A 64,100-nucleotide genomic window follows, 5' to 3' on the forward strand; every position below is an offset into this window, starting at 1 on the left:
CTGTGAATACCCAACCCCTTTTTGATATCATGGAGCTTCTGCCTTACCCTTAGCTTGGTCAAGACACTTAGTCAATGTCTCAGAGAAATGAACTGGTTAAGACGGTCAGGCTGAGCGCAGTGGCTAACGCCTGTAATTCCAACACTTTGGGAGGTGGAGGCAGGCAGATCACCTGAGGACAGGAGTTTGAGACCAGCCTGGCCAACATGGTGAAACCCCATCTCTACTAAAAATACAAAAAAAAAAAAAAGATTAGCCAGGTGTGGTGGCACACACCTGTAGTCCCAGCTACTTGGGAGGCTGAGGCAGGAGAATCGCTTGAACCCAGGAGGCAGAGGTTGCAGTGAGCTGAGATTGTGCCACTAGAGTGAAAATTCTTGTCTCCAAAAAAAAAAAAAAAAAAGCCTGTTGGCCAGGCACCGTGGCTTATGCCTATAATCCCAGCACTTTGGGTGGGCAGATCACTGGAGCCCAGGAGTTCAAGACCAGCCTGAGCAACATGATGAAACCTCATCTCCACAAAAATTACAAAAATTAGCTGGAGGCAGTGGTGTGCACCTGTAGTTCCAGCTACTCAGGAGGCTGAGGTGGGCGGATCACTGGACTCTGGGAGGCAGAGGCTGTAGTGAGTCATGATGGTGACACTGCACTCCAGTCTGAATGACAGAGTGAGACCCTGTCTCAAAAAGAAAAAAAAAAAAAGTGGCTGGGTGTGGTGGCTCATGCCTGTAATCCCAACAATTTGGGAGGCGGAGGCAGATGGATCACCTGAGGTCAGGAGTTTGAGACCAGCCTGGTCAACATGGTGAAACCTCGACTCTACTAAAAATACAAAAAATTAGCCGGGCGTGGTGGCACATGCCTGTAATCCCAGCTACTCAGGAGGCTGAGGTGGGAGAATCGCTTGAACCCAGGAGGCGGAGGTTGCAGTGAGCCAAGATCCCACCATTGCACTCCAGAGTGAGACTCCGTCTCAAAAAATAAATAAATAAAAGTGACCAGGCACTGTGGCTCACACCTGTAAATCCAGCAGTTTGGGAGGCTGAGGCGGGCGAATCACGAGGTCAGGAGTTCAAGACCAGTGTGGCCAACATGGTGAAACTTTGTCTCTACTAAAAGTATAAAAAATTAGCTGGGCATGGTGGCAGGTGCCTGTAATCCCAGCTACTTAGGAGGCTGAGGCAGGAGAATTGCTTGAACCCGGGAGGCGGAGGTTGCAGTGTGCAGAGATCGCGCCACTGCACTCTAGCTGGAGTGATAGGGCGAGAATCTATCTCAAAAAAAAAAAAAAAGTAGTAATGCTGCTTTGAACATTTATATACAACATTTCTCTCTCTCTTTTTTTTTTTTTTTCTGAGACAGGGTTTTACTCTGTTACCCAGGCTGGAGTGCAGTGCTGTGATCACAGCTCACTACAGCCTTTGAACTCCTAAGCTCCGGCAATCCTCCCGCTTCAGCCTCCCCAGTAGCTGGGACTACATATACATATGACCATGCCTGGCTAATTTTTAATTTTTTAATGTTTTAATTTTTTTTGTGATGGAGTTTTGCTCTTGTTGCCCAGGCTGGAGTGCAATGACATGATCTCAGCTCATCGCAACCTCTGCTTCAAGCGATTCTCCTGCCTCAGCCTCCCAATTAGCTGGGATTACAGGCATGCACCACCACACCAGGTTAATTTTGTATTTGTAGTAGAAATGAGGTTTCTCCATTTTGGTCAGGCTGGTCTCGAACTCCCGGCCTCAGATGATCCACCTGTCTCAGCCTCCCAAAGTGCTAGGATTACAGGCGTGAGCCACCGCGCCCAGCTAGTCTAGATATTTTCTAACAGTGGAATCATAGAATATGCGACCTTTTGCATCTTGGCTTTTTTCACTTAGCATAATGTTTTCCAATATTCATCCAGTTATATATAGTATGTACTTAATCTCTCTTTAAGGCTAAATAATATTCCACTGTATAGCTATACCACATTTAAAAAACCCATTCATCTATTGAAGACATTTGGGTTCTCTCCACCTTTTTTGCTACTGTGAATAACTACTGCCATGAACGCTCACATGCCCAGATTTGCTCTGAGTACCTGTTTTTAATTCATTGGGAGTATATGTACGTTGGAGTGGAACGTTGGAGTGGTCACGGGAACAATAAATACTTTGAGAAAAGCAGGTGTTGGACTTTTGAACAATGTACTTACAAAGTTTTATTTTTTTCTTTTCTTTTCTTTTTTTAGAAAGGAAAGGGCATGAATTTCAGAAAATTGAGGGCAAGTAGCTAAGGGTTAGTGTAACAGGCTACACAAATGTAATAATTCAATCTAGTGTTTGCAGTTCACATGTATCATGTCACAAGACCTTTTTTTTTTTTTTTTTTTTTTAAAGAAACAAGGCTGCTGCCCAGGCTCAAGTGCAGTGGTGGGGATTATAGCTCACTGAAGCCTCGAACTCCTAGACTCAAGCTATCCCTCTACCTCAGCCTCTCAAGAAAGAAGAGTAGCTAGGTCTACAGGCACCAGCCACTGAGCTGAGCTTTTCTTGTTTTTGTTTTTTTAATTTTTTATTTGTAGAGACGGACCCTTGTTATGTTGCCCAGTCTGGTCTGTGACTGCTAGCCTCACGGGAGCCTCCCATCCCCGCCTCGAAAAAAGCTAAGACTACAGGTATGAGCCACTATGCCCAGCCCACGCTGCAGAATTTTTGCAACGTCCTGAAAAATTGGGAAGTTCAAGCATCATAATTATTCTCATTTTATGGGAAAAAAATTAAGGCAGAGCTATCTGAAGTAATTCCTTAAAGACACAAAAGAAGGATGAGATCCCAAGATCTTTGGTCGCTTGTTTCCGTCCTTTTTTTTTTTTTTTTTTTTTTGAGATGGAGTATCGCTTTGTCGCCCAGACTGGAGTGCATTGGCGAGATCTCGGCTCACTGCAATCTCTGCCTTCTGGGTTCAAGCGATTCTCCTGCCTCAGCCTCCTGAGTAGCTGGGATTACAGGCGCCCGCCACCACGCCCGGCTAATGTTTGTATTTTTAGTGGGGATGGGGTTTCACCATGTTGGTCAGTCTGGTCTGGAACTCCTGATCTCAAGTGATCCGCCCGCCTTGGCCTCCCAAAGTGCTGGGATTACAGGTGTGAGTCGCCGCGCCCGGCCACTTGTTTCAATCTTGTTATCCAACAAGGCAGTCATGAAAGTAGTGCAAGACTGTAGTCCCAGCTACTCGGAGGCTGAGGCGGGAGAATGGTGTGAACCCGGGAGCGGGAGGCGGAGCTTGCAGTGAGTCGAGATCGCCCCACTGCACTCCAGCCTGGGCGACACAGCAAGACTCCGTCTCAAAAAAAAAAAAAAAAAAAAGAAAGTAGTGCAAGAAACCCAGGAATTGGAAGAAGACTGCTAAGTTTTGGGAAAAGCGAAATGGGGGGCGGAGTGGGGGAGGGCAAAGAAAATAAAGTTGGGAAATTGGTCGTCCCAGCCTCACCGTCTCCTATGATTAAGACAATGTCAATGTAATCTAACATACCACTCTCGCTGTGTCGCCCAGGCTGGAGTGCAGTGGGGTGATCTCAGCTCACTACAACCTCCGCCTCCTGGGTTCAAGCGATTCTCCTGCCTCTGCCTCCCGAGTAGCTGGGATTACAGGCGCCCGCCACCACGCCTGGCTAATTTTTTTGTATTTTCAGTAGAGACGGGGGTTTCACTACGTTGGCCAGGCTGGTCTTGAACTCCTGAACTTGTGATCCGCCCGCCTGGGCCTCCCAAAGTCCTGGGATTACAGGCCTGAGCCACCGCGCCCGGCCTACCACTATTTCACTTATGTTTTATTTATGTTTTTGAGACTGAGTTTCGCTGTTGTTGCTCAGGTTGGAGTGCAATGGCGCAATCTCGGCTCACGGCAACCTCCACCTCCTGGGTTCAAGCGATTCTCCTGCTCCAGCCTCCCGAGTAGCTGGGATTATAGGCATGCGCCGCCACGCCTGGCTAATTTTGTATTTTTAGTAGAGATAGGGTTTCTCAATGTTGGTCAGGCTGGTCTCGAACTCCCGACCTCAGGTGATCCGCCCGCCTCGGCCTCCCAAAGTGCTGGGATTACAGGTGTCAACCACCGCGCCCAGCCCACCACTCTTTTTTTATAGACAATTTTTTCTGAAGGATCTCGTAGACAATTCTTTTGGGAACCGCAGAGCACAGTTGGGGAAAACACAGTAATACCATCTAAGTCTCTTTACTGAGGACCTCAAAGCGGAATGGCCTCTACCGATGCCATAGAGACCAATACGGACTGAGGGTTTAAACAAGATGGTGTCCGTCGCAGCACCGCTCTATCTTCCCGGGTGAACTCTATGGCGGAGCATAGGCGTTCGATTTAGAGAAGTGAAGCCGAGATGGGTGGGAACCCGACCACACTACCATGCTAGGAAGAGTGGGGCGGAAAGACATCTTCCGCGCATGTGTGGAACTGGGGGGACTGATTCCAAGACAAGGGGCCCACCCCCCAGAGCAAGTTTTCTGAAACGTGTGAGTCGTTTAAGTTCAGTTAAAGCCGAGGTGGGGCGTATCCTGAGACGCATGCGTTCTAGACGAGACAAGAGATCTAGCGGCGTGGTCTTTTCAACGCCCGGCGTACACACGACGTCTGAGGTGGAAGGGGCGTTTAGGATTCCGAACACGCATGCGTTCTGAGACCCAGGCGTTTCCTTTAGAGGGTGTGGAGTGCAGGGCTCCGTATTGCGCAGGCGCAAGGACTGTCCGGTAGGACAAGCGGTCTATCAAGGGGAGGGAAGAGGAGGTTGAAGAGATTAAAAAACCGGGTGCGCCTGCGCGTTGCAGATTAGTTGAAAACGCTCAGGGTTTGTGAGGGGCGGGGTCACGTATGCGCGTCATTGGCCGGGTAGGTGGGAGGGAGGGTGGAGATGGGGAGGGTGTGTGCGCTTGCGCAGTGCGGGGGTGGAGGGCGGAGGAGAGAGATAGCACGCTTGCGCGGCTGTCATAGGGCTGCTTGGTTGGTCAGTGGGGAGTCGGCGCCTGCGTACTAAGACCCGTGTGCAGCAGCGGCGGCGGCGGTAGAGGCGGCGGCGGCGGCGGCAGCGGGCTCGGAGGCAGCGGTTGGGCTCGCGGCGAGCGGACGGGGTCGAGTCAGTGCGTTCGCGCGAGGTGAGAGCGGGCAGGGCGCGCGTGCGCGGTACCTTGGTTTGGGCCCGGGAGAAGATGGAACGGCGCGGGGGTCGGGGAGGGGGCAGAGGGGAGCGGCGGCCGCCGCCGCACGGGTTCGGCCGGAGAGCGGCGCGAGGTGCGGAGAGGCGCGGGCGCGCGCCCCGGTTGGCGCGCGGGGTGACGGTTGGGGCTGGCCCGGTGACGTTGGAGCGACGCAGGGCGGGGGACGGCGAGCCGCGAGGCAGCCACGCGGGAGAGGCCGCCAGGCGGCCACGCCGGGGCGAAGGCCAGGGGCCAGATCGGCCCACCGGGGCAAGGGTACCTGGGCCGTTGAGGACCCGGCGCAGCGCGGCCACGTGAGGTGGGGGAGGGGGCTATTCGGTGAGAGGGCATGATGGGGGGGGTTGGCGGACGGCCGGGGGGAGGGGAGGCGGCGTGGCTCCGGCCTGGCGCAGTCTCTGAGGAGGGGGCGGTCGCGGCACCGGAAGTGCCCCCCACGGGAGGCTGCCCTCGGGGTCGCAGGCCGCATGGCCGAGCGTGGACCGGGGCCGCATGGCAGCGCGGGGACCCCTCCCCCCCAGGTCCCGGCCACCGGAAGCCCCGAACGGCCACATGGTCTGCAGGAGCCGGCAGCCCCTAGCGCGGGGAGAGCTAGCCCTCGCGGGGTGTCCTAGGGGGCCTGGGATTTTGAGAAGTGGGAGAAGCCGGAGGCTCGGGTCCTGATCACCCCGGAGGGCATGCTGCTGGCATATGTTAGCGCTTCCCAACCTCAAGGGCCCCTGGAGCTTTCCTGCAAAACCCTCCTGTGAAGTGTGGCGGCCAGCCAGGTGTAAGTGGCACTCCTTCGAGCTGGGAGGCCGGAGAAATGGGGAAACTGAGGGCGTTTGGACAGGAGCCCAACTCTTCTGTCGGCCCGGGCGGACAGCGCCTTAAAGTCTCCGGCAGATGAGTTTCCCACCGTGATAGGCATTCTTCACCTTGTCACTGTCTTCCCGTTGTAACTGGTTTGGGAGTTCCACGGTTTCGAAGTCCTTAACTCTACTAGCCTAGTATGATTTTCTACTACTCACTACTACCAACCTTTTGCTTTCATTTTATTGTCATTCACCACCCCCCACCTCTCCCACTTTCTACTGACTGTACTGGCCCGGCCTGAAAAGCCGACAGGACAGATGCATCCTGGGAAAAGTGGGAGGGCCTTCCAGGAGAGGCTGGGTTCCTGGGTTCTCTTTGGGAACCAAGATCGAGGTGTTTGGCAGGGGGATCATTTCGGAAACAACTTTGCTTTCTCCCCCTTGGCTTGTTGCAAGTGCATGTTGGTGAGGCGGGAATCCCCCAAAGAGGCCTTGTGGTTTCCTGTAGCAGTGACTGGTTTGTGTGTGGATGGAGGGGGGGCGGTGTAACAGATGGGTGGGGCCTTGTCCTCCGGTCTCCACCCTCCCCCCCCACATTAGCCCTGCCCTTTTGCTGGATCATAGCTGCTCACCTAATTATAGTCCTGGCTGTGTGTGGGGAAGAGGGGTGGTTGGTTTCAGTGGCAAGTAACACCTGAGTCCTCCCCCCTCCCAGGAAGTAGGCCTTTTCTCATCTCTGAGATTTGACATTCCAGCTCCCTAGAGCCTTCCTTTCCCAAGCCACCACTCTAACTTTGATTTATGCGGGAGAAACCAGCTATTCCACCCTCCCATACACACACCAGTTCTTGAGTATATTTGAGCCCAGTCAGTATTTTAAGTTCAGGAACTTTGACTTTATTTTAGGTGGGTAATGGAATAAAGAGTTGGGAAAATGTTTCTAGAGAGAAATGGGATAGATTGGAGGTCCTGTTAACCTCCATGCTTATTCACTTCAGTTCTCTTCTTGGCTCTAGTTGGAATCGAAGCCTCTTAAAATGGCAGATGATTTGGACTTCGAGACAGGAGATGCAGGGGCCTCAGCCACCTTCCCAATGCAGTGCTCAGCATTACGTAAGAATGGCTTTGTGGTGCTCAAAGGCCGGCCATGTAAGATCGTCGAGATGTCTACTTCGAAGACTGGCAAGCACGGCCACGCCAAGGTTAGAATTTCACCTCCACATCTTGCCTTCCCCGTGCCTCCAGTATCCTTGGCGCTCCCAGCAGCAAGCTGCCAACAGTGCTGACTTTCCTTTAACTCTGCTTTTACTGTCTGATTCTTTTTGTTTAGCACTCAGCCTTCATACCCATTCAGACAACTACACCTGCTCCCCAGTCTTCAGCCTCTTGTGTGGTTACCCTTCTGTCCCCCCATCATTATCTGGTAGTCCCTCCGTTTCTCCAGCTTTGTGCCAGTCTCTTAACTTCAATTCATAGACCTTTATGCTCTAGCTATTCAGTTGCTCCTTCCTTATTCTTGGTTTTCACTTTTTCTTCCCTTGAGCCATTGTAGCTGGTTGTTTCCATCACGTTGCCCAGGGTTTCTCCAATTCTACCAGGATGTGGCCTTCCCCTGGAGGGACTCCTGTGTTAATTCTGAGCTTTCAGATCACCTTGCTGCTTCGCTCCCCAGTTCTAGCTTTCCCTTTGGAACTCTGATGCAGACTCACACTGCCCCTACCTGCCCCATCCCACTCTCCTTGGGTTCCTTGAGCCTCCATGCTGTCATGGGTTTTAACATTCTTGCTAGCACTTCCCTCATCACCTCAGATTTTTCTTTTCTCTTTAGAACTTCAACTTGGTTCGTTCTTGTTGAGTTTCTTGTGGTGTTTTTCCTTAATCAGTTTTTCCATCTTTTGACTTGACACTGATCTTGGGTTATTCCCTAGTGTCTGGATCCTTCTCTGTGCTCTTCTGGCTTCCTTATTTTCTAGCTACATAATTATTTCTGATCTCCTTGCAAGTCCTTCTCTTCAGCTCTTTCACATTTCTTATTTTCTTATCTTTCCCCTTCTACCTTCCTTATTTCCCAATTTCTCAGCTCCTTCTCCTGGTGTCCAGAAAACTCTTCCAAACTTTTACCCAGACTCCTCCCACTACCCTAGACTCCTAGCATCTTATCTTTTATCAAGGTAACCGTCTTCTCTAAGCCTGCCATGCAGTTTTCTCTTGTGCTGTCAACCCCAATCTCAACGGTGGTTTTTTAGTCTCTGTTGTTTTGTTTTCTTTAAGAGGCTTTACTGTTTCTTGAGTTGACTGGTTCAATTCCAATACTCCAGTCTTTGCCCCAACAATGTAGTCTGACTTCCCTCATCAGGCAAGGTCACTTGGCGCCTTTGTTTCCTCCGTCTTAAGAGTTCGGTTGGGTTTCTCTTTGTGATGCTCACATACAGGTCCACCTGGTTGGCATTGACATCTTCACTGGGAAAAAATATGAAGATATCTGCCCATCAACTCATAACATGGATGTCCCCAACATCAAAAGGAATGACTTCCAGGTATGTAGATGGTTTGGATGAGGATGGGTTAGCCGTTTATGGTGGAGGGAGAAGTTGGGGGATAGGGACTGACCAGGAGAGCTTGTGCTGGGAGAGGAAGGAAATGGCAGGAGAGGGTATTTGGTATTAGTTTGCTATCACTCCAGTTTGTCTATCAGAGCCTTTACTCTCAGCCTCCCTGGGCATACTACCTTCAGCTTCCTTCCCTATCTGCCCCCAGCTGATTGGCATCCAGGATGGGTACCTATCACTGCTCCAGGACAGTGGGGAGGTACGAGAGGACCTTCGTCTCCCTGAGGGAGACCTTGGCAAGGAGATTGAGCAGAAGTACGACTGTGGAGAAGAGATCCTGGTATGGTGCCTCCCTGCTTTTTCTTTTCTTTTTTTTTTTTGGAGATGGAGTCTTGTTCTGTTGCCCAGGCTGGAGTGCAGTGGCGCGATCTCAACTCACTGCAAGCTCTGCCTCCTGGGTTCTCGCCGTTCTCCTGCCTCAGCCTTCTGAGTAGCTGGGACTACAGGAGCCCGCCACCACACCCGGCTAATTTTTTGTATTTTTAGTAGAGACAGGGTTTCACCATGTTAGCCAGGATGGTCTTGATTTTCTGACCTCGTGATCCGTCCGCCTTGGCCTCCCAAAGTGCTGGGATTACAGGCATGAGCCACCACGCCCGGCCCCCTCCCTGCTTTTGTGCTCAGCTTTGTTCTGTACGTTTCTTCCTGAGCTCAGACATCTCCTGGCTATCTCTCTTGCTCCTCCAGATCACGGTGCTGTCTGCCATGACAGAGGAGGCAGCTGTTGCAATCAAGGCCATGGCAAAATAACTGGCTCCCAGGTGAGTGTGACAAATCCCTCACTGTCCCCTTCACATTTTGTTGTCCTCAGCAGATCTGCTCTAGTCTTAATTGTTCCAGGCTTACTTTGTGCTCCTAGCCTGGCCCTGTCCTCCCTATCCTTCCTGTTGAAGGTATTATCCTATCTTACTAATTTCTCTCTCCTACCTAGGGTGGCGGTGGTGGCAGCAGTGATCCTCTGAACCTGCAGAGGCCCCCTCCCCCAGCCTGGCCCGGCTCTGGCCTGGTCCTAGGCTGGACTCCTACTCAATTTATTTGACGTTTTATTTTGGTTTTCCCCACCCCCTCAATCTGTCGGGGAGCCCCTCCCCTTCACCTAGCTCCCTTGGCCAGGAGCAAGCGAAGCCGTGGCCTTGGTGAAGCTGCCCTACTCTTCTCCCCTCACACTACAGCCCTGGTGGGGGAGAAGGGGGTGGGTGCTGCTTGTGGTTTAGTCTTTTTTTTTTTTTTTTTTTTTTTTTTTTTTTTTTTTTTTTTTTTTTAAATTCAATCTGGAATCAGAAAGTGGTGGATTCTGGCAAATGGTCCTTGTGCCCTCCCCACTCAGCCCTGGTCTGGTCCCCTGTTGCCCATAGCCCTTTACCCTGAGCACCACCCCAACAGACTGGGGACCAGCCCCCTCCCCTGCCTGTGTCTCTCCCCAAACCCCTTTAGATGGGGAGGGAAGAGGAGGAGAGGGGAGGGGACATGCCCCCTCCTCAGGCATCTGGGAGGGCCCTGCCCCCGTGGGCTTTACCCTTCCCTGCGGGCTCTCTCCCCGACACATTTGTTAAAATCAAACCTGAATAAAACTACAAGTTTAATATGAAGCTCCCAACTCAGCTGCTTATTTGAATTAAATGGGTATATTTGGAAGCCACAAAAAGACTGAACTCTGCCACTGAGTTCATTGGAACCCGCTGTCTATCACTGACTTGCTGTGGACCTGCCAGTCATCCCCCCACCCCCCAAGCAGTCTTGACCTATTCCAGACAGTTGGGTGGGAGGCAACACAAACAGCAGCAGCCAGGGTCAGTGGCAGGTAGATTTTATTGGCCTGGGACACACGGGGGGCACCCTCACCCACAGTGGGGCGGGGGGCATGATGTTGAAGATATAATCTGATGGTCACTTGTGGTAGAATCGCGGGTTCTGGCTGTGTTGGATGAAGGGGAGTCGAGGGCCAGGTTGGCTGGTAGCTGCAAAGCCCGACTGGCGGTGGTGATGAAAAGAGGGCTTTGTCACTGGGCATACTCTCCCACTTAATGCCCTACTGGTAACCACCCCCAGAGAGGAAGAAAAACCAGGTGATGTGGGCCACCAGTCCTACCTAATCCTGCTTTTCTGGATCCCTAGTGTAGGGATTCTGACAGGTAAAATTACCATTCTTACCTTTCCTGCTGGTTGCATCTGCACAGGGAGCTGTGGGGAAGCAAGGAGTCCAGGGGCTGGATGCAGAGCCTGGGGGTGCATGGGGCGCAGAGAGGACTGCAGAGAACAGAGTCAGGGCCTGAGGCACACTGAAGCTCCCCTTAACATACCCCTAACCCTGACCTCCCAAGGTGCCATACTCACTGAGTCGGAGAAGCCAGTCTGCTGGTTAGCATGTTCCATCTGCTTTTGCAAGGACAGGGCACCACCAGGCTGGAGGAAACCTACGTGGGGAAGAGGGGCATGTGAGATAAGAATGAAACAGGGAGGGGAGGACCCAGAGAGCTAGAGCTCCTGCATGGGATGTTATCACCTGTCTGAGTGGGCTGAAAGTGGCCGTGCACGGCATAGGGCTGTGGCTGTGGCTGAGATAGGTACTGCACTGCAGGGAATGCTGAAGGAGCTGAGAAAGGAAAAGAGAGCCATTAAAACCTTTTACTCAATGGCATCCCTCCTTTGACGCTGAGGAAGGCCAAGCCCCATCCCTCCTATTACTCACCTCTGAGCTGCTGACTAGGACTGTAAGCTGGCTGTGTGGGCCCATAGTGAGGTGGGGGCTGAGCAGTCCCATAGGCACCACCAGGACTGCCTTGGAATTGTCCATGCTCTGGTGTCCCCGCAAAAGCAGCTGCTGAGCCCACATAGTGCCGAGTCTAAGGAGGGAGAATGAGAATTCGCCTATAAACTTGAAAGCTGAAACCCAGTGACTTGTGTATATCTGTATGCCCTGTTTCCCCCTAAAGTGCTTGATATGTTTGTGACTTGAATACTGGTGGCAAGGATGCATGGATGGAAGCAGTAGGGGCTGGGCATCCAATCCTACTCTCACCGTAAGCACTTGGGGTCCAAACATTTGTTTGGCTCTGTCAGCTGCCATGAGGGTGCCTGGGCGATTGTGTCCTCCAGGGCTCCCTAGAAAGGGAGAAGGGCTTCATGATGCTGAAATGGGAGGCTGCAACCTGTAAGAAGGCCGGTTCCATCAGGTGGTCTCTTTAGTCCTCACCCTGCATGCTGAGGAGATGAGTTCCTGTGTGGACGGTCAGGCTCTGCTGGTATGCAGCTGATGTCAGGGTGGTCAGGTCACTGGAGTGAGAGGAAGGCAGGTCAAAGCCAAGGACAGATGCCTTCTCTTTCGCCATTAAACACTAGTTCTTTTATTACTTGATCCCAGTTCCACTTGACCCCCATTTCAGTTTTTAGCACTCTGATCCCACCTCTGTTCCTTTCGCCTCCGTTTTTCTTCCTCATGTAAAACTTTCTTGAGCTGCAGGAAAAGCTGATGCTTCTCTTCCTGTAGGGCCAAAAGCTTCTCCTCCAACTTCAGAATCTGGGAGGGAGTGGGAAGAGAAGATGAAGGCAGGGAGAGTCAAGGGAAGAAATCAAAGCTGGGAGAGTTCAAGGGACTGCTTACTTGTTCCTTGGTCTCCTCTAGTGACATTCTCTCTTCCATCTCCTTTTTCTTCCTTCTCTCCTGTTCTTCCTTCATTTTCTGTTCCATCATCTTATCCACCTCTTCTTCCTCTGGAGAATCAGGCACAATGAAGAAGAGGCAGGGTAGTGAAAACAGTTCCAACGTTAGATTGAAGACCAGCAAAACCCAGTCATCCCAACACGCCTGTGCGCTCTTTGCCTCGAGGGGACAAGCTCCCCCATCGCTGCAATAGGGAACGGAGAGGCTTTATCAGGTGCTCTCCAAGGTCCTTCCCGTCTCAAGGGTTCTGGAGCGTGGACCAGGACGCTTAAATCCCACCACAACGGGGCTATTCCTTCCCTCCTCTGCGCTCGGCAGCGGGCGCACTGGTTGGCCGCTGGGTTGAGGCCAACCCTGAGGTACAGGAGCCATTCTGGGCCGTGTGTCCCCCCGCTATGGCCCCGGCTCACCCTGCCGCTTGCGCTCCCGCTCCATCATAATGTGCCGGTGCAGCGCCCTGGCCATGGCGTTGGAAAGCTTGGGGCGCTCCAGGAGTGCGGGCATGGTGCTGCCGTGGGCTTTCGGGCCGTGGGCACCCGGCTCTGTCTCTGACTGCCAGACCTCAGACGGCGCCTGCGGGGAGGCTGGCGCTCAGAGGGGGCCGCGCCCGGCCCAGGCGGAAGCCCGTCCGCCCGACCCGCTCTCCGCCCCGGTCACGTGTCCCAGGAGCCCGCCACCCGGCCGGGTCCGCAGCCCCCGCTCCACCGCGCACGCGGGCGGCGCCGGGATCCCCGACTCGGTGCTGCCGGTCCCTGCCCAGTCAACCCGGACGCCAGCCCTCCCTACCCGCCTTCTCTGCGCTTTCTCAGCAGCTCCGGCGCGCCCTGGCCCGTGCGTCACATCCGGCGGCCCGGCCGAGTCCTTCCGGAGTCACGGCTGCGGCCGACCTCACGGGTTGGGTGAGAGAAGGCGGAAGCGCGCTGCGACGGGTGCCCGCGGCGTCCAAACCCCGTGCCGGGAACGCGGGCGACGAGGGCTGTAGACTGGTCTTGGCATCCTCAGCTCTCTTTCGCGGGCCCACCTGGTGGCACCCCAGGGGACGCGGGCTCCGGAGAGGGGCGCGCGAGAGAGAGGCCGAGGCGGAGGCTCTGAGACGGTGTTTATTGGCTCCTTAGAAATCAGAGTCAGTAACAACTGTACAGAGGCCCCCACCTTCCGTGCGCCCACCCTTCCCCACTCCCGCCCGGTGGCCCCGGAAAAAGCAGCTTCATGTCGGCACAGGGAGAGACTCCTCTGGGATTCACAGTAACCAGAAACAAAAACGGAAATAAATTAAGTGATGTGGGGAAGGGGAGTAAAAGGGAGTCATGTTCCCCAAATCAGTGCATGAAGAGGGGTACCAGGGCCTGGAGCTGGGCTCCCACGGCTCCTCCCATCAGACGGAGTGCTGGGCCTCCAAACATGGAGCTGTGCCACTTGCCACCTACATCTGAGAGCCTGCCTACATGCTCCTGCGCGGCTGCCAAGCTCCAGCACCTGCGCATGCCACGAGTCACGGGAATGAGGTGGAGGCAGTCGCCAGAGTCCATGGGCCCGAGGCCCAACTGTGCTTGTAGTATTTGTGTCTCACCCCTCATTCCACCCGTACCAGCAGGGCATAGAGGAGTGTGGCCCCCTTCTCCTTAGTGACCCACTCAAGTTCGGCTGGACTGAAGTGAGGGTCAGGAGGTTCTCCAAGGGCAGCGGAAGGGGGTCCCGGGGTGTAGGAGCCAGGGTGCACACACACCTGGAACGCCACCTGAGCCTGGTGCGTCCGCTGGGATTTGGGGTCCCGGAATCTGTCAAACAGGAAAAAATAAGGGAGTGAAGCTTCTCTCCCTATCACCTCCCCCTTGCAAAGTCTGTTTCAACCACACAAGCCTTGCTGTACCTAGGAAATACTCCCGCCTTATAGGAACTTCACTCTAGCTGTTCTTTCTTTTTTTTTTTTTTTTTTTTTGAGACGGAGTCTGGCTCTGTCGCCCAGGCTGGAGTGCAGTGGCCGGATCTCAGCTCACTGCAAGCTCCGCCTCCCGGGTTCACGCCATTCTCCTGCCTCAGCCTCCCGAGTAGCTGGGACTACAGGCGCCCACCACATCGCCCGGCTACTTTTTTGTATTTTTTTTTTTTTTTAGTAGAGACGGGGTTTCAATGTGTTAGCCAGGATGGTCTCGATCTCCTGACCTTGTGATCCGCCCATCTCGGCCTCCCAAAGTGCTGGGATTACAGGCTTGAGCCACCGCGCCCGGCCATAGCTGTTCTTTCTACCTGAAACGTTCTTCCTCCCAAAGCCTGCTCAGCTACACCCTTCACTTCCTTCTTCAAGCCTTTGCTCGAATCTCTCCCACCTTCTTACGATGCCCACACCAACCACACTGCTGTCTCCTTCGCCCCACTCTTTCTTTGTTTCCATAGTCCTTACTTATTACCTTTAAAAATACTAAATACTGGCCGGGCACAGTGGCTCACGCCTGTAATCCCAGCGCTTTGGGAGGCCGAGGCGGGTGGCTCACGAGGTCAGGAGACCGAGACCATCCTGGCCAACATGGCAAAACCCTATCTCTACTAGAAAAATTAGCCAGGCTTGGTGGCACACGCCTGTAGTCCCAGCTACTCAGGAGGCTGAGGCAGGAGAATCGCTTGACCCCGGGAGGTGGAGGTTGCAGTGAGCCGAGATCACGCCACTGCACTCCAGCCTGGATGACAGAGCAGGACTCCGTCTCAAAAATAAATAAATAAATAATAAATACTTATTATGTATGAACATTATAGAGAGAAAAGGCAGAGGTTCCACAAGAGCAAGGTTCCTTTTCTTGCCCACTAGAAGAGTATATAAGTGGTATTTGTTCAATGAATGAAAAAAGGGCTGAGTTGGAGACTGGCAGCTAGCAAGAGGAGGTGAGAAAAGGGGAGGGCAAATCATGAAGACCCCAGTGACTGCGCTCAGGCCCTTTCATCTGAGCCCCTGGAGATCTCTCCCCACCCCTCCCAGTACTCACTGCACTTTGGAGGCCAGGGTCTCGGCCCCAGCATATTGAAGGGAGGGGGAAAGCAGCACAGGAGGCGGCTGCTCCTCCCGAGGAGGTGCACAGTTCTCGCCAGGCTCCTCAAACCCTACCCCAGGCTCTCCCTTCAAAGGACGGCAGCTCAAGATGGAAGCAGTACCTGGGAGGAGAACTGGGTCAAGATAGCCCTTTTTATTCCTCCACAGCCCCCCAGGCTCAGCCCACCTTGCATGGGCCTGCTCCCCAGTACCTGCTCCCAGCTCCCCTCGGTCCAGCACTCTCCGTACAGCTGCAACATTGCTCCCATGATAGGCCATGTGCCACTTCTTGGTTAGTGTCCCAGCCTCCAGGCGGGGATTCACTCTAGGAGGTGGACAAGCGGGGCAGATAGAACAAAGGACACTGGCTCCCCAGTGGAGGAGCTTCACGAGGCTCTTCCTTAGGCAGGAAGTTCCTGGCACTTCCTGGCTTTTCCTTAGACAGGAAGTTCTGTCACTTCTTCCATGCACCTTCTTGGGATCTCCATTTCTCCAGGGGGAAAACAGTAGGGGAAAGGCATGACCCTGCCCGTATGTACCTGAGGTTGAACCTGCACCAGCCAAAGGGCAGTGCGTATTCCCGGGGAGGCTCCCCTCTGCGCCTGTGGGCCTCGTCTCCTCGCAGCTTCCGGCAAGACTCACAGTAGCACAGGCTTCGCTTTGGCGGAGGCATGAAATAATCTTCTGCGGGACAGTAAGTAGCAGGCTTGGTGCTGTGGCTCCCACCCTTGATCTCAGCCACACTGGCACCCTTCAGCTGCTCTCTCCATGGCTCTGGGCCTGGCCCTGGGGATGAAGTCAGTTCTGGGGACCGGGACTCACCAGGAAGCAGCAGGAGTTCTCGGAAGCGAGAGCAAAGGGCATGGTACTCGCAGCTCTTTAGAGGACTAGTGGCGGGTGGTGGGCCCCAGCACACACTCTCTTTGATACCTGAGGGAGCAGAGGGGCACAGGTCACAGGAGTTAGGCTAGAAGGGTAGGGGCAGGGGAGTAGGGGCAGGAGCTGGGTCCCTTTGGGCTGGCACACCGTCCACCATGTCTGCTTTCTCCATGTCCCCTTGGGTTCCAGCACTTTTCCCACTGGCAGCCCCTGGCTCAGGGTTCACGATTGTCACCTGCAGGGGAGAGGATAGTCAGACAGAGCTTGGTCAGACCCCAGGGCCTGCTGATCCTGGAACAGAGACTTCCCCGTCCTGGACGGCCCAGACTCTTAGGCACCCCTCCTCCCTGCCCCCACTGCCACTAACCTGCTCACACTGCCCATAGAGGTCCACAAGCGCGTGGCAGGGCTGGGGCACATCTGGCACAGCTACCCCCTGGTCCACCCCATTAACGTGGAGATGCAGCCCCCCAGAGCTGTCCAGCCGCAGTCCCAGGATGGTGCCTTCAGGGCACGTGTCCAGATTCGGCCCAAACTTCTCACAAATCTGGGAGGAGAGACCGGCTGTCTTCCAGAGGTCACACTCCACCACAGCAGCCGTCCTGCCCTTTGCTGTGCTTCCTGCTGCCAGCGCCTTGGCTTTGCCTCCACGCTTGCCTGCTGCCGAGAGTCTCCTCCCGCTGCAGTTACCTAGAGCCCCTCCTCTTCCCCAAAACTGGCACATTCTCAATGGCAGGGACACCGCAGGAAGCAGCAGGCCTACAACTGACCAGGCAATGCCACTCACCCTTACCTGCCCATTACTGTCCCCCTTTTACACCTGCGGTCCTACCTCCAAGGCTAGGGGCCCACTTCTCCCTTCTGGCCAGCCCTTCCCTACACACAAGCCTGGTCCCACCCCTTCTCTATGGCTCCTACTCACCTTGAGACCGTTGTGGAAGACCCCACGGCCCCGCAGCAGCCAGGCTGCCCGTTTGAGGGCACAGGCAGAAGCAGGGAAGTTGAGCCTCTCAGGCGCGCAGGTGATGACTCCCAGGACAAGGGAAGATGTCCACTGTCGGTTTAGGAAATCTATCCGCACCTGGGGAAGAAGGAACTACTCTATAATCACAGCCTCCTGGGAAGAACCAGGCTCGCCCCCGCCCCCGCCAGGGAGGGAATACTGCACCTCCCAGAATGTGGCCTGGGATGCTGCCTTTTCTTATGCATGGAAGGACCAGAAAATGCAAATTTAGTTGTTTCCCTTTTTTTTTTTTTAAATAATAATAAAAAAAAGAACCATCAGCCGGCATGGTGGCCCACACCTGTAATCCCAGCACTTTGGGAGGCTGAGGCGGGTGGATCACCTGAGGTCAGGAGTTTGAGACCAGCCTGATCAACATGGTGAAACCCTGTCTCTACTAAAAATACAAAATTAGCCAGGCGTCGTGGCACATGCCTGTAATCCCAGCTACTCGGGAGGCTGAGGCAGGAGAATCGCTTGAACCCAGAAGGTGGAGGTTGCAGTGAGACGAGGTCGTGCCACTGCATTCTAGCCTGGGCAACAAGAGCAAAACTCCATCTCAAAAACAAAACAAAACCAAACCCTGTTTGAGCCGTGACCTTGCTGTTGCCTCTGTAACGATCTGTCAGGATTCTTATTCATAGGACTTCCTTCATCTAGCTAGCTTTTTTTTTTTTCTTTTTTTTGGATTCTTTATTCATAGGACTTCCTTCATCTAGCTAGCTTTTTTTTTTTCTTTTTTTTTAGAGACAAGATCTTGCTCTGTCTCCCAGGCTAGAGTGCGGTGGCATGATCTCGGCTCACTGTAACCTCTGCCCCCCAGGTTCAAGTGATCTTCCCACCTCAGCCTCCTGAGTAGCTGGGATTATGGGCTCGTGCCACCATGCCTGGTGAATTTTTATATTTTTTTGCAGAGACAGAGTTTCGCTATATTGCCCAGGCTGGTCGCAAACTCGTGAACTCAAGCGATCTGCCTGGTTTGGCCTCCAAAAGTTCTGGGATTACAGGTATGAGCCACTGTACCTGGGCTCATCTGGCTAACTTTGATATATCTTTCAGTTTGTAGCAAAAAGGCACCTTCTTCTGGAAAGCCCTCTCTGCTCCCACATATAGGATCAGGCATTTCCCTTGGACTCCTCCAGCCTGTCCCTACTGCTTCCCTCACCAATCGCCAGGTAGGGACTTCGTGGTAACTGACTGACAAACCCCATTACAGGCTATGAATAAAAGCCCAGAAAGCTCATCCAAGTGGTTTGCTTTCTTTTTCTCCACCCAAAAAGGCCTTTCTTCAGGAGGGTTGGCCATGGGTCACTGTGGAGCGAGAGGAGCTGGGGACAGGGAGGGAGAGCCCACCTGGACCAGCAGCTGGGGCACCAGAGGCTGGTTGATGACAACGATGCCCTGATTGTAGCTGGCCACCCGTGTGGCTGTACGGTTCCCATTAGACAAGAGGATATTCTTCCCGTGGTTCTCCAGGAACTCGAGAGTGGTGGGTATAATACCCACTTCATTCTGGCCCTGGTGTGGAGGAAGAGACTAAGCTGCATGGGTTGCCAATGCCAGGACCGACCCACCCCACTGGAGTTTGCACAGACCCTGAGTGTGAGCCTCCACCCAACAATCAGAGAACCCAAAAAAGGCCTGGCATCCAACGGCCCAGCAACTGCCCATCCACGCGCACTGCAGGCCATGCTGCAGCCTCTTACTCCCAGGCCATGCTCCTCGCCCTCGTCATCCTCCTCGCCCTCACTGCCGGTGTCTGAACTGGGGGAAGGAGGCTGGGTGCCTTCTGACTCCTCCAGCCTTGTGGAACTGACAATCGACACACTGCGGACTGGCCCGTAGAGATCCAACACAGCCCACACGTTCTGGGAGGCACACAAGACCCAGAAAAATCAGAGATCAGCGGAAGACCTCAACCATCCTCCCAAAACCCAAGGAAGCATTCAGGTCTACCTTGGCAATGCCAGTGGCTGCAGGCCCCATATCCTCTCCATCCACCAGGATGTGCATCGTGTCATCTGCCCCCCGACGAACACCCACGCGGCTCCCCACCTAGGACCAAGGTAGGACAAGGACAGATGATGCTCAGCCCACCCCTCCCTGCCACCGCCACTCCCAACCCCTCCCCTGTCCCTGGAGCCAGCCACCTCACCCCCAGCCTCTCTAGGTTCCGGCCATAGTTCATCCTCTGGAGCTGCCCATCACGCCTCACTTCACAGCTGGATACCATCCAAGTGGTCTTCGTCCGGAGCTCTGGCAGGGAAGGAGGCAGCCCTGGGCCACTGCCAACTGCTCCGGGTCCCATCTCCCCTGGGGCTAGTGTGGTCAGTCCCAGCCGCAGGGAACCTGCCCACTTCTCATCTAGCTCTTCCACTTTCACCTATGAGACAGAGACAAGATGAGCTGGCCCTGTCGCGATGGGCCTGGCAGCCCCTCTGTCACATCGCTACGGCCTACCTCAAAGACTTCCTCAGCCCTCAGCTCCTTGGTACTGAAGACAAGGCCATGAGCATAGCCAGCGGCACGCACCGCCCTCGTGCCATCCTCCTCTAGAGTGACATTCTTGCCGCAAGTACTGTGGAATCGGTGAGCCACGCCAGCCACTGTGAAAAGATGGCACCAGAGGAAGGGGTAGGACTGGGGCAGCAAGCTTCAGATGGAACAGAGCAAAGCTTTCAGATGAAACGAGATGGGGACACCAACGCCCCATCTGCCATCTGCCATTACTCCTCAGGGCCTCCTGACACCTTTATTGTATTTTTTTTTTTTGAGGCACGGTCTCGCTCTGTCACTCAGGCTGGAGTGCAGTGGCACAATCACGGCTCACTGCAGCCTCAACTTCCTGGGATCCAGCAATCCTCCCACCTCAGCCTCCCAAGTAGCTGGGACCACAGGTGCACGCCACCACAACTGCCTAAATTTTGTATTTTTGGTACAGACGGGGTTTCGCCGTGTTTCCCAGGCTGGTCTCAAACTCTTGTGCTCGAGCGGTCCACCCGCCTTGATCTCCCAAAGTGCTGGGATTACAGGCATGAGCTACTGCACCCAGCCCTGATACCTCTTTTCACCACAGCAAGACTCATTTCCAAACCTGGCATGCTCAGTTTATGGTGTCCTGGCCCCTTGGTGGCAGGGAAGTGTCCAGGCTCTAAGTACCAGGTGTAACCTCCCCCTTACTGGCTGCTTGCCACCATGGGCTGTCCCTTCCCTTGAGCTGGCAGCTACCCCAGCCAACTGTCTTTGCACAGCTGCTGTAACCTGGAAGCCCTACTCCTCAGGCGCACAGGAGGCAAGCAGAGCCCATCCAGCCCCCGCCCGGCTGCCGCACCTGGGGAGTGCAGTGGGAAGGACTTCTCGGTGGCAGTGTTGCTGGTCGCCAGGCTGTTGTCCATGGGGCCGGTGGCATTGGTGATGGACACTTGGACACACTGGCCATAGAGATCGACTACTGCATACACCTCTGGGGAGGAGAGGGAAGGTCAGAAGCCTGACAGCCAGGTGGTCTGGGCTGAGGGTGGCAGGCTGAAAGCCACATAGTCACCTTTACCCGGAGGCAGGCCCGAGCAGGCAGCGCCTTGGTCCTGGCCATTGATGAAGTAGTGCAGGTCGCCCTTGGCAGTTCGCATCATGCCAATGCGTGCACCTGTGCCCAGCGCATCCAGGTCACACCCATAATTGTTGCGCATTGTGTTACCGTCTTGCATGATGGCTGTACCACTGGGGGAATGGCAGAAGGGGTGAGTCAGCCTGCCAGCTTCAACTTCACATTGGCCCCCGCCCACTCTCTGCCTGTCAGAACCTTCCAATGCCTTGGGCTGGGGTCTTGATCTGGGTGTAAGGCCCAGTCCTATCTCCTTTATCCCTGGGATCCCCTCAGGGAAAAGCAAGAACTACCTAAGATGAAGGAGGACTGAGCCCCTGTGGGCCTGAGCAGGGCTTCCCAGAATCCAAGAGAGGGGACAGGCAGATCCCCTAGGTCTGTCACTGCCCACAGCCACCATAGGCCGAAACCTTGCTTCCCTGATCCCAGCCAGCTCCACCCAGCCCCAAGCTGGCCCCCAAAGCAGGAAGCCCAACCTCAGCATCCATGTGTCATAGTCAATGTCTGTCATGGTGTTGGGGAATTCCAGGTCTTCAGGCCGAATAGCAGTCACTCCTGGGAGGAGGCAGAGGTAAGTCAAGGCCGATCCCCCAAGGCACAGACATCCAACGGCCCCCAACACACACAGACGCCCCTCACCAGCCTCAATGGAGCCTGACCAGCGGTCCACCATCTTCTGAATGACAATTTCAAACAGCTCTCCATCCCGCAGGGCCCTGCCAGGGAGACTGGTGATCAGAGAGGCTCTACGTGGGTGGCTGAGGCTGGGCAGGAGGAAGGTGGGGACATGAAAGTTGAGAGACTGACCGGTTGGAGATGACGATGGCGTCATTAAACTCGCTGCGACAGTTGTGGCGGAGGGCAGTGCGGCCCCCATTGGTGATGACTGCATTACTGCCGTGCAGCTGGTGGAAGCGCAGGTCAGAGCCCCCTGCCCCTGAGGATGGAGAGCTTGGAGACACCTGGTTATTCCCCTCAGGAAGTGATTCAGGAACTGGAGACACCTCTGTAAAAGTGGACATCATCACCCATTAGATCTCTAAGTGTCTCTCAGACCTCCCAAGGCCACCCTAACCCCCGGCCCCAGCCTAGCCTGGCCCTCACCCACGTCGTCCACAATGGTGGCCTGGGCCGCCTGGCCATAGAGATCGACGACAGCATAGACGCCCGGGGGCACGTTCCAGGCAGCAGGGCCCTGAGTCATCCCATTGACAAAGAAGTGGAGAGTCCCGTCCTCCCGCCGTACCACGCCCACCGTGTCCCCTGCCTTGGAAGAAGGGGGTGCTGAAGTGAGGAGTCAGGCAGAGTTCCTGCCGGGGCTGGTCCTGCATCAGCCCTGTGGTGTTTGTGATGCCCGCTGCGGCCGCCAGGCGGCGCACCCACTTTCCCACCTTGAGGCGGTCCAGGTTGTGCCCGTATTCATCCAGGATGGTCGTCCCATTGTGCATCACCCCATTCCCAGTCATCATCCAGGTCCCTGGGAGGACAAGGAGCAGTAGAGGACATGAAGGGAAAGGAAGGGCTCCTCTCCTTTCCATAGCAGCCCCCACAGAACTCCTGAGCCCACAGCCCATCTTGCCTTTTTTTTTGACGACTAGCTTTCTTCCCTGAGCAGGACAAGAAAACTCTGCAGCTTCCAAGACAGCCGCAGCCCTGCCCACGGGGCACTCTCTAGCCACTGAATGAGTTGTCACAAGAGTGACAAGTGAAAAAGAAGCTGGAGAACAAGTGCCAGGGCTTTGGGGACAGCTTCCCCCCAAAACCCTGTCCTGGCCCTGCCCTTCCTGGGAGCTCACCAGAGCGCAAGTTGGTCATGGTGGAGGGCAACTGGAGGTAGGCAGGGTTGTGGGTGGTGACACCAATTTCAATGGAGCCAGCCCATTTGTCCACCATCTTGTCGATGCGCACCTGGAACACCTCTCCATCCCGCAGGGCTCTGCTGCTCAGCACCACGCCATGATTGAAGTCATCGGTGGCACTGAGGGAACAGCAAGTGGAGAGTCAGATCCCCAACACACGCTCTCAATGTGCCAAGGCTTAGCCCAGCAATGCCTGCCAACATTCACGGCCCCAAGCCAAAGAACTCAACCTCAACCTCCAGGAAGCTGCCCCCGCCAGGCTCCCTCTGCCTTCTACTTCGGTGCCCTGCCCCCCTCCCATTAGAACCCCTTCTTCAGGCTTCTCCCCACCCCATGGGCCATACTGGGGCCTCAGGGCAGTGCGTCCCTCGTGGGTGATGGCTGCCTTCTGCCCACAGTTGGGGTGGAAGAGCAGGCGCTCAGGTTCTGCCTGAGCGGCAGGGGCAGCACGGCGGAGAGCGCCCTCGGGGGACAGCGCCCGCAGGATGGCGTTGTTGCGGCGGAGACGGTCACTGTGGTTGTTATTGTGGACGATGGTCACCTTCACAGCCATCCCGTACAAGTCCACCACGCCATACACCACTGGGGGCGTCAAGGGGGTTGCCACTCCTGTTGCAGGAAGGTTCGGGGGTGTGGGAGTGGGCAGGGAGAATGAGGGGAGAAAGTCAAACACGGAGACCAAGCACCACAGAGAAGCAGGAGGATGAAGTACAGCCCCCAGTCCCAGCCTCACCGAAAGCCCCAGCCCAGAGGCCCTCTCTGAGCGACCCTTACCCTGATCGATACCATTAATGAAGAAGTGCAGGGCAGAGTTGGACTTCCTTGTGAGGCCAATGTGGTCACCCTCCTACTCAAAGAAGACAAATAGTTCAGAGGAGCCCCGAGGCCTGCCGAGCACCCCACCCCACACAGGAACAACTCTAGAAGGTATTCGCCAGAGTCTCAGACCATCCTGGAGGACAGGTCCTGGGTCCTTGTTTTCCAGACATGACAATTTCTACACTTCCTCAATGCTCCACGTGAGTCAGGCACTGAGTTAAACCACCTCACAGACATCAGCTTCTACAAGTCTCAGCCTATGGAATAAGTACTACTTGTAGGCCCATTTTAGAGATTGCAGGGGCTGGGGGAGCAATGAAAGAGGATAAGCTTCTTGCCTCGGTTCGCCACTACAAATGGGAAAACAGTAAGAGGAATTCAACCATCTGACTCCAAAATCTGAGTGCTGAACTCTTGGGCAACTCTGCCTTCCCGGAAGGAACCTTTAGGTAGAAGATACAGGGACTGGCTCTAGGTCACACAGGAGACCCTGCTTGGTGCCCTGGCAGGGTCACAGAGTACCTGTGGCTCTGCTGGAAAGTGGTCCAAGGATCTGTGCGCCACCCTCACCTGCAGCTCATCCAGACTGAATTCGCAGTACTCCCGGCGGGTGCCCTTGCCATTGGTCAGGATCCCACAGCCGCTCATCATGATGGTGCCTGGGTGATGGTGGACACTCGGGTTCAAGTACGGGGCTTCCTTCCCCTCAGCAACACCAGGCCTGCACCCCCGCCCCTGCCCAGGGCTGGTACCTGACTGGAGGTTGGTCATGGTGGCTGGGTACTCCAAACTGTTGGGGTTGTGGGTGGTGACCCCAATCTCAATGGAGCCTGACCACTTATCAACAAGCTTATCGATACGGATCTGGCATTGAGGGACAGAAGGGAGAAGCAGGGAATGTAAATGCAGAAAGAGACGTTCAGCCCTTGGTTCTTCCCCAGGGCCCACCCTCCTAGCGCCAATGATCGAGCCCTATCTTTAGCTCCCAGGGGTAAGGCGCCAACCAGACCACAGGACTTTGCACACCTCAAACATCTCATTGTCCCGAAGTGGGCGGTTGGTCATGACAACCCCATTGTTGAATTCGTCCAGGGGCCGCCGGCGCTCAGCCGTCTTATTATTGTTGCTGAGTTTGATGAGGGTTCCGCACTTTTCATGAAAGAGCAGGGCGTCGTTGGAAGTGAGAATGGGCGAGGTGGCAGCACCACTAGACCCCAGGCCTTCCCCTGCTGGCGGGGAGCTCAGGTTCACATTCAGAAGCCCTCCATTGTAGGCAGACAGGATGGTGTTGCTCACCACCTCAGACAGCTCCATGCTGGCAAAGTCTACAGCAGCAGGATGGAAGAAGCAAGCTGGGAAGTTGGGATGAGGCTCTATACCCCCAGACCAGGTGCCTCTCTCCCTGCCCCTTCTCCTGAGGGCCCTCCCTTGTCCACCTCACTTCCCACTCCCCTTCCCAGGGCCTCCCCAAAGCCCTCACCATTATGCGACTCAAGGCTGTTAGGAAACGTCTCCGGCCGGGCCTGCGCTGGGGACACCATGAAGGCTGGGGACCAGGTGGGATGGGAGGGGAATAAGGGTTCAGTCCCTGCTTCAGGGCCCATAGCCAGGAGACGCCCCCCCCCATCCTCTAGCTCCTGCTTTCCCATTCAACAGACTTGGGGATCAGGGTGGCCCTGCCCACACCCAGCCTGTCTTGTCACTGTATTTCCCCCATTCTGTCCCCACCCCACCACCACTGCCCTAGCCGTGTTCTCACCTTCATCAGCAGAGGTAACCTGTTCAGCCAAGGCAGAGTCTTCAGTGGGGGCCAAGGGCTCAAGGGGAGGTGTGGGGATGGGAGTAGGGGGGCTGAAACCTGGTTCAGGGGGTAGCACAGTGATCTGGGTGCACTTGCCATAAAGGTCCACAACGGCCCAGACACGAGGGGGCAGGCCTGTGGCGGCCACACCGCAATCCCGCCCATTCACCCAGAGCCGAAGCTCCCCAGCAACTGTGCGCTCCACACCCACGCGGTCCCCTTCGCCAAGCTGGTCCAGGTCCTGACCATACTCCTCCAACACAGAGCGTCCATCTCTCAGCACAGAGCAGCCCGACACTACCCATGAGCCCCCCTTCAGCCCCGTGGCACTGCTTGGAAAGTCCAGCACACTGGGGTCCAGCGCTGTCACCCCGATCTCAATGGAGCCACTCCAGGAGTTGACCTGGGATAGGGGTATTGGACAGGGACTTAGAATGGGCCCCCCTCCATTCCACAGGCCACCATATCTTCCCACCTCTCAGACAGCTAGCTGGCTTTCTGTCTCTTGGAACACTAATCCACAGATGCAGACAGTGATTTTCTGGACTCTGTCTCGGAAATTATTTGGGCTTTCCTTTAACAACTCTGCTCTCTACTCAGTGTTTACTACACCACTCCTTTCCAAGCCAAGCACGAATTCCTTGGTTCCAGACTCCTGCCTCCTCTAACTTCCCTAGTATCTATGGGTCTCCAACCATCCAAATTCACCTACTTCCTATACCCACACCTCTTGCTCTTGTGTATCATTCATTCCCTTCCCCTGGCCTAATTCTCTCCAAGGATCGGGCTCTACCCAGATTTAACCTCCTCCCCAGTTCTTTTTCTGTGAGCCTGACCTCTTCACTGAATCACACACACCTCCCTCACCCTGGATTATTTCTCCTCACCTATCTTTCTGGCACAGCCTGTGAGTGTGTCATTCAGTGGTTTGTTCTTTTTTTTTTTTTAGACAGTCTCACTCACTCTGTTGCCCAGGCTGGAGTGCAGTGGCATGATCTCGGCTCACTGCAACCTCTGCCTTTTGGGTTCAAGCCATTCTCCTGCCTCAGACTCCTGAGTAGCTGGGATTACAGGTGCGCGCCACCATGCCTGGCTAATTTTTGTATTTTTAGTAAAGACGGGGTTTCACCACGTTCGCCAGGCTGGTCTCGAACCCCTGACTCTAGTGATCCGCCCACCTCGGACTCCCAAAGAGCTGGGATTAGGTTTGTTCGTTCCTTGGTATCTTTCTTCACTTGTCATCACATGTCTGACATCTCTCCATCCTCCATGCCCAAGAAATTGTACCAGGAGGTCTGTTCCCAGCCATTCTAGTGGGTTAGCCCTCGTGTCCCTTCCCTGGTTCTGGATCTTGAAAACACTCAAGCTCTTAATGTCTTCTTCAAACTGAATGTTTCTGCTTCACGCTGTCTTCCTGTCCGCCCCCTGGTGCTCTATGTTCTTTCTGTTCCCTCTCGGTGCCCGGCGATGTGGGCTACCCTGGCTGTCCTACCCCGTCTCCCTCTAGTCCCCTCCCACCACCCTCCACATCTCGGTTCCGCGGTACCAGCGCTGCACCTTGCGGTCGATGCGGACGGTGAAGATGCGTCCATCGCGCAAGGGTTCTCGGCTCAACACCAGCCCGTGGTTAAACTCCTGGCCCGGCTGCTGCCGCCGCGCTGTACGCCCACAGGCCGACAGGCTCACCAAGCGCCCAGTGCGCGGGTGCAGCTCCCCGCCGCTGCCCAGACCCCCGTTGGACCCCGGTCCTGAGCCGCTCCCGCTGGGTCCCCCACCCCCGCCCGGCCCCGGTCCGGGGCCTCCCCCAGAGCCCCCACTCCCACCCGACCCCGCCGCCATCTCCGCTGACACCGGGGCAGCGCGACAGCCGCGCTTGGCGGCACCGTGGCAACCGCGGCGGGCAGACACTCTGAGGGATACGACCAGGGCCTGAGGCCAGGTATGCTTTACGGCACTGCCGGGCAATGAAGCAGCCCGTGCTAGGAGCTGGGGACGACCACGGTGAGAAGGACGACGGGGTCGGGAGCCTCGCTTTACGGCATAGCGAGGTGATGGACTGGCTCCGAGGGGGACGAAGACTTGGGCAGGGAGCTTTTGCGACAGTGGGAGGAAGACACGCCCACCGCAGGCATCTTTACGACGGTGGGGTACAGGAGCCCAAACACTTTCTGCTTTGCGACAGCGGCACCGACCACCCTGCCCTCGCTAGGGGGAGGTGGCACCTTGAAGCACTCATTTTACGGCAAGAGGGGGGGTTATCTCCCTTCGGGATGCACGCTCCAAAGCAGCGTGAGCCGAGTCTGGAGGACCCAGAGAAGCGGTAGTGAAAGTCTAAGTGAAAGTCTCTGCCCGCCACCCCACTGAGACCGAAGTGTCTTGTGACAGCGCCGCAATCCTTCCACTTTGCCTCACACCTCTCCTGATTGGCTGAGCGAGCCGACTGGCGGGGATGGGGGAAGCTCGTTGATGATTAAGTCAAGCCCAGCCTTAACTCCAACTCAACCAAACTATTCCATGTTAAGGCCACAAAGAGTCTAGAGAAGCCCCGACAGGCAGTTTCAAGCGACAGCGCTGACGACCCCAAAAGATCTCCCCTAGAGCTATTCACAAGCCCCCAGCCCACCTCCCCGACGCTCACGCTCAGGCTTGAGGACCGTGACGTCACAATCGAGGCTTCTTGCCCCCGGGCCTGGTCCCCTGACTGGGATTGGCTGGTTTGGATGAGGGTGGTGATGGAGAAGGGCGGGAACAAATTGCCCAGACAAAGACAGTCTTTGGGTGGGACACAAAAGAAAGGGGCGAGCGGAGGGACCCCCAGCCCGAGTCTCTATATAGCCTTGATTCCGCCCCCCGCAGCTCGGGAGCGGGGGAGAGGTGGACCCGGGACTGAGCCCGAGCATCCCCCGCCGGCAGCGGTGGGGGCGGGGCTACGTGGAGCCGGGAGGCGGGGCAGGATCGCTGAGAGCGGCCCCCAGGTGGGGCTATGGAGAAACTAGAGTCCCTAGGGGCGGGTGGCGGCCTCAACCGGGATTGCCCCTGGAGGGGCAGCCACAGGAGTTCCCGCAGCGGTCAGAGGAGCTGAGGCAGGCGCTGGGCAGCCCTCCGGAGTAGTCCTGTTTCACGGTTCTGGGCCCCGCGTGCACTCCAGGGTCTCCGTATCTCGCGGTACTGGTTCAAGCTGGCCCTCCGGGGGGATAGTGGTCCTTGGTTCCAGGCCCAGTCAGCACCTAGGGGAGGTTGTGAGCCACAGCCTTGGGTCTGGCACAAACCCTGGTGGATTCAACATCCCCGAGCCTCGAACCAGTGTATCCAGGGCTTCCAGCCCCGGGCCTGGGGGGCCTATAGGGCAAGAGGTAAACAGCCCCGGGTGCAGTCTGCACTGTGGATCAACTTGCTCTAACCCCCAAAACTCCCAACAGGACCGGCCCCGGAGCATCCTACGAAAGAACAGCTCCAACTTGATGCAAAAATCCCCCAATGTAGAGAAGTAAGGAGCCCAGCTCTGTGGGCAGGCAGCCCAGAGTCGGGAGGGTTCAGGACACTGGAGGATCAGAGCCAGAAGGAAAGGGGCAGAGCCTTAAGAACGAAGAGTTAGAGTAGGTGAGGGCAATTGAGTCAGAAGTCCGAGGTTCCAGGCCTTCGGGAGAAGAGCAGGTGCCCCATAAACCTGGCTGCACAGGACTGTGGTTATCATTAAGTCTGACCCCATCCCCAGCCTCAACAAGAGGGTATAAGAAAACTGTTTTGAGGCCCGGTGTGGTGACTCACGCCTGTAATCCTAGCACTTTGGGAGACCAAGGCGGGCAGATCATCTGAGGTCAGGAGTTTGAGACCAGCCTGGCCAACGTGGTGAGACCCCATTCCTACTAAAAATACAAAAATTAGCCGGGCATGGTGGCAGGCGCCTGTGATCCCAGCTACCTGGAAGGCTAAAGCAGGAGAATGGGTTGAACCGGGGAGGCGGAGGTTGCAATGAGCTGAGATCACACCATTGCACTCCAGCCTGGGAGACAGAGCAAGACTCCATCTCAAAAAACAAACAACAACAAAAACTCTTTTGAAGGCCACGCACGGTAGCTCACGCTTGTAATCCCAGCACTTTGGGAGGCCGAGGCAGGCAGATCACAAGCTCAGGAGTTCGAGACCAGCCTGACCAAACAGTGAAACCCCATTTCTACTAAAAATACAAAAATTAGCCAGGCGTGGTGGTGTGTGCCTGTAATCCCAGCTACTCAGGAGGCTGAGACAGGAGAATCACTTGAACCCACGAGGCCAAGGTTGTAGTGAGCAGTGATCGTGCCACTGCACTCCAGCCTGGTCAACAGAGTGAGACTCCGTCTCAAAAACAAAAACAAAAAACAAACAACTGTTTTGAATGACTGGGAAAATGAGGGAGACCTATAAGGAGGGGGGTCACTAGAAGGTCCAGCCCCAGAAGCAAGCCTCAGCATTGGGATTAGATGAATATCCTGGCCACCTACCTCCCTGCTGACAAGGACTCTGGATTTATGACAGTGGATGAGCCCAACAGTCCTTACCACAGGTGCTAAGCCCTCAGCCCCAACCCTTCAGTCCAGAGATGATTCTCTGTTTAAAGGAGGGGACAGGTGGAGGAGGCAGAGAGAGCTTTAGGGACTGGATACTGCCTGACCCCCCACCTCCCAGCGCTGCTTCCCCGTCCTCTGCAGGCTGCAGGACAGTTTTGAGGACCTCTCTGCTGGTTCCTCCTGCTCAGTGAATCCTGGAGTGCTGGCAGAGAGGTGAGAGTCCTGCCAGAGAGCAGCCGGGGTGTGGGACCTCTTTCCTCCCTTCAGCCCTGAATTCAGGTCTGCAGCTGGTCTGCTTTTTGACACCCACAATGGGAGTTGCTACAATTTCCATCAGGCCTGGATGAGGGCGGGGGTCCGCCAATTTGGCCTCGTTTACCACCTGTCCCCATTGCTATTTTCTTCTCTCGATGCCCCCACTAGTCTCCTACCCCTTCAGGATTGCCATGACGGACAGTATCTGCCCCAGGTTCCGCCAGGACTGTGCTGACAGGAGCTCAGGGCCTGCAGACAACTTTTGCAAGACACATGATGTAGGGTCCAGCCCTACGGAGCTTAGCAAGTGTTCTCCCTGTGTACGGAGACGAGAGATTGTAATAAATTAAGACACAAGACAAAGAGATAAAGAGAAAGCAGCTGGGCCTGGGGGACCACTACCATCAAGACGCAGAGACCAGCAGTGGCCCCGAATGGCTGGGCGCGCTGATATTTATTACAGGCAGGGTAAGGAGGGTGAATCTTCTAAGTGATTGACAAGGTGAAGCAAGTCACGTGATCACAGGACGGGGGGCCCTTCCTTTTAGGTAGCCGAAGTAGAGACAGAGAAGGCAACATACGTCAGTGTTTTCTTCTATGCACTTATAAGATCAAAGACTTTAAGACTTCCACTATTTCTTCTACCACTATCTACTACAAACTTCAAAGAGGAACCAGGAGTACGGGAGGAACATGAAAGCGGACAAGGAGCATGACCATTGAAGCACAGCACCACAGGGAGGGGTTTAGGCCTCCGGATGACTGCGGGCAGGCCTGGATAATATCCAGCCTTCCACAAGAAGCTGGTGGAGCAGAGTGTTCCCTGACTCCTCCAAGGAAAGGACACTCCCTTTCGCAGTCTGCTAAGTAATGGGTGTCTTCCCAGGCACTGGCGTTACCGCTTGACCAAGGAGCCCTCAAGTGGCCCTTATGCGGGCGTGACAGAAGGCTAACCTCTTGCCTTCTAGGTCACTTCTCACAATGTCCCTTTAGCACCTGACCCTACACCCGCCGGTTATTCCTAGGTTATATTAGTAATGCAACAAAGAGTAATATTAAAAGCTAATGATTAATAATGTTTATAATAATGACTGATAATTGTCCATGATCATCTCTATATCTAATTTGTGTTATGACTATTCTTATTCTAACTATTTTCTTTATTATACTGAAACACTTTGTGCCTTCAGCCTCTTGCCTCAGCACCTAGGTAATCCTTCTCCCACAACATGAGATGAAGGGTTGGGGATTGAATGGAAAGGGGGAGGTGGAGCGAGTCTTTGGGAAGAGTGCGGTGGGAAAGCCAGGCTCTCACCACAGTCACAGAGTCCAATGACTTTGACAAGCGCCGCAAGGCACACTATGACAAAGGGAAGTTTCTCAAGGCTGAGAAAAACTGGCCCTTGGAGGATGAAGAGGACAGCAATGGTGGTATCAGTATCAGCGGTGGCAGTCAAGGTGTGATGCTGGACCCAGAGCCCAGGCCTGTGCAGAGAGGCTGGGCAGGAGATCCAGCCAGAGGAGCCAAAGAGGAGCCAGGCCTGGTCCCCCAGAAGCACATCCTTGAAGCCCAGGGTTAGCGACGGGAGGGCTCCAGGGACTAGAGGGAGTTGTATTCCAGAGCCCGTTCCTCACTTTTCTACCACAGTCTGTCTTCCTCAGTGGCCATCAGCCCAAGACTCTGCTGCCTGACAGGGAGGTAATGCTGGGAAGTGACCAGGGAAGAAAGAGGGCAGCTGGAGAAAGGACCCCATTCAGGATAGCCCCCAGAGATTACTGGGTGTTGAGGAACAGAAAGTCTGACTGGGGGCTGGTTTGTTGGCCAGGCCGGGTGGTTCACTTCCATAATCCCAGCACTTTGGGAGGATTGCTTGAGGCCAGGAATTCAAAAACCAGCCTGGGCAACATAGGGAGACCTCGTCTCTCCAAAAAAAAAAAATGGTTTTTCACTAGCCAGGCATGGTGGCGTGCACCTGTAGCCCAGACTACCGGGGAGGCTAAGGTGGGAGAATATAGTCTGAGCCTGGAGTTTGAGGCTGCCGTGAGCGATGATGGCACTACCACCCTCCAGCCTGAGTAACATAGCAAGATCTTGTCTCAAAAAATAAATAAAAAATAAACAAAAGTCCGAGACAACCATGGGGGGAGGTGGAGCGGTCACTGAAGTTTTTCTCAAATGGGAAGGGTAAGAGAAGTCAGTGAGATGAGGATCTGGGGCCTGAGCTTCTCCCCCTCTGGTGAGGGCCCATGACAGACACCTGGGAGGCATGGATATACCAGATGGCCGGAAGACTTGGATTCATTTGGTTGATTCCTCAGATTCCTCCACCTACAGAAATCAGTGCCTCCCCCCACCAGCTGTGGCTACCATCATATTGGGGCAGGAGATTGCTCTGCAGCACAAGGAGTATTATGGCAAAGGACTATACCTGAGGTCCTGCTCCCACCCAGAGCTTGTGGAGGACATAGAAGATGAGCATCAGGATGGTGACAGCCTGGGCAGGCCAGCCTAGGGGGCAGGAGGGCTGGGAACCCACAGCCTGATGGGTACCCCAGCCCTGATCCCTGATTCTAGGCTCCACAAGCTTGACCTAGGTGATTGAGAACGCTGTAAGCACTGAGGTCCACCTACTGGACCACATGGGAGTCCCCTTTAGGGATCACAAGGCCACAGAGAGCTCCCTGATGGTGACAGTGACACCACTGCAGCCTGTTGAGGGCACCAGGCCGCTATCTCTGTGGGACTGTCTCTTGGCCAGCTCCCATCTCCCAGCCCTCCAATTATTTCAGGCCAGTGCATCGGCAACAGGTGGAAGGAGAGGCCCTGGACAGCCTCGAGTCCAAGGTCCACATTGGACAGGAGAGGAACCAGGGAGATTCAGAAGGGGTTGAGACCCCCTCCAGCTTGGCACCACCCACTGGCTCCATGCCTCCTCCTTAACTCCTCTCTGCCACGCCACCCCACTCCAGGTATTTCTCTGTCCTTCAAAGACAGTGAGTCTCAAATGGTATCCAGCTGGTGGCTAGGGGGCTGAGCTGGCAAAGCCCAGGGAGTTCAGAAAGGGAGAGTGGAGCAACCCCAACCCCTCAAGCCAGAACAAGCACAGCCTGACAGACTAAGCCTGGGCAGAGGCAAGGGGATGCTCGCACTGGCCAGGGAGGTAGAGGAGCTGAGTGGGGAGGTTCTAGGGGATTCAGGGTCACATGAACAAGATCCCATGCCTGCTACAAGAAAGCCATGAACTCAAACTCTTCTCTCCAGATGAAACCCTGGGACTTTGATGGACTCAAGAAAAGGAAAGCAAACAATGGAAACGGGCTGGTTGGGGGCAGCGTGGGGGCAACCTTCCCCTCCTGGCCACCCTATGAGTGGACGATCAAGAGCAGAAGAGCAAGGGTCTGGGAGCTGTGAATCGGGTGCTCAGGCTGGGCCTGCTCAGTCGTTGAGGAGAGGGGAGGAGGAAGGGGAGTTCACACACAGGAACTATGAATATGAGGGCAGAGCGAAGAAAGCTGGGAGCAGTCCGGGGCACTGGACTCCACAGGAGCCTAGCATCACGAGAAGGCCCAAGCTGCTGCAGGATGACAATGAGTGATGCAATTAATTTAGTGAACCAGCTGGGCACAGTGGCTCGCGCCTGTAATCCCAGCACTTTGGGAGGCTGAGGTGTGTGGATCACCTGAGGTCAGGAGTTCAAGACCAGTCTGACCAACGAGGTGAAACCCCGTCTCTACTAAAAATATGAAAAATTAGCGGGGCGCCGTGGCAGGCACCTGTAGTCCCAGCTCCTCGGGAGGCTGAGACAGGAGAATTGCTTGAACCCAGGAGGTGGAGGTTGCAGTGAGCCGAGATCGCACCACTGCACTCCAGCCTGGGTGACGGAGGGAGACTCCGTCTCAGTAATTAATTAATTAATTAGTTAGTCAATCTAGTGAAGCATGAATTTACTATCACCTTCCTCACTTCATACAGCCCTGGAGGAAGGGGCTATCATTCCCATCTTCCAGATGAGAAAACTGAGGAATCGGAGAGCTCATCCAGGGGCACACAACCTCTAAGTGACAGAGCCAGGATTTGAACCTAGATCTGCCAGGCCCCCAAGACTCAACCAAGAAGAGAGAAAGAAACAGAGGCTAGGGCCCCAAGAGGAAGGAGCTGGCAGATCGCCTCTGAGGGCGGGGCTGTGGCTTCTCTGATCTCAGGCCCCCATCCTCCGCCCAGGCCCCACCCCTGCCCCTCCCAGCACTGCCTGGAAGTGTGGGGCGAGAGCTCCTCCTAGGACACCCCTTTCCCCTTGGGGAAAGAATTGTGCCCCCCAGGCCCTTCCCCGCGGAGGTCCCTCTTCTCCTTCCCCATCATCTCCACCTCCTGGGACAGAAAGTGCCTCCACCGGCATCCCCAGGCGTCCAGCCTCCAGGGCCCGCTGGCCCCACAGCAGGCAAGCTGAGATGACGGTCAAGCTAGATTTCGAGGAGTGTCTCAAGGACTCACCCCGTTTCCGGTAAGTGTGAACTGGTCTAGGGGCTAAGGAGGGAAACACCCCCAGCACATACACACCTTTCCCCAGGCCAGATCTCCTTCCAGGGAGCAGGCCTCCAAGAGGCAGGAGCGAGCCTGTGGGCCAAAGTGGTACCCCAGCTATCAAAGCAGGGTACTCCAATGCTCTCTGGCCCTGCATGCTCCTCCTGGCTTCTGCAGTTCCCCTCAGCCCTAGAGCTGGCATTCCCTCTGGCCTCTCAGTGGGACCCCTGCCCTTCCCCCAGCACCTGCTCTGGGGCGGTTAGCAACTTCCTGCCCTGGCCACATCCACCCTCCTTCTACCCTTCCTGCTCTGGCCTGGGCTGTGGTAGCTTCCAGACTGCAGAGCGGGCAGAGCACAAGTGGGCGGGTGGGGTGCGAGCCTCTCAACTCTGCAGCTTTCTCCTCCGTACCCACCGCCCTGCGGCTCCATCCCGCCTGATGAGGCAGACAGACCAGACCGACCCAAGCTCTGTTCCCATGACCCCCTCTTTCCCAGAGCCTCTATTGAACTGGTGGAAGCCGACGTGTCAGAATTGGAGACCCGTCTGGAAAAGGTGACCCTGACATGGAGAGGTGACCCTGGAGTGGATTAGGTTGAGAGGGGTAGGGCCAGGGAGAAAGCTGGAGACAGAGAATGCGTTCCAGGGATTATTGAATGCTGTGTAGGGGAGATATTTTGGAGACTCCAGAGAAGCAAAAAAGGTGGTTCTGTACCCTCAAGAAGCTCAGGATCTTGGAAAACAAGACTGACTTCTGGGCCGGGCATGGTAGCTCATGCCTGTAATCCCAGCACTTTGGGAGGCCAAGGCGAATGGATTGCCTAAGGTCAGGAGTTCAAGACCAGCCTGGCCAACATGGTGAAGCCCCATCTCTACTAAAAATGCAAAATCAGCCAGGTGTGGTGGCGCCCATCTGTAGTTCCAGCTACTCAGGAGGCTGAGGCAGAGGAATCGCTTGAACCTGGGAGGCGGAGGTTGCAGTGAGCCAAGATCGCACCACTGCACTTCAGGCTAGGTGACAGAGCGAGACTCTGTCTTAAAAAAAAAAAAAGACTTACTTTTGGACTTCCTTGTTCAGCTTTTGAGCTCCTCCTGCATTGTGCCAGGCCCTGGGCATTCAGGGAGGGCAAGATCATTTCTGCTCCCATGGAACCCAAAGGCTGACTGGAAGACAAACCAGTGAAATGTTTCAATTCAAGACAGTAAGGTGTCCCCTGAGCACTCTATCAAACAGCACGTTCACACAGATACACACACAAATGCTCTCTCATTCCCCTTACTTCGCTTTACTTTTCTCTGCAACATTTACCTCTGACACAGTATGTATTTGCATGCTATGTGTTAGTTCGCTATTGCTGTGTACCAAATTGTCACAAATTTGGTGGGCAACATTGTTTTATGGACAACATGGTGAAACCTCATCTCTACAAATAATAATTTTATTTTTATTTATTTGAGACGGAGTCTTGCTCTGTCACCCAGGCTGGAGTGCAGTGGTGCGATCTCAGCTCACTGGAACCTCCGCCTTCCAGGTTCAAGCGATTCTCCTACCTCGGCTCCCAAGCAGCCGAGATTACAGGCATGCACCACCACACCCCGCTAATTTTTTTTCTTTTTTAATTTTTAGTAGAGATGGGGTCTCACCATGTTGGCTAAGCTGGTCTTGAACTCCTGACCTCAAATGATCTACCTGTCTCAGCCTCCCAAAGTGCTGGGATTACAGGCATGAGCCACCACACCCAGTCTACAAATAATGATATTAAACAATGGACTGGATGGGGTGGCCACAGCTGTAGTCCCAGATGCTTGAACTCCTGGGCTCAAGTGATCCTCCCTCCTCAACCTCCCCAGTAGCTGTGCTACAGGCACATGCCACCATGCCTGGCTTTTTTTAAATTTTATTTTCTTGTAGAGATGGAGTCTCCCTATGTTACCTAGGCTGGTCTGGAACTCCTGGACTCAAGTAATCCTCCCACCTCAGCCTCCCAAAGTGCTAGAATTACACGTGTGAGCCACCACACCTGGCCTGAATTTTTTATTTTGAGTAAATCATCGACTCAGGAGACTAGTAAGGAGAGGTCTCATGTACTCATCACCCAGTTTCCCCATTGGTGACATCTTTAGTACATTATTAAAACCAGGAAATTAATATTGTCACATTACAATTAACAATAAACTCTGCCAGGCGCGGTGGCTCATGCCTGTAATCCCAGCACTTTGGGAGGCTGAGGCAGGCGGATCACGAGGTCAGGAGATCGAGACTATCCTGGCTAACGCCGTGAAATCCCGTCTCTACTATAAATACAAAAAATAATCCAGGTGTGGTGGTGGGCACCTGTAGTCCCAGCTACTCGGGAGGCTGAAGTGGGAGAATGGCATGAACCCGGGAGGCGGAGCTTGCAGTGAGCTGAGATCGTACACTCCAACCTGGGCTACAGAGTGAGACTACGTCTCAAAAAACAAAAACAAACAAAAAAACCCAGTAAACTCTAGCCAAGCGCAGTGGCTCACGCCTGTAATCCCAGCACTTTGGGAGGCTGAGGCAGGTGGATCACGAGGTCAGGAGTTCCAGACCAGCCTGACCAACATGGTGAAATCCCGTCTCTACTAAAAATACAAAAATTAGCTGGGTGTGGTAGCACGCACTTGTAATCCCAGCAATTTAGGAGGCTGAGGCAGGAGAATTGCTTGAACCCAGGAGGTGGAGGTTGCCGTGAGCCGAGATCGCGCCACTGCACTCCAGCCTGGGCGATAGAGCAAGACTCTGTCTTTAAATAAATAAATAAACTCTATAGATCCTACTTCGATTTTACATTTTGCATATGCTCTTTTTTTGCGTTTTTGTGTATAATTCTACGGCACTTTATCTCGTGTATGGATTCCTTTAACCATCACCACATACAAATGGACACAAAGAATTCCTTTACAGTGATACCCGATACCCTTCCCACATTGCTTTAATCTGTAGCAACCACTGATTTGTTCTCCATCTCGCTACTTTTGTCATTTCCAGAATGTTCCATAAATAGAATGATACAGTATGTGACCCTTTGAGATTTGGTTTTTTTCCCCCACTCAGAATAATGCTCCTGCCGGGTGTGGTGGCTCATGCCTGTCATCCCAACTCCTCAGGAGGTCAAGGTAGGAGGGTTGTTTGAGGCCAGAAGCTTGAGACCAGCCTGGGCAACATAGCAAGATCCTTGTCTCTAAAAAATGCTTTGCTTTGTTTTTAAATTAGCCAGGTGTGGTGGTGTGTGCCTGTAGTCTCAGCTACTCAGGAAGCTAAGGTTGGAGGATCCCTTGAACCCAGGAGTTCAAGGCTGCAGTGAGCTGTGATCCCACCACTGCACTCCAGCCTGGACGACAGAGATCCCAACTCTAAAAATAATACGAATTTTTTAAAAGATTAATGCTCTTGAAGTTTATCCAAGTTGTTGCATGTATCAACAGTTCATTCCTTTTTATTGCTGAGTACTGTTCTATTGTACAGATGTCCCAGTTTGTCACTAGTCCAGTCTTATGAAAGTTTCTTACTCATCTAAGGGGGAGGGGCTGAGACAGTAAGGAAAAAACTAGACAGAGTCCTCAGATTCACACAGTGATTTGTGAACATCCTTGTCCCTTGTCACAGACAACCCATGGTGATATCTGGTAAGATTTGATCTTGGTTAGTCCAGGTACGGTGACTCACACCTGTAATCCCAGCACTTTGGGAGGCCAAGGCAGGTGGATCACCTGAAGTCAGGAGTTGGAGACCAGCCTGGTCAACATGGTGAAACCACATCTCTACTAAAAATACAAAAGATTAGCCGGGTGTGGTGGCGGGCGCCTGTAATCCCAGCTACTCGGGAGGCCGAGGCAGGAGAATTGCTTGAACCCAGGAGGCGGAGGTTGTGGTGAGCTGAGATCGCGCCACTGCACTCCAGCTTGGGTAACAAGAGTGAAACTCCGTCTCAAAAATAGAAAAATAAAAAGAGATGGGGTTTCACTATGTTGGTCAGGCTGATGTCCAACTCCTGACCTCAGGTAATCCACCCACCTCACCCTTCCAAAGTGTTGGGATTACAGGTCTGAGCCACCTCGCCTGGACTATCAAGTCTCTTTGTTTGTCAGTCAAAGGGACCAGATAGGATGGGCCCCGGGAGTACCCCAGCATTTCCTCTTGGTCCTGACCTGTGGTCTGGATGACAGATTAATATTTATGAGGGAACGTGCAGTGAGCACAGAATGGGACAACAACTAGCAGTAAATACTATAGATTTTATTTATTTATTTATTTATTTTGAGACAGAGTCTTGCTCTGTCACCCAGGCTGGAGTGCAGTGGTGCCATCTCAGCTCACTGCAGCCTTGACCTCCCGGATTCAGGCAGTCCTCCTGCCTTAGCTCCCCAGGTAACTGGGATTACAGGCACGTGGTACCATCTCGGCTCACTACAGCCTCAGCTTCCTGGGTTCAAGCAGTCCTCCTGCCTTAGCCTCCCAAGTAGCTGGGATTACAGGCACATGGGATTACAGGCACGTGCCACCATGGCTGGCTAATTTTTGTATTTTTAGTAGAGATGGGGTTTCACCATGTTGCCCAGGCTGGTCTTGAATTCCTGAGCTCAAGCGACTGGCCTGCTGTGGCCCCACAAAGGGCTGGGATTACAAGTGTGAGCCACCATGCCCGGCCAATACTGTAGAATTTAATAGCAACCACTTAGAGCATCCAGACCATGCAGGAGGCTGGAATCTCCAGGGAGCTCTGGATCTAAGCAGGTAGGCAGGGCAGGAAGAGATGTGTGCGAGGGGACAGGGAAAGATGTTTTGGAGGTAAGGCTGACAGATGCGTTGGCGACAGGTTGAGAGGAATGGGCAGGAATTTGGTTTCAGGCCCAAGGCAGTGGGAGCAGAGGCAGCGATGAGAACACAGCAGGTGTGTGTTAGATACGGGGAGACCTGGATGAGCCTGGAGGATGGTGAGGCCAGACAGGAATGGGGGAGCGCCGCTCTGGGCAAGGGGAGAGGAAGTGGGGCAGGTGTGGGGGTGTCACCTGGTGTGGGGATGACTGCACAGCTCCCTGTTACTCTCCTTCTTTCCCAGCTCCTGAAACTGGGCACTGGTCTCCTGGAAAGTGGGCGCCATTACCTTGCTGCCAGCCGTGCCTTCATTGTCGGCATTTGTGACCTGGCCCACCTGGGTCCACCAGAACCCATGATGGCGGTATACGGAGGGTCTGCATCTGGGTGGGAAGGGGTCTGGGGTGAGGAGGTGATGCCGTGGAAGAGGAGGGTTGGCCTGGGGTCTGCAGGTTCCAGGCCAGAGCGGGGCTGGGCTGTCGTCCTAGATAGCCACAGCAGGCTGGGTCTCGAGTCGGGAGGGCGCTGCCACCCCACGCCTGGTACTCTTTCTATGCCTCTGTTTGCCTAGGAGTGTCTGGAAAAATTCACCGTGAGCCTGAACCACAAGCTGGACAGCCATGCGGTAAGTAGGGGAAGATAGGGATTGCGGGGGTGGTGGCCAGGTCGCCTGTGGTCCTGACCCCAACCTACGAACTTCTCCTTCCCTCAGGAGCTTCTAGATGCCACCCAACACACACTGCAGCAGCAGATCCAGACCCTGGTCAAAGAGTGAGATGGGGCCGGGCGCAGTGGCTCACGCCTGTAATCCCAACACTTTGGGAGGATTGCTTGAGCCCAGGAGTTCGACACCAACCTAGCCAACATGGCGACACTCTGTCTCCACAAAAAATACAAAAATTAGGCCAGGCGCGGTGGCTCATGCCTATGATCCTGGCACTTTGGAAGGCCAAGGCGGGTGAATCGCCTGAGGTCGGGAGTTTGAGACCAGCCTGTCTAACATGGCAAAACCCCAGCTCTACTAAAAAATACCAAAAAAAAAAGAAAAAAGAAAAAAGAAAAAACCAATTAGTGGGGCATGGTGGCAGGTGCCTGTAATCCCATCTACTCAGGAGGCCGAGGCAGGAGAATCACTTGAACCAAGGAGGTGGAGGTTGCAGTGAGCCAAGATCATGCTACTGCACTCCAGCCTGGGAAACACAGTGAGACTCTGACTCAAAAAAAAAAAAAAAAAAAAAAAAAAAAATAGCTGGGCGTCGTGGCACATGTATGTTGTCCCAGCTTCTTGGGAGCCTGAAGCAGGAGAATTGCTTGAGTCTGGAGGTCAAGGCTGCGGTGAGCCGTGATTGTGCCACTGTACTCCACCCTGGGTAACAGAGCAAAAGACCCTGTCTCAAAAAAAAAAGAGGCGGAGTGAGATGGGAGGGAAAGGGGTCTTATTTCTCGGAAACCAGCCCCGCCGCCCTCTTCCCATGACCACAGGGGCCTCCCCAGTGGTGGAGTTGTGAGATTGGGGGTTTCTGGTGTCCTGAATTCCATCCCAGGGATCTCCTTGGGTTTCCCACACGCAGAGACTAACTGAAAGGACATGAGGGCTTTACCCTGGGAATGCTCTGCTGGGGCAGGTGGGTGTTAGCTGCGATTCTGTGTCATCTTCCCATCCTCAGAGGTCTTCGGGGTTTCCGAGAGGCTCGCCGGGATTTCTGGCGGGGGGCTGAGAGCCTGGAGGCTGCCCTGACCCACAACGCGGAGGTTCCCAGGCGCCGGGCCCAGGAGGCAGAAGAGGCAGGAGCTGCTTTGAGGACGGCGCGAGCTGGCTACCGGGGACGGGCACTGGATTATGCCCTGCAGGTGCCTGCCCCAACCTGTCTTCCTGGGGTACCAGAGCCTCAGGTGTCACCTCGAGGCTGGGGGGTCCCCACTGTGCAGTGGGAAGGGGTGCTGTGTTTTCAAGACTAACCTGGGGTCTTTTTACGTCCTCAGATCAATGTGATTGAGGACAAGAGGAAGTTTGACATCATGGAGTTTGTGAGTTGTGGTGGGGGTGAGGGCAGGGTGAAGAGAAGCCTGCTACCAGCACAAGGGAAAGGGGAGAGGGGTTCTTCCTCAGCCCACCCACTGCCCACCTTGTCCCCCAGGTGCTGCGTTTGGTGGAAGCCCAAGCTACCCATTTCCAGCAGGGCCACGAGGAGCTGAGCCGGCTGTCCCAGTATCGAAAGGAGCTGGGTGCCCAGGTGGGGCCCCCAGGGCACAGCAGGTGGTGGAGGGAGCTTAGGGACTCCTAACTGGGGGGCCTTGGGCATCTGAGATGCCCTTCCTGTGCCCAGTTGCACCAGCTGGTCTTGAATTCTGCACGAGAGAAGAGGGACATGGAGCAGAGACACGTGCTGCTGAAACAGAAGGTGAGGGGCCAGGTGCGGTGGCCCACGACCGTCATCCCAACATGTTGGGAGGCTGAGGTGGGAGGATCGCTTGAGGCCTGGAGTTCAAGATTAGCCTAGGCATCGTAGTGAAACTGCATCTCTACAGAAAAATTTAAAATTAGCTGGTGTGGTGGCACGCACCTGTAGTCCTAGCTACTCAGGAGGCTGAGGCGGGAGGATCACTTGAGCCCAAGAGTTCAAGACTGCAGTAGCTATGATCACACGACTGCACTTAAGCCTGGGTGAAAGAACAAGACCCTGTCTCTAAAAATAAACTTTAAAAAATATTTCAACAAGCAAAAAGTGAGGGCTAGGGCTGTGGGCAGGAGGCAGATGCCTGTGGCCTTGGTCTCTGCCCATCTCAGTTGCCCTTTGATCCTCTTGTGCCTCCAGGAGCTGGGTGGGGAGGAGCCAGAACCAAGCTTAAGAGAGGGGCCCAGTGGCCTGGTGATGGAAGGACATCTCTTCAAACGGGCCAGCAACGCATTTAAGACCTGGAGCAGGTGAGAAGAGGACACCCCAATCAGCCTACCCCACCCAATTATGTATTTTTGAGTGGTAATAGCACGCTAAGCAGTGCAAGGAAAAACGGACGAACCCCCCTGCCTTAGTAGAGTTTATATTCCATCAGCAAAGGCAGACGATAAACCTAGTCGGTAAATTATGTGCTATGTTAGAAAGTGATAGTGCTATAGGAGAAAGATAATAAAGCAAGGAATGTGGGGAGCTGGGTAGGGGTTGCAGTTCTAAATAGCTGGGCAGTGTGGGCTTCATGAGAAGGTAACTTTTGAACAAAGACTTGAAGGATATCTGGGGGAAGAAAGTTCTAGACAGAAGGAAGAGCCAGTGCCAAGGCCCTGAGATAGCTGGGGAGTTGGAAGAGCAGGGTGGTGGCCCTGGGTCTGGACAGAGTGAGGGAGGAGGATGTGTAGGAGATGAAACTGGAGCTAATGGGGGCATGAGTCATTATAGGGCCATATAGATTTTTGTAGGCATTTGGGGTCTACTCTGAGGGCAATTGGGAGCCACTATAGGGTTTGGAACAGGATGGCAGCATGCTGTGACTTGACTCCTTCCCCTTCGAGGGCCACTGCTAGCCCATATGGGATCTCTGTGCAAATTAGAGAATGGAGCCGCTTCCCCAAGATACTTTTTTTTTTCTGTTTTTTGAGATGGGGTGTCACTCTGTTGCCCAGGCTGGAGTGCAGTGGTGCAGTCCTGGCTCACTGCAACCTCCGCCCCCTGAGTTCAAGTGATCCTCCCTCCTCAGCATCCTAAATAGCTGGGACCACAGGTGTGTGCCACCATGCCTGGCTAATTTTTGTATTTTTGGTAGAGACAGGGTTTCAGCATGTTGCCCAGGCTGGTCACAAACTCCTGACATCAAGCAATCCGCCCACCTTGGCCTCCCAAATTGCTGGGATTACAGGCGTGAGCCACTGTACCTGGCCCCCAAGATTCTTTCTTTTTTCTTTTTGACAGAGCCTCGCTCTGTTGCCCAGCCTGGAGTGCAGTGGTGCGATCTCGGCTCACTGCAACCTCCGCTTCCTGGGTTCAAGCAATTCTCCTGCCTCAGCCTCCCAAGTAGGTGGGATTACAGGCCCCTGCCACCATGCCCGGCTAATTTTTGTATTTTTAGTAGAGATGGAGTTCCACCATATTGGTCAGGGTGGTCTCAAACTCCTGACCTTGGGTGATCCACCACCCTCATCGGCCTCCCAAAGTGCTAGGACTACAGGTGTGAGCCCAGCCTAAATAGTATTTTTTAAATTGTAGCAATAGACACTTTATTAGAAGAATAATTTTACTGCCATCTGCTGGAAAGTTGTCTTCATAACTATATGAAATCTGGATTGTCCAAGATATGACTAAATAGCATCCTTTAGATGTTCCAGGCTGCACAACTGTCCACCCTTCTCTGGAATGTCTCGTGGAACAGTCAGCCCAGGTGTCTCTCCTCTCAGTAAGATCCTCATGGGCAAAGAGCACAGCCTCTCTTCCGTCCCTCATCCTAAAGCTGCCCATGTCTATAATGATTTCCTTCTCTCACAGACGCTGGTTCACCATTCAGAGCAACCAACTGGTTTACCAGAAGAAGTACAAGGTGAGTGGGCCTGGGTCCTGGATGCCTGGGCCCCAGGGAGACTCAGCCCTTGCCTGCAGCTGGACATCTGCCCCCTTATCACCTTATCCTGCCAGGACCCTGTGACTGTGGTGGTGGATGACCTTCGTCTTTGCACAGTGAAACTCTGCCCTGACTCAGAAAGGCGGTTCTGCTTTGAGGTGGTGTCCACCAGCAAGTGAGTGCAATCCCCAGGGGTGATACTCTAATATATCTAAACAGTTGCCAATCTGAAAGGCAGGGCCCACGACAATGGAGGGCCCCCCATGCAGCTCCAGACCTTAATTTAATCCTTTGGTGGCTGTACTGGGGGGCCAATGTGGAAGAGGGTACAGGGTGATGGAGGATATTCAGGAGGCTATTACCAACTGGTACAGAAGTCTTTCAATGCAACTGGAACGGGCTGAACACTGGCTGAATCCTGCTCATCCTGCCACTTTGCTTCCCAGGCCTCAGACCCCTCTGCCATCTCCCTCACCCTCCTACCTAGGTCCTGCCTCCTCCAGGCTGACTCAGAGCGCCTCCTGCAGCTGTGGGTCAGTGCTGTGCAGAGCAGCATCGTTTCTGCCTTCAGTCAGGCTCGCCTTGATGACAGCCCCCGGGGTCCAGGCCAGGTAAATTAACCTGGGGGTGCGGAGCCAGGCTGCCCATGGAGATGGGGCACCCCTTACCCTAGGCCACCCTTTCTTCTCTTCTCCAGGGCTCGGGACACCTGGCCATAGGCTCTGCTGCCACCCTGGGCTGCGGTGGAATGGCCAGGGGAAGGGAGCCTGGGGGAGCCGGGCACGTGGTGGCACAGGTCCAGAGTGTGGATGGCAATGCCCAGTGCTGCGACTGCCGGGAGCCAGCCCCAGAGTGGGCCAGCATCAACCTTGGTGTCACCCTCTGCATTCAGTGTTCCGGCATCCACAGGTTACTCCATGAGGCCCAGGCGGGAGCCCCACTCCTTCGGGCCACAGTGCAGCTCCAATAGAGAGCTCATCACACCGGCCCCTTTTCCTTCCCTATCCTGGCTTCCTCTCTTAGCTTCTGGCTTTGTCACTGGGTACCAGGCCTGGGCCCAAGCCTGTGGGGTGCCAGTTGGACCCAGGTGGGCCTGGCCCCTCTGTGTTCTAGTCTGGCCAGAATTGGGGGATACCCAGAATTTGTTGGCTTGGTTGGAAGAAGTGTGGGGTCAAGGCTGCTGAGGGTGGGGGAGCCAATGAAGACTAGGCAGAGAAACAGTCATGAGGCCTTAGCAAGTGTCTAAGGCCCTTGCCCCCTGCCTCAGTGTGGTGGAAGAGAGGTGACATGGGAGAGGTTGTCCAGGCCAAAATGTCACTAGAGAAGGGAGGTGGCTGGAGCCTTGAAACGAAACCTAAGGAAGAAGGAATCAGTGACGAGGCAGGGTCCTGCCAGGGCCAGGTCAAGGCTACATGGCGGATACATGGCCGCAGCTGCCCTGCTTCCTGGGCCAGCATCTCCGCATGGGCCCCTATGCCAGCCTTGCCTCCCAGTGTCTTCAGGAGCAGCAGCAGCTGCCCAGGCCACTGCCCCACACGGGGCCTGACCCTCCCCTCTGGCCCTCCAGGAGCCTTGGTGTTCACTTCTCCAAAGTCCGGTCTCTGACCCTTGACTCATGGGAGCCAGAACTAGTGAAGGTAACTTGGGGTATTGTGAAGATTGGGGGCAAGAACTTGGGGCAGGGCAAGGACATGGGGGTGCAGGGGCGTGACCCCTGAGGAATCACTCACCCCCACCTTACCTGTCCCTGCCTCTGCCTGGGCCTCCCGAAGCTCATGTGCGAGCTGGGAAATGTCGTCATCAACCAGATCTATGAGGCCCGTGTGGAGGCCATGGCAGTGAAGAAACCAGGGCCCAGCTGCTCCCGGTAAGCTTGGGGTTTAGCCTCCCAGGGGAATGGGGGATACCTGGAGCAAGAGGAGGGAAGACTGCGTGCTTCTCCCCTCCCACAGGCAGGAGAAGGAGGCCTGGATTCATGCTAAATATGTGGAGAAGAAGTTCCTGACCAAGCTGCCTGAGATTCGAGGGCGAAGAGGTGGCCGGGGGCCCCCAAGGGGGCAGCCTCCTGTGCCCCCAAAGCCTTCCATCAGGCCCCGGCCAGGGAGCTTGAGATCCAAGCCAGGTATAGGGTTGGTTGGGCATTCACTGAGCACCTGCTGTGTACTTGGCACCGTGCTGGGTCCCGCAGGGAGGCACAGACTGTGAAGCCCAGGTCCTCCCCTGGAGAACGTCGGAGGGACCGGACTGCCGTTTCAGGGGTTACAGTGGAGTGTGACATGAAGAATGGGAAGGAATGTGGGGCTGGGTGTGGGCAGGGAGGTTAAGGGGTGCCAGCAGCATGAGAAAAGCGGGGGGGTGGGTTTGGCTGGAGCAGCAGGGGTTGAGAGCTGAGGCCGAGTGTCAGGCAGTCAGCTCACCTGTGTCATCCCAGCAGTTGGGGTGGTTGGACTGGATGAGGTGGTGATGCCGTCTCTCCCCCACACCCTAGGGAACTCGTACACATGCATACTCACACTTACACATACCCACGCCTGCACACTATTCCCTCCACAGTCCCAAGCTCCCCACCATTTAGAAGAGACATGTCCCGTTATAGCATCGGGGCACTGTGCTGAGGGTTTTCTTCCCGGACTCGGAGCTGCTCCCCCTAAAAGAACCAAATCCCCCGAACAGAGCCCCCCTCTGAGGACCTGGGAAGCCTGCACCCCGGGGCCTTGCTGTTTCGAGCGTCTGGGCATCCTCCATCTCTTCCCACCATGGCCGATGCCCTTGCCCATGGAGCTGATGTCAACTGGGTCAATGGGGGCCAAGAGAATGCCACGCCGCTGATCCAGGCCACAGCTGCTGTGAGAGCCCTGGCGACCTCCCCACCCCACCCTAGGGCTCTGACACCTACTCCTGACTCTAGGCCCTGCCCTTACCTCCTCTTCCCACCACCTGTTCCCTAGGGCCTCCACCCATAGAGAGACACCAGCAACAGAGACTGGCTGCTAAGAGTGTGTGATTTGGAGGCAGAGAACCTGAGTTTGAACCCAGGCTCTCACCCCTTACAGGAGACTTTTAACAATCTCAGTCTCATCTGTAAAATAGTAACATACCTCATAAGCTTGTACCACAGATTTATATGTGAATACATGCAAAGAGCTAGAGTCAAGACTGAGTTAGCTGTAACCCCTTCTACACTCCTGATTAACACACCCCACCCTCCCATTCTCTGAACTGGCGCCATCCTAAGACATCTTGAAATCCACCACTAGGGATGCCACCCTCAACCCCCCTTCTCGATTTCTCCATGCAGAATTCTCTTCTGGCCTGTGAGTTTCTCCTCCAGAACGGGGCGAATGTGAACCAAGCAGACAGTACGGGCCGGGGCCCGCTGCACCACGCAACCATTCTTGGCCACACAGGGTAGGGATGACAGCCATGGGGAGGAAGGCTGGGAGGAGTTGGGTGGCCGGCTGACCCTGGCTCTTCTCTCCAGGCTCGCCTGCCTGTTCCTGAAACGGGGGGCTGATCTGGGGGCTCGAGACTCTGAAGGCAGGGACCCTCTGACCATCGCCATGGAAACAGCCAACGCTGACATCGTCACCCTGTGAGAATGAATGCCTGAAGGGGAGGGGCTGGCTGGCGCTGGAGCCCCACCACCACCCCCCGCCCACTTTCGGGCGGGCGGGGCTGATGCAGAAACAGGAGCCTGCCGGTGGGGCCTGGGGAAGGGCTGGGCCAGCGCCTGGGCCAGGCTCAAGAAAGGCTGCGCCAAGTGTGCATTGGGGCGTGGAGTAGAAGGCAGGCGGGAGGGCGGCCAGGGTGCGAGGATGCTTGGCCCACCCTGAGAGGCGTCATTCGCCCATCAACATGGCCGTCAGGCATCTTTTTAGCACTAGATGTGACCCCGGGTGGGCAGATGAACGAACGCAACCCAGCTCAAAGGACGGGAAGTTGGCGGGGGAGGTGAGGATAGTGTCGTTTTTTTTTTTTTTTTGAGACGACTTTTTTTTGAGACGGAGTCGCACTCTGTCGCCCACGTTAGAGTGCAGTGTTGCGATCTCGGCTCACTGCAACCTCCGCCTCCCGGGTTCAAGCGATTCTCCTGCCTCAGCCTCCCGAGTAGCTGGGACTACAGGCCCCCGCCACCACACCCGGCTAATTTTTTGTATTTTTAGTAGAGACAGGGTTTCACCATGTTGGCCAGGACGGTCTTGACCTCCTGACTTCGTGATCCACCTGCCTCGGCCTCCCAAAGTGTTGGGATTACAGGCGTGAGCCACCCCGCCCGGCCAAGGATAGTGTCGTTCATGTCTTAATTCCCTTCCCTTCAGGCTACGACTGGCAAAGATGAGGGAAGCTGAAGCGGCCCAGGGGCAGGCAGGTAAAGAATACACCCACCCCACCCCCTAGGCCCAACACCTGAACTCTGGGCTTCTGGTCCACGGTGACCTCTCTCCCTAGTGCCCAAATGCATTCATTCCGTTATTTAACAAACGCGTATTGGGCGCATGCGACGTGCCAGGCCCTGGCAAGGCATGGGCGCTGGCGCGGTGCTCGCGGCGCGCACGTTCCCATCCAGGCTCGGAGCTCGAGGTCCCCAGGCGGGCCCCAAACGCGGGATCCTGCCCTTCTGCACTGGGGCCCAGCCGCCTCCCGGCCTTTCCTCCCTCCCCTAGGAGATGAGACGTATATTGACATCTTCCGCGACTTCTCCCTCATGGCGTCAGACGACCCGGAGAAGCTGAGCCGGCGCAGCCACGACCTCCACACGCTGTGACCCCAGGCCCTAAGGGTCTGCGCCTCCCTCCCCTCCCCGTCACCGGGCCCTCTGCCATTAAAGCTTCCGTGCTTCCCTCTTCCCTTCTGGTTCACTTCTTGGGCGCCACCTTTGGACCCGTAGGGTGTTGGGTGCTGAGGCTCCCGGGGTGCGGGGAGCGGCTGGCGGTTTGCGACCTCGAGTCCAGCAAGGGACGACTCCAGGGAGCGAGGCGGCAGCTTCGGCCGCGACCCGAGCGCCAGGCGTTGCGGGGTGGGGGCTCTTGGGCTGGGGCGACGTGGCCAGCCCAGTCCTGCCGAGGGGTGGGGCCGGCCCTGGGGCTCTCTGGCCCCGCCGCCGCCGCGGAGAGAGCGCGCTCGGGCCACCCCGGCTGGAAGGCATCCCCGGAATGCGGCGGCTCAGCACCCGCCCCCTCGGGAATTCCCCGGGGGAGCCGCTGGGAGGGACGCTGCTCCCGGGCCGGGCCGGCCGGGCCTCGGGCTCTGAGCGGTGGGGCTAGAGGCTCCAGCCCCGCCGAGTTGCAGACGTGAGGTCGAGCACACCTGTAGGGGCGGCGGGGAGGTCGCGGCCACATCCGGGGCGACGTGCCTGAGTCACCCCGTCCCGCCAGCGTCTGCCAGTCCAGCCAGTCCGCCCAGTCTCTCGCGTCCGAGACTCGCCTCCAGCCTCCCGCCTCCGCCAGAGCAGCGCGAGCCTCCCGGGGGCGGGGGCGGGGCGCCAAGGGGCGGGGCTGTCTCTTAAAGGGCCCCGGGCCGCTGCCCTTAGGCCACTTCCTGGGGGCGGAGAGGGCCTCAGCGGCTGCGGCGACACCCAGGAAAGGCGGCGCGGCCGGGTCCCGAGACTCCTGGCTGTTTCCATCAGAGCCCTCGGACACTCCCAGCCCGGGCTGAGCACACGCATCGTCGCTCCCCGGCGGATATAAGGGGGCTCCGCCATCAGCTCCCGTCAGTTCCCTATCCATCTCCTGTGACCCGCGCCGGCAGCCAGGCCTCTGAGTGGCCCCAGAGCCCTGGGGAACTCGTCCACGGCGGCAGCGATCTGCCCGGGGTCTCGGAAGCCAGCTCTTCGGAGTCGGCCCTGTGCTCGCCACCGTCATCTGCTGGTTGGATTCCGGAAACCCACTGTCTGAAGATCACAGAGGGGTGTCGCTGACCACCTCAAATCGGATACGTCCAAACCTCAAGCTCCCTTCCCCTCTCTGGCTGCCCTCTGCTCTTTCAATCTCTTCTCTCAACCCTTTGGGGATTTCTGTGTCCTGAGACGACCTCCCCATCCACTACCAAAGTAGCTGGGGTGAGCCCCAAACCTTACTGCGTGTGCTCCACCTGTGCCTCCAACCCAGCGAATCTGACAGCTTCGACCCAATTCTGCACACACCCAGGAAGTTGTGCCTTTTCTTTTCTTTCGGTGTCTCCTGTGCTTCCCAAAATTTCTCCTCCTCCTGTGCCCTCTTCGCCCCCCTCCTTTGGGGGCCCCGTGACCCTGAATGTGGGGGGCACGCTATATTCCACCACTTTGGAGACCCTGACCCGCTTCCCAGACTCCATGCTGGGGGCCATGTTTAGGGCCGGCACCCCCATGCCTCCTAACCTCAATCCGCAAGGAGGCGGCCACTACTTCATCGACCGGGATGGCAAGGCCTTCCGGCACATCCTCAATTTCCTGAGGCTGGGCCGCCTGGACCTCCCCCGCGGGTACGGAGAGACAGCGCTGCTCAGGGCAGAGGCTGACTTCTACCAGATCCGGCCCCTCCTGGACGCGCTGCGGGAACTGGAGGCCTCTCGGGGGACCCCCGCACCCACAGCTGCCCTGCTCCACGCAGATGTCGATGCCAGCCCCCGCCTGGTGCACTTCTCTGCTCGCCGGGGACCCCATCACTATGAGCTGAGCTCCGCCCAGGTGGACACCTTCCGAGCCAACCTCTTCTGCACCGACCCGGAGTGTCTAGGTGCTTTGCGGGCCCGATTTGGTGTGGCCAGTGGGGATAGGGCAGATGGGAGCCCACATTTTCATCTGGAGTGGGCCCCACGCCCTGTGGAACTCCCCGAGGTGGAGTATGGGAGACTGGGGCTGCAGCCGCTGTGGACTGGGGGGCCAGGAGCGCGGCGGGAGGTGGTGGGCACGCCAAGCTTCCTGGAGGAGGTGCTGCGGGTGGCTCTCGAGCACGGCTTCCGCCTAGATTCTGTCTTCCCCGACCCCGAAGACCTGCTCAACTCCCGGTCTCTGCGCTTTGTCCGGCACTGAGGACTCTTCTCAGTTTGACTCTGGGGAGGAGAGAGAATGGGGTACTGGCACCCCTGAAGCCTCTTTCCAGCTCTGCTTCAGGAGCTATGAGAGTCGGGGTCCTCCTGCACCTGACTGGAGCTCAGATGTGGGCAGGAATTCCCAAACCTGGCCCAGCAAGGACTCACAAAGGATCCAGAAGGTCTCGACCTGTGCTGACCCTGGGAGGGGTAGGGAAGGTTCTCTTGGCTTGTTCTCACCTAAGGCTGGGGACCTCCAGTCTCTCCTTGATCTGGATCTCAGTGGTTAAGGGCCTGGAAAAGGGGGGAACATCTCTTTACCCAGACCAGACCTGGCAAAACCCTGGAAGGATATTGAGGTCTGGGGAAAAGGGAGGACTTTGCATTTTCCCAGTGCGGTCTCTGGGACCATGGCTTCTCCTCCTGAAGCTGGGTGGCCTGGCCTGGCCTGACCAATGAGAGGCCAGAGCACTCTGGAACATGGGAAGAGGAATTCTTTGCTGTGTTCCAAGCCATCTACTGAGGGAGGTGGAAAGGCCACAACCCACCCTAGGTTGATGCACGGGAGCTAGGAGAGTCCCCACGGCAATGGGGCTGGAGCATCCCTCATCTGGAAGAATCCTATGTTGATGGCAGGGCTGGCCAGGGGGAAGAGGGCAGTATTTGTTGGGTCCTGGCCTTCCCTCATGTGTGCGTGCATATCAGCCCGTATGTCTGACTGATGCATAGGTCTATGGCATCCTGGTTCCTATCTGTGTTGCTGACTACAGTGTCTGTGATGTCTGCATGTCCAGGCCTGTTTGGGGTTGCCTAGTCGACTCTTCTGGCACAGGGTGTGTCTGTGGTATACCTGTGAGGTGGCTGACAATTAGTAGTTTAATCAAAGGGTGTGTGTGTGTGTTTATGTGCACGCATATATATGCATCACCACATAGCCAGGAGGGGCCTGTTGGGGTTTGAGTCACTGGGATCTTCCCGGTGAGAGGTAAGAGAAGTCACTGGGCTTAGCTGGGCCTCTGAGGCCTGTATGGAACTCTTGGTTGCTGAGGCAACCATGGGCCTGTTGCTAGGAGATAGCTGGGGAAGGCCCAAGGCTGCCCTGGGCAGAGAGAGGAGATGAAGAGTTTGGGACAGTGGGGGAGGAGATGGGAAAGGATGGGATTTCTGGGTCCCAGAGCAGTTGGGATACTCATGCACAGCTTCTTCACTGGGGGGGCACGCATTATTTCTCACTGGTCATGATTTACGAGAAGAAAAATAAAACTGCTTTTGGAACCACAAATTTGTGAAGGCTGTTGAGGGCCAGGTTGGGGGTGCTGTCCCCTCACAACAGAAGCCCTGCTTTCTCTGCCCATCGCCTGCTGGAGATGTCTTCTGGACCCCAGTTCCTTGAGCCCCAGCTTTACCCTAGCTGAGGATGGGCAGTGCCATTGTTCTGGAACACTCTAGAACCTCCAGGCAAGGGCTAGAGCCAGGGCTGCAGAGCATTCCTCGGCCCAGCTGGGGCAGCCCTGCCCCATCCCCCAGTGGTCCTCATGTGGAGGCTGGCACTAGGCGGGGTTTTCCTGGCAGCCGCCCAGGCTTGTGTCTTCTGCCGCCTCCCAGCCCACGACTTGTCAGGCCGCCTGGCTCGGCTCTGCAGCCAGATGGAGGCCGGGCAGAAGGAATGTGGGGCCTCCCCGGACTTCTCGGCCTTTGCCTTAGGTAGGATCAGACATCCAGGGATGGGTCCGGCAAGCACTCACCCCCATACCCCCAGAGGGTGGTGTGTGACCTCCCAGCTGTGCCCTCCATCTGTGGCCCTTTCTGGACATGCTGGCCTCTCTCTCTGAGAGAGCTCCATATCCGGGAAAGTCAGGAGAGACCCCAGAACCTGAGTTGGTGAGGGAGTCGCTGGTCCTTGCCCATCTCCACAGATGAGGTGTCCATGAACAAAGTCACAGAGAAGACTCACAGAGTCCTGAAGGTCATGGGTGAGGTCAAGGGGAAAGAGTGACCTAGGGGTTGGGAGGACACCAAGGAGAGGGGTGGGTGACAGGGGCTGGGGTGGGAGGGGCAGGGTGGAGGGGCAGAGACAGGAGGGCTGATCAGGGAGGGGGCTGGGTGAAGGGAGGGGCACTGGCCCCGTCGAGGCCCAGGGCAACGGAGCTGCTCTCTGCCTCCCCAGAGATCAAAGAGGCTCTCTCCTCACTCCCTTCATATTGGAGTTGGCTTCGAAAGATCAAGCTCCCCGAGTACACCAGGGAAGGTACCGACGCGGGATGCGCCTCAAGGGGAGCCTAGCGTCTTAGCCAAAGGGATGTGTGGTGAGCAGCTCATCCACACACACCCTCACCCCTTCCTTGTCTTTCATTTCAGCTCTCTGTCCCCCTGCCTGCCGTGAGTAGGAAAGGAAAGGGGTAGTAAGGACCTGGGGCCTGCAGGGTGTCAGAAGAGGGCCTGGCAGCTGCAGGAAGAAGCTGGGTACCAGGCAGGGTGGAGGCCCGGCCTTCCCTCCCCAGCGTTGCCTCTGCTGTCTCCTGCAGGGGGCAGCACCACGCTGTACAACTGCTCCACCTGCAAGGGGATGGAGGTGTCCTGCTGGCCCCGAAAGCGCTGCTTCCCAGGTCCTCACGCCCACCCTGGCCCCGCCCCACCTTGCCCAGATCCCTGAGCCCTTGGGCTCCCCCATCGGTGAGTGTGCGTTCCAGAATCATTCACTGCCTCCTGGGTTCCCTGCAGGAAGTCAGGATCTTTGGGAAGCCAAGATTCTGCTCCTCTCCGTCTTTGGAGCTGTCCTGCTTCTGGGTGTTCTGAGTCTCCTGGTGGAGTGAGTTTTGGGATAAGGACAGGAATCCTACTCTACCCAGTGCCTTCCACCGCCCACCCTCCCTCCCTCTGTCCCTCCCAGGCCCCTCCCGTAAGCTTCCCATCCTCCGTCTTCCCTCAGGTCCCACCACCTCCAAGCAAAAAGTGGCTTGTGAAGACGCTGAAAGCCTCCCAGCCTCCAGCTGTAAGGAGTATGCACTCACAACTTCTACATCCCTTGGAGGGGAACCAGCCAGCCCCTTAGTCCCAGCTCCAAAAACAGTCTCCAGACCCTAAAACCCAGACATCCCTGCCTCTGGTTGGTGAGATAATGAAAAACAAGAAAATCCCCAAAAACCCAGACCCCCCACAATCCCAGTGTCAGACGGCTTCCCAGGAACCCAGGCACCCACAGCTGGAAAGTTCCTCCCCTCCAGCCCTCAACCAATCACACAGCTGTCAACAATGCCAGGAAAATATCTACAGAAGGAAAGAATCCCCTACGCCACTCCCACCACACCCACACCCCCTTCTGCCTGTTCCGGGAAAGCGGGGGCATCTGCCCCAGAAGCTATTCCAGGCCCTCCTATGACTGATTAGGAATCCGGGAATGCGTGTTCTGGAAAACTCACCCCGCTAGAGTGAGATCACGTCGGTGGGTTCGCGGGCATGCCCTCCCTCCATCGTGTTAACAGTTTCAAACCCTGGCCTCCCTCAGAGGCCTCCGTCCTGCCGCCTAACTAAACTTGCTGTTCGTGGCCTCTGCCTTTGCCTAGCCTCTGTCTGCAACTGGGGAGGGCAGAGGAAGGATGGGAGACTCTCAGAGTAGCACAGTGGTTCTCAGATGGGGGTGATTTTGCACCCCAGTAGGCATTTTGCAACATCTGGAGTCGTTTTGGATTGTTTTAACTGGGGGGATGAACTACTGGTCTCTGGTGGGTAGAGACTAGAGATGCTGCTAACCATCCCGCAATGCACAGGAAAGTCCCCACAGCAAAGAATGATCCCGTCCAAAATGTCAGTGTTTACCAGGAAAGGGAGACAGGAGACCAAAAAAAAAAAAAAAAAAAAAAAAAAGAAGAAGAAGAAGAAGAAAGAAAGGAAAGAAAGAAAAGAAAGACACAAAATGTCAGAGCATGGTTGAGAAACCCTGGTGTTTGGTCCCTTGCCTATCAGTTTTTGGTTTCGGAGTGGGACATGGGACATGGAACATGAGAAGAGAGGTCTGTTGCCAACCACAAGGCACAGTCTGAGTGCCTAGGCCTGGCAGGGATCCCAGCCCAGGGGTTTTCAAACTGGATACCTCGAGGCTCCAGGGTAAGCGTTCTCAGCCAGCTGCGTATCAGAGCCACCTGGGCAGCCTTAAAACTTGCTGTGCTTTGGCCCCATCTCCAGAGATTCTGGAATAAATGGTCCTATATGGGGCCTTGGTTAGTGTAACACACAGCTAGGGTTAGAATCATTGTTCCGGGGTGCCCAGAAAGGCCCTAAGGATAGGAAGAAGAACTCCTACCCCTTCCACAGTAGTACCTCTCTCTCTTTTTTTTTTTTTTTTTGAGACGGAATTTCGCTCTTGTTGCCCAGGCTGGAATGCAATAGCGCGATCTTGGCTCACTGCCACCTCCACCTCCCAGGTTCAAACGATTCTCCTGCCTCAGCCTCACAAGTAGCTGGGATTACAGGTGCCTGCCACCACGCCCGGCTAATTTTTGTATTTTTAGTAGAGACAGGGTTTCACCATGTTGACCAGCCTGGTGGTGAACTCCTGACCTCAGGTGATCCACCCACCTCAGCCTCCTAAAGTGCTGGGATTAAGGCGTGAGCCACTACACGTGGCCGTATCTCTCCCTTTTTTCCAATATATTTTTTTCACAAATTATTATTATTATTATTATCATTATTTTGAGACAGAGTCTCACTCCGTTGCTCAGGCTGGAGTGCAGTGGTTCGATCTCAGCTCACTGCAACCTCTGCCTCCTGGGTTCAATCGATTCTCCTGCCTCAGCCTTCTGAGTAACTGGGATTACAGGCATGCACCACCACGCCCCGCTAACTTTTGTATTTTAGTAGAGATGTGGTTTCGCCATGTTGGCCAGGCTGGTCTCAAACTCCTGACCTCAGGTGATCCTCCTGCCTCAGCCTCCCAAAGTGCTGGGATTATAGGCATGAGCCACATGCCTGGGTAATTTTTTTAGTACTTTTAATGGAGACGGGGTTTTACCATGTTGGCCAGGCTGGTCAGGAACTCCTGACCTCGAGTGATCCGCCTGCCTTGGCCTCCCAAAGTGCTGGGATTACAGGCATGAGCCACCATGCGTGGTCAGTCCTGCCTAGTTTTCAAGGATCTCTATCCTGTCTGTCCCATCCTTCCATAGCCCCAGCCCACCCAGAACCCTCTCACAGTGGACCCCAGTCTCCCAGAGGTGCCACCAGACTGCCTGCTCCCGTGGAATGCACTTTACCCTCAGCGGCCACGCTGGCCTCCCTGAAAACTTCCACACTGCTCACAACCCCCAGCCCTGCATCAAATGATGATCAAGAATTTGGCCTTTGGAGTTGGGCTACCTGGTTTCAGTCAAATCCTGGCTTTGTCTCTTACTGGATCATGGGCAAGTTATTTAACCTCTCTGTGCCTGTTTTCTCATATTTTATCTATTTATTTTTTGAGATGGAGTCTCACTCTGTCGCCCAGTCTGGAGTGCAGTGGCGCGATCTCCACTCACTGCAACCTCTGCATCCCGGGTTCAAGCGATTCTCCTGCCTCAGCCTCCAGAGTAGCTGGGACTACAGTCTCCCAGCACCGCGCTGGGCTAATTTTTTATGTTTTTAGTAGAGACGGGGTTTTACTATGTTAGCTGGCATGGTCTCGAACTCCTGACCTCAGGTGATCCGCCCACCTCAGCCTCCCAAAGTGCTGGGATTACAGGTGTGAGCCACCGCACCTGGCCGCCTCATCTTTTAAATACAGTAAATGTATTTTATTGACTCTATATAACGTTTTAAATCTGTTTACATTTGAACATCTCTGAAGTCAGAATGCATCTTAAACTGAAGGTGTGCCATGGCTTAATGGATAGTATTTTTTCTTAGTATATAAAATAATGGTATATCGGCAGGGCACGGTGGCTCACACCTGTAAAACCAGCACTTTGGGAGGCCAAGGCAGGTGGATTACTTGAGGTCAGGAATTCAAGACCAGCTGAAAAACATGATAAACCTCCATCTCTCCTAAAAATACAAAAATTAGCCAGGCGTGGTAGCAGGTGCCTGTAATCCCAGCTACTCAGGAGGCTGCAGCAGAGGAATCGCTTGAACCTGAGAGGCAGAGGTTGCAGTGAGCTGAGATTATGCCACTGTACTCCAGCCTGGGCAATAGAGCGAGATTCCGTCTCAAAAATAAATAAATAAATAAATATAATATTAAAAAATTAAATAAAATAATGGTATATATTACAATTGATGATATATTACAATTCATGATAAATTCAATGAAATTCAGTAGTAGTTACTTTATGGGATTGCTGTGAAGTCTAAATAAGCTAATATAAAATGCTTGGGGCCAGGCACAGTAGCTCACACCTGTAATCCCGGCATGTTGGGAAGCCAAGGCAGGAGGATCGCTTGAGCCCAGGGGTTTGAGACCAGCCTAGGCAATATAGTGAGACCCCATCTCTACAAAAGAAATTAAGGCCAGGCACGGTGGCTCAAGCCTATAATTCCAGCACTTTGGGAGGCCGAGATGGGCAGATCACGAGGTCAGGAAATCGAGACCATCCTGGCTAACACGGTGAAACCCCGTCTCTACTAAAAATACAAAAAAAAAAAATAGCCGGGCGACGTGGCGGGCGCCTGTAGTCCCAGCTACTTGGGAGGCTGAGGCAGGAGAATGGCGTAAACCCAGGAGGCGGAGCTTGCAGTGAGCTGAGATCCGGCCACTGCACTCCAGCCTGGGCGGCAGAGCGAGACTCCGTCTCAAAAAAAAAAAAAAAAAAAAAAGAAATTAAAAATTAGTGGGGTGTGTTGGCTAGGCACGGTGGCTCATGCCTGTAATCCGAGCACTTTGGGAGGCCAAGGTGGGTAGATCACGAAGTCAGGAGTTCAAGACCAGCCTGACCAACATGGTGAAACCCTGTCTCTACTAACAATACAAAAAGTAACTGGGCATGGTGGCACATGCCTATAATCCCAGCTACTTGGGAGGCTGAGGCGGAAGAATTGCTTGAACCTGGGAGGCGGAGGTTGCAGTGAGCAGAGATGGCGCCACTGCACTCCAGCCTAGGGGATAGAGCAAGACTCTGTCTCAAAAAAAACAAAAAAAAATTAGCTGGGTGTGATGGCGCATGCCTGTGGTCCCAGCTACTCAGGAGGCTGAGGGGGGAAGATCGCTTGAGCCTAGGAAGTTGAAGCTGAAGTGAGCTGAGATCACACCACTGCACTCCAGGTTAGGTGACAGAGTGAGACCCTGTCTCAAAAAAAAAAAAAAAAAAAAAAAAAAAAGAAACAAACTCCAACAATCTCTTGTGCCACATGCTTATGAAGAGCTTACTAGGGGAATGTATATCACAAGGGTTCAGAGAAGGGACTGGGGTTGTCAGGGACACACCCTGGAGGCTGCCATGTGCTAAACACTGTGGAAACAAAGATAAACCATTAGGTGGCCAGGCACAGTGGCTCATGCCTGTAATCGCAGACTTTGGGAGGCCAGGGCAGTTGGATCACCTGAGGTCAGGAGTTCGAGATCAGCCTGGCCAACATGGTGAAACCACGTATCTACTAAAAATACAAAAATTAGCCGGGTGTGGTGGCAGGTACCTCAATCCCAGCTACTCGGGAGGCTGAGGCAGGAGAATCTATTGAACCCAGGAGGAGGAGGTTGCAGTGAGCCAAGATTGCACCACTGCACTCTAGCCTGGGTGATGGAGCGAGACTCGGTCTCGAAAACGAACAAAAAACCTGTTAGCTGGTGGTTTAATAGGGCACGGCATGGTTCGGAGGGAAGATGGATTGGTAAAGAAACAGCACCACCTTGATGTGACATAGCTGAGGGACATCTAGAGAAGGGACACCCCCAGGGGCTCAGAGAAGGATTCTCAGAAGAGGTTGTGCCTGAGCCAAAGGAGAAAGACATCCCAGGTATAAGGACAAGCCTGGGCAATGAGAGATGAAAAAGCAGGAGGTGTTTGGGCAGCTACAGGTGATTCAGTGTGGCCGTGGGGGATGCGTTGGGTGGGCAGTGCTGAGAGAGAAAGCCACAGGGATGTGTGGGGGCCAGATTCCAGGAAGTATTATACAGGTAGGTCACTTGCTAACCAATGAGAAGCAGGCATGTGGGCATGGCAGGAAGAGAAGAAGGAAGAGAATGGACAGGATACAGTTGGCACTGCCATGAAGCTCCATAGAGTTCTCAGAGGGGTGACGGGCTCAGGGAGGAAGGTGAGCTTGAACATACAGAATCTGAGATGCCCAGGCAGGGGCATTCAAGTGGAGATTCCAGGTAGGGCTACCTTTGAACAGCTCTGGCCTGAGGAGCAGATAGAACAAGTGGGAGCTGCTGATGGAGAGCCCTGAATGTCAGGGTAAATAGAGGCCAGGCCAGGCGCGGTGGCTTACCTCCGTAATCTCAGCACTTTGGGAGGCCGAGGCGGGCGGATCACCAGGTCAAGAGATCAAGACCATCCTGGCTAACACAGTGAAACCCTGTCTCTACTAAAAATACAAAAAATTAGCCAGGCATGGTGACGCAGGCATGTCTTTAAATAAGAGATAACAGCTAATGCTAAGTGAGTGACAGTATATGTGGGGCACAGTCTCAAGCATTTTGTTTATTTATTTATTTATTTTATTATTATTATTTTTTGAGACAGAGTCTCGCTTTGTCGCCCAGGCTGGAGTGCAGTGGCGCGATCTTGGCTCACTGCAAGCTCCGCCTCCTGGGTTCATGCCATTCTCCTGCCTCAGCCTCCGGAGTAGCTGGGACTACAGGCACCCACCACCACGCCTGGCTAATTTTTTGTATTTTTAGTAGAGACGGGGTTTCACCGAGTTAGCCAGGATGGTCACGATCTCCCGACCTTGTGATCCGCCTGCCTCGGCCTCCCAAAGTGCTGGGATTACAGGCGTAAGCCACTGCGCCCAGCCTATTTATTTATTTATTGAGACAGGGCCTCACTCTGTAGTCCAGGCTGGAGTGTACTGGTGCAGTCACAGCTCACTGCAGCCTTAGCCTCCCCGGCTCAAGCAATCCTCCTACCTCAGCCTCCCACATAGTTGGTCTATAGGCACATGTCACCACACCCGGCTATTTTGAAATTTTTGGTAGAGACTATCTCACTATGTTGCTCATTCTGGTCTTGAACTCCTGAGCTCAGGTGATCCGCCCACCTCGGCCTTCCAAAGTGTTGGGATTACAGGCAAGAGCCACAGCACCGGGCCTGTGTTTCTTTCTGTGCACATAAAGCCAGTCTACTGGAGTATGGTCTGCAGGGGTGGTTTTTCTGAGCACCTCCCAAACAAGGGAGGCTGCTGTGGGTGCAGAAACGTTTTTAAATGGCCCCCAAATCCTCTCTGACCTGCCTTCCATGGAGAGGCAGGTTCTATGGATCCTTCCCTTGAATCTGGGGTCTGTGTCTGGCTGACCAATAGAATGTGGGAGAAGTGACACTATGCCACTTTCTGGGCCCACCCCTTAAGGAACTGGCAGCTTCCGCTGTCTCTTGGGGTACTCAGTCTGGAACCTAGTCACCATCTCTGAGGAGGCCCAGGTTTCAGGAAGGGTCCATATGAGGGGTCCCAACCAAACGCCAGCATCTCCTGAAACACATACGAGTGATATTGCAGCGCTCAGATGTCCAGTTACCTCCAGACTTTTATTTTCCTACTAAAACCCCAGATATTGTAAAGCAGAGATTAACCATCCGCACAGTGTCCTGCTGGAATTCCTGACTCACAAAGTCCAGGAGAATGATCAGACAGTGATTTTTATGCCACTAGGTATTATTCCTTCAAAACAGATAACTAGTTCAGTGGGACAGAAAAAGGAGCCTAGGACGTGGCACTAAATGTCTTGGGTTTATGACATGGCTGGCCAGGTCCATCCTAGCCATGTGCACGGGGCACATTACTTCAGCAAGCTAAGCCTCAGTCCTACTGCCTGCAAAATGGAGTTAATGATGGCTAATGTGTACGGAGACAGCGTGTCAGACAGTCTAAGCATTTTTTTTTTTTTTTTTTGAGATGGAGTCTCGCTCTGTTGCCCAGGCTGGAGTGCAGTGGCACGATCTTAGCTCACTGCAGCCTCCGTCTCCCGGGTTCAAACAATTCTCCTGCCTCAGCCTCCCAAATAGCTGGGATTACAGGTGTGTGCCACCATGCCCGGCTAACTTTGTATTTTTGTAGAGATGGAGTTTCACCATGTTGGCCAGTCTGGTCTTGAACTCCTAATCTCAGGTGATCCACCCACCTTGGCCTCTCAAAATGCTGGGATTACAGCCGTGAGCCACCATACCTGGCCCATTCTAAGCATTTTATGCACTGTATTAGTTATCTGTAGCTATGTAACACGTTTTTCTAAAACTCAGGGGCCTAAAGGAATAACTATTTTCTCACAGTGCCTGTGGATTAGAAATTTGGGGCTGAGTGGGGTGGCTCATGTCTATAAATCTCAGCACTTTGAGAGGTCAAGGTGGGAGGATTGCTTGAGGCCAGGAGTTCAAGGCAAGTCTGGACAACAGAGCAAGACTGCATCTCTAATATACATATATATGTATTAGCCAGGCGTGGTGGTGTGTGCTTATAGTCCCAGCTGCCTGGGAGTGAGGCAGAAAGATCGCTTGAGCCTGGGAGGTCGAGGCCTCAGTGAACCATGATTGTGCCATTGCACTTTAGCCTGAGTGACAGAGTGAGACGCCGGGTCTAAAAAAAGAACAAAAAAGGCCGGGCACAGTGACTCATGCCTGTAATCCCAGCACTTTGGGAGGCTGAGGCGGGCAGGTCATCTGAAATCAGGAGTTCGAGACCAGCCTGGCTAACATGGTGAAACCCTGTCTCTATTAAAAATACAAAAACAACCGGCCATGGTGGTGGGCGCCTATAATTCCAGCTATTCGGGAGGCTGAGGCAGGAGAATCGCTTGAACCTGGGAGGCAGAAGTGGCAGTCAGCCAAGATCGCACCACTGCACTCTAGCCTGGGCAACACAGTGAAATTCTGTCTCAAAAAAAAAAAAAAAGAAAGAAAGAAAGAAAAGAAAAGAAAAAAGAGCAGGGCGCAGTGGCTCACGCCTGTAATCTCAGCACTTTGGGAGGCCGCGGTGGGCGGATCACGAGGTCAGGAGATCAAGACCATCCTGGCTAACATGGTGAAATCCCATCTCTACCAAAAATACACAAAATTAGCCGGGCGTGGTGGCGGGCACCTGTAGTCCCACATACTCGGGAGGCTGAGGCAGGAGAATGGTGTGAACCTGGGAGGCAGATCTTGCAGTGAGCTGAGATCTCGCCACTGCACTCCAGCCTGGGCGACAGAGCAAGACTCTGTCTCAAAAAAAAAAAAAAAAAAAAAAAAAAAGAACAGAAAAGAAAAATTTGGGAGTGTGGTTCCGGCTCAGGGTCTCCCATGATGCTGTATCCAAGATGTCAGTCAGGGCTGCAGAAATGTAAAGTTTGACTAGGGCTGGAGGATCAGGTTCCAAGATGGGCACACTTGTATGCCTGGCAAGTTGGTGTTGGCTGTGAGCAGGATGCCTCAGTTCCTTGACACATGGAGCTCTCCATAGGGCTTCTTGAATGTTCTCCTTTTTTTTTTTTTTTTTTTTTTTTAAGATGGAGTCTCGCTCTGTTACTCAAGCTGGAGTGCAGTGGCGCGATCTCAGCTTACTGCAACCTCTACCTCCCGTGTTCAAGCGATTCTTCTGCCTTAGCCCCCAAGTAGCTGGGATTACAGGCACCTGCCACCATGCCTGGCTAATTTTTGTATTTTTAGTAGAGACGGGGTTTCACTATCTTGGCCAGACTGGTCTCAAACTCCTGACCTCAGGTGATCCACCTGCCTCGGCTTCCCAAAGTGCTGGGATTACCGGCATGAGCCACCGCGCCTGGCCAGGGATAGGTGTTTCCCATTTAGAAAGTGAGACAAGAGTAGGCCAGATTGGGAAGACTTTTCCCAGCAGAGGCTCAGGGGAGAGCGGGCCAAGATGCCGAAGTGCTTTCCCCTGTTGAGAGCCTGGCTTGTGGGAGGTGGAAGGAGGAGAGTTCGGTGATCTCAGGATCAGAGCAGGGAAAGAGAAGCTAAGGAGGTACTAATGTGGTTCCTCATTGTCATGGAGAGGCCTCTGCACAGGAATGGGCCTCCCTCAATCTGTGCCTCTCCCATCTCACCCCCATCTCACCCCCATCCAAGGCGGTGAGGGCCCCCAGGCAGCTGAGTACCCTCTCTGCTTGTCTTCCCTGTGGAGGAAGAATTGGCCCTCCTGCTGTGAATGTGGTCCTCAGTCCCGGATGCAGAGCCTGCGGGGCGGGGCAGAGGTTAGGGAAGGGCAGTCGGAGTGGGCGGTGCCCATCTGGGTCTCCAGGTGTGAGTGTTAATGGGTGCTGCATCCCAGCCTGAAGGAGATGCTCCCTAATGGCGATTAGGATGACCAGGCTGTGCTTCCCCCACATCCCACCCTTTTTATGGGCAAAGGTGGCGATGGGAGAAACTTAAATCCAAAAGTTAAAAAATAGGCCGGCCTCGCGGCCTCAGCGTCATTTTCTTGGAAACCTCTGCGCCACGAGAGCCAAGTGGAGGAAGAAGCGAATGCGCAGGCTGAAGCGCAAAAGAAGAAAGATGAGGCAGAGGTCCGAGTAAACCGCTAGCTTGTTGCACCGTGGAGGCCACAGGAACAGAAACAGGGAATGCCGGGCGCTGGGGATGCTGGTACACGCTGTGGGACTGCATGCTACTGTCTAGAGGTTGTCTCAATGGATCTAGAACTTCATCGCCCTCTGATCGCGAATCACCTCTGAGACCCACCTTGCTCATAAACAAAACTGCCCATGTTGGTCCTCTGCCCTGGAGTTGTGACATTCTGGACTATATCTGTGTTTATTTGTGGCCGAGTGTAACAACCCTATAATAAATCACCTCTTCCACTCTTTTAGCTAAAGAATTAAAAAAAAAAAAAAAAAAAATTGGCCGGCGTGGTGGCTCACGCCTGTAATCCCAACACTTTGGGAAGCTGAGGCAGGTAAGGTCAAGAGTTCGAGACCAGCCTGGCCAACATGGTGAAACCCCGTCTCTACTAAAAATACAAAAATTAGTCCGGCGTGGTGGCAGGTGCCTGTAGTCCCAGCTACCTGGGA

At 54.8% G+C, this 64,100-nt stretch overlaps 6 protein-coding genes across 12 annotated transcripts; 4 read left to right on the plus strand and 2 right to left on the minus strand.

Annotated features, from left to right (window-relative positions):
- The first annotated feature begins 4,975 nt into the window (after positions 1-4,975).
- Positions 4,976-10,199, plus strand: EIF5A (eukaryotic translation initiation factor 5A). Of its 2 annotated transcripts, none has more exons than XM_008010118.3 (6): positions 4,976-5,147; positions 7,018-7,203; positions 8,434-8,538; positions 8,759-8,890; positions 9,298-9,371; positions 9,542-10,199. In XM_008010118.3, the coding sequence occupies exons 2-5, from the start codon at positions 7,039-7,041 to the stop codon at positions 9,358-9,360; spliced, it is 465 nt and encodes a 154-aa protein (XP_008008309.1). In that variant the 5' UTR covers positions 4,976-5,147; positions 7,018-7,038; the 3' UTR covers positions 9,361-9,371; positions 9,542-10,199. The 2 variants fall into 2 exon arrangements, with proteins under 2 accessions (XP_008008309.1, XP_008008310.1); XM_008010119.3 differs by lacking the exon at positions 4,976-5,147 and adding an exon at positions 5,383-5,508.
- Positions 10,200-10,401: 202 nt separating this feature from the next.
- On the minus strand, positions 10,402-13,228 carry GPS2 (G protein pathway suppressor 2). 2 transcript variants are annotated; one of them, XM_073004670.1, is made up of 11 exons: positions 13,062-13,228; positions 12,682-12,844; positions 12,212-12,321; positions 12,015-12,127; positions 11,804-11,883; positions 11,630-11,712; positions 11,300-11,453; positions 11,114-11,203; positions 10,945-11,024; positions 10,762-10,857; positions 10,402-10,581 (listed from the first exon to the last, which is right to left on the minus strand). In XM_073004670.1, exons 2-11 carry the CDS (start codon positions 12,773-12,775, stop codon positions 10,498-10,500), a joined length of 984 nt encoding a protein of 327 aa, XP_072860771.1. In that variant the 5' UTR covers positions 12,776-12,844; positions 13,062-13,228; the 3' UTR covers positions 10,402-10,497. The 2 variants fall into 2 exon arrangements, with proteins under 2 accessions (XP_072860771.1, XP_008008307.1); XM_008010116.3 differs by having other exon boundaries at positions 13,058-13,227.
- A 325-nt stretch (positions 13,229-13,553) lies between these two features.
- On the minus strand, positions 13,554-27,286 carry NEURL4 (neuralized E3 ubiquitin protein ligase 4). Of its 3 annotated transcripts, none has more exons than XM_008010111.3 (29): positions 26,816-27,286; positions 25,217-25,661; positions 24,938-25,003; positions 24,484-24,782; positions 24,210-24,321; positions 24,028-24,116; positions 23,413-23,485; positions 22,983-23,247; positions 22,576-22,757; positions 22,171-22,256; positions 21,884-22,046; positions 21,587-21,785; positions 21,419-21,495; positions 21,256-21,334; positions 20,726-20,895; positions 20,507-20,638; positions 19,636-19,781; positions 19,331-19,558; positions 19,132-19,230; positions 18,882-19,043; positions 18,529-18,693; positions 17,095-17,253; positions 16,540-16,719; positions 16,320-16,407; positions 16,116-16,223; positions 15,833-15,977; positions 15,506-15,618; positions 15,250-15,415; positions 13,554-14,049 (listed from the first exon to the last, which is right to left on the minus strand). In XM_008010111.3, the coding sequence occupies exons 1-29, from the start codon at positions 27,095-27,097 to the stop codon at positions 13,845-13,847; spliced, it is 4,683 nt and encodes a 1,560-aa protein (XP_008008302.3). In that variant the 5' UTR covers positions 27,098-27,286; the 3' UTR covers positions 13,554-13,844. The 3 variants fall into 3 exon arrangements, with proteins under 3 accessions (XP_008008302.3, XP_008008301.3, XP_072860770.1); XM_008010110.3 differs by having other exon boundaries at positions 20,720-20,895; XM_073004669.1 differs by lacking the exons at positions 25,217-25,661; positions 26,816-27,286 and having other exon boundaries at positions 20,720-20,895; positions 24,938-25,190.
- Positions 27,287-34,288: 7,002 nt separating this feature from the next.
- On the plus strand, positions 34,289-48,816 carry ACAP1 (ArfGAP with coiled-coil, ankyrin repeat and PH domains 1). Of its 3 annotated transcripts, none has more exons than XM_008010121.3 (22): positions 34,289-34,562; positions 35,079-35,136; positions 39,666-39,785; positions 39,993-40,046; positions 40,134-40,192; positions 41,089-41,272; positions 41,405-41,449; positions 41,560-41,655; positions 41,749-41,823; positions 42,238-42,347; positions 43,897-43,948; positions 44,044-44,144; positions 44,457-44,580; positions 44,667-44,878; positions 45,537-45,606; positions 45,742-45,836; positions 45,922-46,091; positions 46,643-46,815; positions 47,268-47,377; positions 47,451-47,561; positions 48,289-48,338; positions 48,634-48,816. In XM_008010121.3, exons 1-22 carry the CDS (start codon positions 34,510-34,512, stop codon positions 48,732-48,734), a joined length of 2,223 nt encoding a protein of 740 aa, XP_008008312.1. In that variant the 5' UTR covers positions 34,289-34,509; the 3' UTR covers positions 48,735-48,816. The 3 variants fall into 3 exon arrangements, with proteins under 3 accessions (XP_008008312.1, XP_037843288.1, XP_037843290.1); XM_037987360.2 differs by having other exon boundaries at positions 45,778-45,836; XM_037987362.2 differs by lacking the exon at positions 35,079-35,136.
- Positions 48,817-49,093: 277 nt separating this feature from the next.
- Positions 49,094-52,259, plus strand: KCTD11 (potassium channel tetramerization domain containing 11). The gene has a single exon (XM_008010127.3). The coding sequence runs from the start codon at positions 50,280-50,282 to the stop codon at positions 50,976-50,978; it is 699 nt and encodes a 232-aa protein (XP_008008318.1). The 5' UTR covers positions 49,094-50,279; the 3' UTR covers positions 50,979-52,259.
- A 193-nt stretch (positions 52,260-52,452) lies between these two features.
- Positions 52,453-55,503, plus strand: TMEM95 (transmembrane protein 95). The gene is made up of 7 exons (XM_073004671.1): positions 52,453-52,681; positions 52,894-52,950; positions 53,145-53,225; positions 53,336-53,356; positions 53,503-53,583; positions 53,707-53,786; positions 53,907-55,503. Exons 1-7 carry the CDS (start codon positions 52,513-52,515, stop codon positions 54,027-54,029), a joined length of 612 nt encoding a protein of 203 aa, XP_072860772.1. The 5' UTR covers positions 52,453-52,512; the 3' UTR covers positions 54,030-55,503.
- The last annotated feature ends 8,597 nt before the right edge of the window (positions 55,504-64,100 follow it).

Source organism: Chlorocebus sabaeus, chromosome 16, assembly GCF_047675955.1.
Source record: "Chlorocebus sabaeus isolate Y175 chromosome 16, mChlSab1.0.hap1, whole genome shotgun sequence".
In the NCBI taxonomy this organism is placed as follows: Eukaryota; Metazoa; Chordata; class Mammalia; order Primates; family Cercopithecidae; genus Chlorocebus; species Chlorocebus sabaeus.

Excerpts from the sequence above, each read along its gene's own strand:
- EIF5A (XM_008010118.3), top strand. The coding sequence starts at position 7,039 with ATGGCAGATGATTTGGACTTCGAGACAGGAGATGCAGGGGCCTCAGCC. Across the intron at positions 7,204-8,433 it reads GCAAGCACGGCCACGCCAAG|GTCCACCTGGTTGGCATTGA; the intron begins GTTAGAATTTCA and ends GCTCACATACAG. Across the intron at positions 8,891-9,297 it reads ACTGTGGAGAAGAGATCCTG|ATCACGGTGCTGTCTGCCAT; the intron begins GTATGGTGCCTC and ends TTGCTCCTCCAG.
- GPS2 (XM_073004670.1), bottom strand. The coding sequence starts at position 12,775 with ATGCCCGCACTCCTGGAGCGCCCCAAGCTTTCCAACGCCATGGCCAGG. Across the intron at positions 11,884-12,014 it reads CGGAGGCGAAAGGAACAGAG|TGACCTGACCACCCTGACAT; the intron begins GTGGGATCAGAG and ends CTCTCACTCCAG. Across the intron at positions 10,858-10,944 it reads AGACTGGCTTCTCCGACTCA|TCCTCTCTGCGCCCCATGCA; the intron begins GTGAGTATGGCA and ends TGTTCTCTGCAG.
- NEURL4 (XM_008010110.3), bottom strand. The coding sequence starts at position 27,097 with ATGGCGGCGGGGTCGGGTGGGAGTGGGGGCTCTGGGGGAGGCCCCGGA. Across the intron at positions 19,231-19,330 it reads GGAACCTAGAGAGGCTGGGG|GTGGGGAGCCGCGTGGGTGT; the intron begins GTGAGGTGGCTG and ends CCTTGGTCCTAG. Across the intron at positions 15,978-16,115 it reads AGAACTCCTGCTGCTTCCTG|AAGATTATTTCATGCCTCCG; the intron begins GTGAGTCCCGGT and ends ACTGTCCCGCAG.
- ACAP1 (XM_008010121.3), top strand. The coding sequence starts at position 34,510 with ATGACGGTCAAGCTAGATTTCGAGGAGTGTCTCAAGGACTCACCCCGT. Across the intron at positions 40,047-40,133 it reads ACAAGCTGGACAGCCATGCG|GAGCTTCTAGATGCCACCCA; the intron begins GTAAGTAGGGGA and ends TCCTTCCCTCAG. Across the intron at positions 44,145-44,456 it reads GAGGTGGTGTCCACCAGCAA|GTCCTGCCTCCTCCAGGCTG; the intron begins GTGAGTGCAATC and ends CCTCCTACCTAG.
- KCTD11 (XM_008010127.3), top strand. The coding sequence starts at position 50,280 with ATGCTGGGGGCCATGTTTAGGGCCGGCACCCCCATGCCTCCTAACCTC.
- TMEM95 (XM_073004671.1), top strand. The coding sequence starts at position 52,513 with ATGTGGAGGCTGGCACTAGGCGGGGTTTTCCTGGCAGCCGCCCAGGCT. Across the intron at positions 52,682-52,893 it reads CTTCTCGGCCTTTGCCTTAG|ATGAGGTGTCCATGAACAAA; the intron begins GTAGGATCAGAC and ends CCATCTCCACAG. Across the intron at positions 53,584-53,706 it reads CCGAAAGCGCTGCTTCCCAG|GATCTTTGGGAAGCCAAGAT; the intron begins GTCCTCACGCCC and ends GCAGGAAGTCAG.